This window comes from Nannospalax galili, unplaced genomic scaffold, assembly GCF_000622305.1.
Source record: "Nannospalax galili isolate Female #2095 unplaced genomic scaffold, S.galili_v1.0 scaffold69, whole genome shotgun sequence".
In the NCBI taxonomy this organism is placed as follows: domain Eukaryota; kingdom Metazoa; phylum Chordata; class Mammalia; order Rodentia; family Spalacidae; genus Nannospalax; species Nannospalax galili.
Genome location: NW_008360297.1, coordinates 1,164,674 through 1,236,762, shown reverse-complemented (window position 1 = coordinate 1,236,762; position 72,089 = coordinate 1,164,674). Strand labels below are relative to the sequence as shown.

At 38.5% G+C, this 72,089-nt stretch overlaps 2 protein-coding genes across 6 annotated transcripts; both read left to right on the top strand.

Annotated features, from left to right (window-relative positions):
- Positions 1 to 20,736: 20,736 nt before the first annotated feature.
- Nt5c1b (5'-nucleotidase, cytosolic IB) lies at positions 20,737 to 39,059 on the top strand. 5 transcript variants are annotated; one of them, XM_008824192.2, is made up of 11 exons: positions 20,737 to 20,769; positions 22,398 to 22,479; positions 22,908 to 23,068; positions 23,653 to 23,790; positions 24,988 to 25,171; positions 25,216 to 25,508; positions 25,683 to 25,850; positions 27,122 to 27,251; positions 30,420 to 30,542; positions 30,929 to 31,113; positions 38,580 to 39,059. In XM_008824192.2, the coding sequence occupies exons 1-11, from the start codon at positions 20,737 to 20,739 to the stop codon at positions 38,907 to 38,909; spliced, it is 1,827 nt and encodes a 608-aa protein (XP_008822414.1). In that variant the 3' UTR covers positions 38,910 to 39,059. The 5 variants fall into 5 exon arrangements, with proteins under 5 accessions (XP_008822414.1, XP_008822413.1, XP_008822412.1 ...); XM_008824191.2 differs by having other exon boundaries at positions 22,398 to 22,487; positions 22,895 to 23,068; XM_008824190.2 differs by having other exon boundaries at positions 22,398 to 22,487; positions 22,895 to 23,068; positions 23,653 to 23,798; positions 24,990 to 25,171.
- Positions 39,060 to 39,552: 493 nt separating this feature from the next.
- On the top strand, positions 39,553 to 44,913 carry LOC103726584 (retinol dehydrogenase 14). The gene is made up of 2 exons (XM_008824195.2): positions 39,553 to 40,027; positions 43,870 to 44,913. Exons 1-2 carry the CDS (start codon positions 39,641 to 39,643, stop codon positions 44,485 to 44,487), a joined length of 1,005 nt encoding a protein of 334 aa, XP_008822417.1. The 5' UTR covers positions 39,553 to 39,640; the 3' UTR covers positions 44,488 to 44,913.
- The last annotated feature ends 27,176 nt before the right edge of the window (positions 44,914 to 72,089 follow it).

Genomic DNA, 72,089 nt, shown 5'->3' with positions numbered 1-72,089 from the left:
TTGATCTTAAGTTTCAAACTCCTTGAAAATTTAGATGTGCTGTGTAGAAGATTACAACTACCAAACTTCCTTCCCTCCTCTCTCCCTGTTTCTTTCCATCCTTTCTTCTTTCCTTCTTCCTTTTCTTTCTCTCTTCCTTCATCTGTTAGCTTAGATACTGAAGTGTCTGAAAATCAAGGTTGAAGCTCCAAAGTTGGGAGTACTCAAACCAGAGGATAGACAAAGTTGAGATTTGAAAAAGCCTAGGTAAAATATATTTTGTCTTTAGAATTCAGCAAGGTTCAGACTAGAATTCTTTAAATTGAACAGAATATATGCTCACCCAGGAACCTAGCCATGTTAGTAGTGTTCAGTCCTAGCATACTGCCCAAGCTAAAATGTCCCACTGTAAAAGAAAGAAAACAAAGATATAAACCAACAGCAAAATACCTATAAACTGATTTCATGATAATGTTTCACAGGAACTAAATAAATCTTCCCCCAGCAATATAATTCCCATTTCATCCAAGCTATACCTTCACGAAGCAGACCAAATAAGACACTGAGGATAGCCCTACCAACTGATAATCTATCTGCTCAATATTCTTCATAGAAACCATCAGTCTTAAAGTTCAAGGTCGATAATATCTATACAAAAATCTTTCAATGACTTAAGACAATATTGGTTATACTAAAAGTCTCACTCTTTTCATGTAATTTGGTCTCTAAATGTCAGTTTTTCTGGTTATAACTCAATTATGCCTGGAAAAGGAAACATATATTGTGTGGTTTAGCATGCAGTGACTAATGATACCTGCATCACGCATTTGTTTAACTTTCAACTTAACTTCCTGATTTAAAATGCCACATGGAACATAGTGTGCCCAGTCAGATTTGGATTTCAGATAAAAGATTATCTTCCTTCCGTTCCTGCCTTCCTTCTTTTCTTTCCTCCTTCCTCCTTTCTGTGATCCTGCAGATCAAAAACAGGCATGCTAGATAATTGTTTTATCACTGAGCTATACTTCCAGTCTAAAGCATTCTTTTTATTATGTCTATTTTTGAGAGTATAATGCAATATTTAGAAAGTAATTATTCTAAGAAAGGTTTCCTGTTTATCTGAAGTACCAACATAACTATCATGTGTGTGTGTGTGTGTGTGTGTGTGTGTGTGTGTGCATTTGTGTGTGTATGTGCATGTGCGTGCTGGGAATTGAGCTTAGGGTTTTTCACATGCTAGGCAAGCACTCTATCACTGAGCTATACTCCCAGGCCACCATCCTATATTTTAATTGATTAATTTACCAACCCTACTCATAAAGTCCTTTCCAAAAGCTACATTCTCTGCTCTGAATATCCAATACTAAAGTTCCTGCAGGGGCTAGAACAATTGAATTAACCAGAAACCAGTTCATCAAGCTAAAACTAGAGCTTTCTAATTCAGAGGTAAACTCCCAGAGAGGGTACTTAAAGAGATTCCATGCTTATAAAACTCACAGTGCTTGCCACACTGTAATTGCCTTTGTGGACCTCTCCCTGCACCCATCCCTGTTGTGCAGTCCCAGATAAAACAAGAGCAGCAGGGAATCCAAATGTCCCCATTTCCAGCTAATCCTAAATGAAATACCTGGGAGCTCTGCCGTCCTCCCCCACTCTGATCTCAGTGCACTGCCATATCACGAACAATTAGAAAGGGTCAAGACACATGAGGAGTATGGATTTCCAGGAAGAAACAAAGTGTCTGGATATATTCTTTGTAGTGGACAGCATGGAGAGTATGTGAGAGGCCAGAATTCAGAGAGCTGGTACAGTAGAATGTAGGAGGTTTGCACTTATTTCCAGTATCAGGATCATTCCCAGAGAATGAGGGACAGGAAAAGACAGAAGTCATTTATGTCTTAGAAGATCACATTGGTTGCTACATGAAGAAGAAAACCAGTGATAGTGTATAATCAAGAGTCAGTGAGACCAGGGGTGACAGTGAATTGAAGTAGGAAAATGGCAGTAAGGAGTGGTAAGTCTGGGTGGGGTTCCTGTAACAGCGGAGCAAATATAACTTGTATACAGATTTGGTACCACATGAGAAAGAAATGGGCTGGGAGGATAACTTCAACATTTTGACATTTTAGGGACTGAGTGGAGATGTCAGTGACTGAGGTGAGAAAGGCCAAAGGAGAAGCATATTTGTGGTAAGGTGGGTATTAAAGACCAAAGATTCTCTTGCAACTTTTTAAGTCTGTCATCTAGTATCTCTGTATAAATACTGCATTGGAAGTTTGATTTATGATTCTAGAGTCAAAGATAGATATATGGGTGGAGATGTTTAAAGCCAGTCCTATCTTCACACAGGGAATCAATATACAAAGGGAAGAGACAGATCCTTTTAAAGACATAGATCAGGGAAAGGGGCTCAGAGAAGAGGTACAAAAGGGACAGTAAATGTGTGGAAGGGAAACCGAAGTTTTCTAGTTTGCTTTCAAATGCTGTGACAAAACCACTGACCAAATCCAACTTGTGGGGAAAAGGGTTACAAGCACAGTCCATCATCAAGAGAAGCCAAGGCAAGAACTCAAGGCCGGAACTTGGACCACAGACCATGGAGGATAGCTGTTTACTGGCTTGCTCCTCTGGACCACTCTCAGACTCAGCCTACTTTATTATATAATACAGAACAAACTGCCCAGGGGTAATACCACCCACAGTGGGCTGGGCCCTCTCACATCACTCAACAATCAAGAAAATGCCTCACAGACAAGGCCAGGCCAGTTCAATGGAGGAAATTCAGCAATTGAGACTCCCTCAGCCCAGGTATGTCAAACTGACAACTAAAGCTATCCAGCATAAAGAGTAAGTTGTCCAGAAGTCTAAATGAAGAAAGCAAATGGTCCACAGAAAGAGTGAGCCTCCTCGCCAACACCTACAGCCAGGCACTGTGGTGTTTTAAATCAGAGACGTCCTGCATAGGCTCATGTATTTGAATAGTTGGGTTGGCGGCAATGTTTCAGGAGGTTATAGAACCTTCAGGAGGTGGAGCCTTGCTGGAAGAACTGTATCACTGGGATGGCATTGAAATTTATGGTTTTGCCCCACTTCCAGGAGTAATCACAGGGACTGATCTCTGACACATATTAGGTTCTTGAGAGGGGCTACTAAATCCAATGGAGAAACAGGGAGTACTCTCTCTCTCTCTCTCTCTCTCTCTCTCTCTCTCTCTCTCTTACATGTGTGTGGACAAAATGTTATCAACCAGCTTCATGTTCCTGCCTTCAGCTATCAGCCCTTCCCTACTCCATGTCAAATACTTAAGTGGCTTTTGGTTATGGCATTTTATTATAGCAACAGATAAGTAACTAATTCAAGTAGAATCAGATGGAACTGACTATTGGCCAGTATGATCCTGATAGAAATATCCACACATAAAGTCTGATCACAACTTAAATACTGAGTCAATCACTGCCCTAGGAACCAGAGATTGAAATCAGTTATAGATGCTCCTTCCAAGCAAGGTTTTATAGTCTAGAGGAGATGGTGACAAGTTAACAAAAAGCAGTAGTGGTTAGTTCATTTTCTATCACAAAAAGAACTTAAGCATCACACTGATAAAGTTTGCATTAACATTACACTACAATTGTCCTGCTTACCTGTGTACAGGTACAAGAACACATCCTCGCAAGCCTTGTTCTCTAACCAGGCAAGAGTTTCAAATTTTATTTTAGTCATGCATTAAATCATCCATTATGTCCTAGCTCTAATGTTCTGTCTCTTCAAACACTCTTGCACACTAAGGTGTGTGTCACTAATCTCCTAGTCCTTTTAATCTAATGAAACTGACACCCCCGTGACAATCTAGATTAACTAGCACAGTCTATTGTGCATCCTGAATGGATCCCTGTGTTCACAACTGTGCTGGGGTGAAGAGTGGTCAAGAGTCAGCAAATCTATTAGAACTCAGAGCTGGCTGGTACTTAAGAGGAGTATGGAGAAGTGCCAAGGGCACGGGCTGGTGTAGCATCATTTCCTCATGGATGGAAAACAAATAAAGCCTGCCTTCACACACCATTGTGAGCTCTAGGTACAGAAAAAAAGTCAGTTCCAGTGGATCCTTCTCAAGACATGAGCAAATACTGTGATTTGAAAGTAATGTTTTTAGTTTAACTCAAGCATTTTAACAATATATTATAGGCACAAAACAGATATGTGACTCTGAATAAAAGAGCATGTGGTGTTTTCAATTTATTTTACATCAGGAATAGTGGAGTTTCCCTCTTCATAAAACCCTTTTTGAATCAATAATGTTTTTAGCTTCAACTTTAGGGTGGTATTGAAACTAGCACATGATTCCCCCATTCTTTTGTTCCAGAGAAGTCCCACAGAGCAACTTACTAAATATTGCTTTTATCTGGGCCAAATCAACCCATAATGCCAGAAAGACATTACCACAAAGCTGCATTATGAGACAGTACCATCATAACAAAATGGTGAAAAGCAGAGAGATTTTTATTAATAACAGCAGAACCTAATTTGGTTGGTTTTAATTTACCATTTTCACATTTTACGGTGACATTATCCAGATATAAACTGTTATGATGAGAAGCCATTCACAAGGGACCAAAACAAAGTCAGAACTCTGCTTTTGAAAAAAGTCTTTGCATATATCAGTGAAGGACACACTAATAAAGATTGGTCTGGAACATTTCTCTTTATGACGATTGACTTATCAGCAATAGTTCTTTGCAGCGGAGTTGGAAATTACATAATTGCCAGAAACTGTAGATATTTGACTTGGCAAAAACCCTAGATTTATCTGATTTATTTTTGTTAGAATTGGGCCCTGTGGATATTTAGAAATGTTTCATGAAAGAACAGTAGAATATAAATGAAACAAGCAAAAATCCTCTTTCAAAGGCTGCCTTTAACTCCATCGTCACTGTTGTGATAACACAAATAAACCAAAGACAAACCTTTGGTGATGGTGTTGGGCAAAAACACTCCTCTGAATTAAAACATTATGGGCTACTAACATCTGGACATTTTCTCTCTCTTCACAATCATCCTCTTCTGTTCTCTCTGTGCAATTTGCCAGTGGGCACTATAGAGGAACACTGAGGCTCAGAACACATGCTGCATAGCTAGGCATACAACACAGGAAGGGCCATATTCTGTCAGGCAGGCTTTTCTGATCTCTGTCTGCACTCTGGACAAGGCCACCCATTTTCTAGGAAGAGATAGGCTGTGCTGAGGTTCTGTAGCCTGGCTTGTTTCAATAAAGCTTATAATCTTAAATTTTGAAATTTTGTGCTGCAAAACAGGTACTAGCACACATAGTGTGCTAAACACTATGGAAAATTCAAAGAAATTTAGGTTCTTAGAAGGTTATAATGTTACATGGCCAGAGAAAAATCTTACTGACATTTATTAGCAATTCAGCTATGTTTAAAATAAGTTATATCCATAACAAGAAATAGTGACATATGTGATGAGGATTTAATGTGTTAATAGCTTAGGATACCAAGATTCTATCTCTGCTACCCTTGAACCCTTATTTTAGTTAGGGATACATGTATATTTTCTAGATCATTAGATCTTCAAAAAGATAAATAATCCAAACAGAAGTTGCAAAAGTCCAAGGAAGCCAGAAGGGGGCAATATTTAATTTTCCTGAAAAAAAAAAAAAAAAAAAAAAAGAACAGGTAAGGTTCTCAGGGGAGGTAATAACAGCTACACTTTGAAAAATTAGTATAGCACATAAAATACAGAAGAGCAAAGTTTCTTTTGGGGGACGGGGGGGAAACAGCAATTTAGGTAAATGGAGTAAAATTCATAAGTCATGCATAGATAGCCAATGTGTGTGCATTCTTCAGAAATGGCGAAAAGCCTGGCCTCTTCAAAGTATAAGTACGAAGAAAAGACAGTAGAAAGTTCGGTAGTGTTAGCCAAGGAAACTTTGTGTAATGTGAGACAAAGAACTTTTTCAAAACAGGGGCGTTACAATGACAAATTTGGAAAAGCTAGTCTGGTAGGTATGTAAAGGCAAAAAATTGTGGCAGGATACATTAGAGGCAGGGAACTAAGAAGCTTCTTAGTTTACTTGCAAAAATTACATTGTGCATAGGGTACAAACTTTTGTGTGCTTTTGAGGAATAAATATGTTGAGCAAAGCCAGAAAAAGGGAATTAGAAATACAGAAATGGGGAATATTAGAATGAACCCTGTATTGCTGGGCTGCAGCTGGAGACACCAGTATAAACTTGTGGCTTTGATAATCCAGAGAAGCAGATAATGAGATTCAGAAATAAATGTGTGTGTGTGTGTGTGTGTGTGTGTGTGTGTGTGTGACAATGTTCTATCCAAAGAATTGGCTTAGTACCTCTGTCTAGAGAAAAATGCAATTTCAGAGATGGAGAGAAAGGGTAAAATAAGTCAAGGGAATTTTCTTACTCTAGAATGTGACAAAGTACTAAAAGAAACAAGGGGTAATTTCAAAAGCACAAAGATACCAGTATGAAAGAGCTTTCTCTTGAATAAATGTATAAAAATTGCGAATCAAATAATGACGACAATGAATTGATCCACTGAATAAAATAATTATCTGTGAGTCCATAGTTACAATATAGAAGAAAAGCAAGTACTTTATTAAAGTAAAATATCACCTAATTAAAATATAAGGAACAATTAAGCTAGAAAATAAACAATAGGAGCTACAAGTAGAGATGAAAGACCAACTGAAGTGATTATTTATACAGTTTATCACAGTCTCAAATTACTTAGAAACAAATAAAAAGTAACTTTATAATGAAAGATACAAATTCAACAAAATTACCAAACTAACAACATGGGGACAAACTGATATCATGATCTCCCAATGAGATTGATGCTACAGCATTTCAGTGATGTACACTGCAGAAGCACATAATCTGCAACTATGGATAAGAGCAGTTAGTCAACCCGAGATAAAAGCATATTACAAAGTATTTGGCTTGTAATATTCAAAAGTTCAAGGGCAAAAAGCAGCCCAAAAAACATGAAGAACTATATCAGAAATAAAAGGCTAATAAAACAGGGAAACTAAAAACAACATTATGATCCTGAGCTAGCTCCTGAACAGAGAAATCAGTACATAAAGAACAGTATATTGAGACAGCACCATCTAGGAATATAGATCAAGGATTAAATCGCAAATCTTGTCAATGGGGAACTTCCTGTGCATGGTAGTTACCATGTGCTACCTTAGGAAACACAGACATGTTTAGGAGTGAAGGAGCATGATATTCCAACTTATTCTCAAATTTTCAGAAAAAGTATCTGTTTATCTATTTAGCTACCTAAATATATATTGATCTAACTACTTGGAGAAACAGAGATTAAATGGGATAAATATAAACAGTGAATGAATGAACTGAGGTTAAAAAAATCCATGAGTTCATAATATTGTAAGTTTCAAATTTTATTAAAAATCAGTTGTATGAGACATTTATGGAATTTCTTGCTCTTAATAGTTAACAGTCATATATAGAGAAAGACATTTAAACAAGTTCATAAGACTTAAGGTGTCAACAGAGTTTTATTCTTACCACATTGGTAACCCCAAATAGTCCAGTGAGGAAGTCTTGGCCTACTGCAGAGGTCTGTGTTGAATTGATTAATGGGAAGAATAAATAAGGAAGGGGGAGTGAAGGAGTCAAGAAAAAGTTGCATCAGGGTATCTGACTGATCAAGTGACTAGCACAATAACAGAACTGGGAAAGACTTTGCAAGACCTGCCCACCCCATCCCTGATCAGAATTCCCTGGGATAACAAGGGTAGAACATCAGAAGGTCTTGGAGGGCAATAGTAAGTCCAGCTTGGGACACCTCCATTTTCGGTTATCTGTGTCCATGAGTGTTCATTCTCTCATTTCCTTAGAATAGTCTCTGTTGTTCTACAAAGCACACTAATCAATTGTTGAGGATATTTTGGCTGGCAGTTGAAAAAATTCAAATAGGCGGGTGATGAAGAGATAGAATTGGCAACTGAATTCTTACAAGCCTAGCAAACCCTTGTCTGCTCTCTGACATAGACAGTCTTTCTATTAACAATACTTTACACTCATTCTTTCTTTTCTGTTTTGAGAGCGAGTCTCTCTAGGCAGTCAAGGATGGGATTCCTGGTATGTATCACCATGCCTAACTATACTTATTCTTTTGTCACTTTCAAAAGTAATCACTTCAAATGTACCAACAGGCCAGTAGGCACAAGGGAGATGCAGAGATGATTGGTTCATAGACTCTGTTCTCCAAATCTGAAATTCAGTAGGAAAAATATTTGGGACAAATGAGTCCAATCTATCATGCTTAGTGCTTAGGACAGACGTTGCCCAGAATGCCATGAGAGAAACCACAGTATAACACTAGATATGTGATGGCAGTATGTGTCTGGTTTGGAAGGATATTAAGGAAATCAACCCAAAAGATGTTGCTAAATGATAAGAAGGAAGATTTGGGTGTCTAGAATTCATCCTAGGATTGTAGCATCTATAGGAGAAGAAGCAAGTTCTTACATTTTACTAGGGAGGAAGATGTATATAACCAAAGGGACTAACCAGAAAAGAAAGGGAGAACTATCCATCTCAAAACCAAAGTTTAAAAACCATACCATGTCACTAAAGCCAATTTTGTCCATTTGCATCACCAAACTACAAAATCCAAGCTGAACTAGACTTGGAACACTACTCGGAGATGTACTGCACTAAAGGACATTCATTCATCAAGGACTGATATTTTTGTCCATGGGTAGCAATGTGGCCTCTAGAGATAAGCTGCTTGCTCCTCAAATAAAGAACACACATATTTTCTCACCACCAACAGATCTGTTGCCAGGAAATCACACAGACCCAAAATAAAAAACAGGCCAAAGAAAAGCAGAGAGACAACTTTCACAGTCTCTTGTCCATGGGGCACTGGAGTTCAGGGCAGGGCCTTCCGTAGGTGGTCTCTGGGTCCAAAGGAAAGCCTACTCTAAACCTCTAAGATATGTTTATGCTGGTAAGCAGGGAGGCAGGGGACCTGGGAAGAGGATAGGTACTGAATGCTTGTCTTGTGACAGTGAACTGTGCTTGATTTTTCCCTTTCTTGTATCCTTTTTCCCTTTGAAGTATTATTCCTATTTTATAAATAAGGACATGGGATGTGAGGGTAAGCAGCCTTCAGAGATATATAACAAGAGGTATCACTAATCTAAGAGCCCAGGCTGTGATGCTGTTTCTTTCCCTAACAACAAATCACCTATAACAAGGAAGTGAGCACATCATCTGGGATGTCATTTTGCCTAGAAATAAAGGGCCATCACCATGCAGAAAATAAGTTAGTGACAATGAAAGCACAGTGATGACCTCTATGTGTACTGATCACTCGAACTTTGTCTTTCATTCATTGAAAGATTCCTAGCAGAGGAAACTCATTATTCCTCACAGTCCTTCTTAAATCACAAGTCTTCCTACCAATTCAATAAATTTCTGAAGGTCCTTGGCCAGCAGGTAATTCCTGACATTTCTCTGCTGAAGGCTTGGCTCTGGAAGCAGAAGCATCAGGGTATCACACAGAATGAGTCTGCGTACAGACAAGCTGTGGAAGGCACAGCCATCCTCCTATACACACTGTACTTACAGGTGTAGGTGCTGCTGTACAGTGGAGGGTACATGCAATTTCCACTTAGCACTTGTTCAACTGGTCAGCATGAGCAGGAAATCCTCCCCCCTCTTTGGATGAGGCGTAGCAAGTTGATTAATGATGTGAGGCAGAGTTGGCTGAGGAGGGGCGTTCTACACATGCTTCTCTGAGGAGAGCTATAGCTGGCACAGGGAAAGAAAGGTGTGCATTGTAAGGAGGTGGCAGCCAGGCAGTACTGGCTAATTAGGGGTTTGGTTAGGGCTGGTGAGTGTTGAACATTCCTGCTAATGGCTGTCACTAATAGAAGAAATGGGATCATTTGTTAATTTTACTTATAAGAGTGAGTGTTGAAGGCAGGATGGAGGGAAAAGGTGAACACGGACCATTTGGTCTAAGCCAAATAAAAAGTGGAAAAAACTAGTCATGATGTTTGAAGAAAAAAAAAAAACAATTTCACATTGAGACCAAGCAACCTTGCCTTCATGAAAAAGTGGTCACCAATTTGTATTTAGCCAGCTTGATCTTCAAACCCTTTGGACTCTTCTCCCTGTCCAACATGTACACATATTTTAAATGGCACCTATCTTGGAGATATGTGTTATTAAGAATTTCTGGGCTGGCAATGTAGGTCACTGATAGAACACATACCTACTATTAGACTCTAGAACATATCCCTACCACTGGAAACATTTTTTTTTCCTGAATTTCCTATGTGTTTTTACTTCTATGGTTACATTTAAGCTTTGCAATAAAATTATTGAAGTTGTGTGTGTGTGAATTTAATTCTCATTTTAAAATGAGATTGAATCTCAATACCTTGAACTTCACAGAAAGCAAGCACCACATTTTTCAAAGCCTTATGTTTTATAGAACATGTTTATATTTGATGCTCCCTTTGTTTTTATTCTTTTCTAAGTTACAAGTGTTTTTCTTTTTGTTTTCTTTTCTTTTTTTGGCTTTTTGAATGTTTTGCATTTTAAAAAATTCTTTCCTAGCCCATCAAAGACATTCCAACCCAGTGTCCCCAGATCTTTGGCCCTCTGGCTCCATGATAACCCCTGAGTGTATGGATAAGCAACATAGGCTAATCAAGACTGTGAACCTCTAAAACAACTTATTCTTCACTGGGGACTTCTGAGTGGCATGATCGCCCCCTGGATAGATTTCTTAGAACATACACTTCATAGTCTTGGCCTATATAAGCATATTCTGATGTAACCATTATCTAAGAAGACCCTGGTATAAACATATTGGATTTCACTAAGGATTTTAGACAAAGAATTTCCACTTACCAGCTTTTGGATATGCACTATGAATGGGGCCCTCATGAGAGGTTGCTCCTTAATTCTGTTATGATATCTGAGGAAACACAGCATCATTGTATCATGATTCTATGTAGACACTGTAGATATCTAATCCAATTCTTTACTCTCTAACTGCATAGGATTACATATTGACCTACTGTTGAAATGGATATAGAAGACAGAGCCACTAGAGAAGAGGAAGAGTGACTAAACACACCAACTATTATAAGCATTAGAGGCATGTAGGACTGAAACACAATCTTGACTCTACCAATTGCTACTGTGAAATTTCAGGCCAATTGTATCACTTTACACCACTGGATACTTAGAAAGTGTACAATAGTATAAATGATGCAATACATTTAGCATATGCTCAAAGCTATTTGTTTCCTTTATCTATACTTTCTCAGTCATTAATATTTGAACCCATACCCAGGATAACAGCATTCCCAGAGTGTAAAGCAGTTACTTTAAGTCTCTAGGGTCCTGGGTTCTAAAGATCACACAATGTTATTTCTCCAGCATTATACTGGTAAAATTAAGTCACATAGAGGTTCAGGTGCAAAGGTGGGTAACAGGCTCCACACCCTATCAGAATTATTCAGCTTTTCATGATTTTTACCATGAACCAGTTTCTTCAAACCAAACACATCACACTCAATATTCGTGTATTTCTCCCTAGAAACCTGATAAAGTAGGTATCATAAAACCCACTTTATAAACAAAAAGAAATAAGATTCCTAGCTTAATCAGGTGGATAGTAGCAGGGCTTGTTTCTGAACTTAGAACCATATGATTACAAAACGAATACTGTTAGTTCATATCAATGGGGCATGGTTGTGTCAGCCTGTTATCCCTGAACACAGGAGAAGGATAAAGGAAGAAAGGGAGTGTAAGGCTAGCTTGGATACATAGTGAGACTCAAAAAGCAGACTTGCTTCATGGGTTCATATTCTTGGAGAGCAACCATGAGATACCTCCATTTATATAGAAAACAATAGAGAAAGCAACTAATTAGCACATTTTTATTTTATGATTATTCTAAGGAAAATATATTTTCTATGTAAGTCCCTTTGGATATCAAGGAGCTTCTAGATCTGTTCAGTTCCAACCTAAACAAATACTGACCTCAGAGAGTGCAGTGAAATTATACTAATCCTCTAAAATCATCCAAACAAATGTGTCTAAGGGATTTAGTAATGATCTCAGAAACTTCCCTATACATTATCTTTGCTAGTCAGGGCATGTCTTCAAATAAATGCCCAGGAGAACCAATCTGAATGGGTAATTATGATAACTGATTGCAACCCTGGGCTTTATTCAAGTAGTTCCCTACTTTGAATGCTCAACTAGGTAAAGTCAATTGAACGAGTGTAGGAAAAAAATAAATTAAGAAATCTCCTCCAAAGACTCACACAATCTTGTATAAATTTCTGCCTTGGGGACTGGAGAGATTGCTCAGTGGTTAAGAACACTGAATGTTCTTACAGAAGACCTGGATTTGAATCGCAGCACCCACGTGGCAGCTAACAACTGTCTATAACTCCAGTTCCGGGGGATTTGATAGCCTCTTCTGTCCTCCGTGGGCATTGCACAACACGGGTGCACTTACCTGCATGCAGGCAATACACACATACATACAAAAAAATAAAAATCATAAATAAAATATTTAAGAAAGTCCTGCCCTAGAAATACAATGCAGCAGCATCCCCAGAATTATGTGATTGCAGACAGTTAAGGGATTCCATACAAATAATTAAATTTACTTATCAGCTGACTTATATTTAACAAAAAGAGGATTATACAGGTGAGTTTAATTATTTGAGCTCCTTAAAACTGAAGGATTTTTGATGATTGGGGCCAGGAGAGAAAAGTGGGGAAAGTTAGAGTATAAGAAAGATTCCGTGGAAGACAAGAAAGGTTCTCCACCAATTAGGTGGGGCAGTGGAAGGCGGCAGAGCAAGGATCTAAGAAGAATCCCTGATTGCTTAAAATTATTCCCTGGCTGATACCCAGCAATTTGGACCCCAGTTCTACAACCAGCAGATGACTTCTTCTCACAAACTAAGAGGATTTGAAAGCAGCTTCTCCCACAGGACCTTCAGAGAAGGGCCCAGAGTAGAGGTTTTTAGCAGAGACCACAGATGAGCCTGCAGGCCTCTGATCTAACAGAACTGTGGTTTGTCATAAAGAAACACAAAAGTAGAATAAAAAGCCCTTAAAGGAGTATGTGGAGACAATGTTTTAAAAACTTTTCCAATCTACATAGCCCATTCTAGGCAGGAAAAGTGTACCTATTCGGGCCAACATAAAGCCTGATAATCTCCAAACTGTCCACTCATCCAAATAGATCAATTCTATTACTACCCATATTAAATTTTCTTGGATTGTTTTAATTTGAAATATGTCATTAACCCTCATATTCCTATTTCAGTCTGAAAATCTGATTACTGCTACAGCAGTCCCATCTGGTATTTCATTAGTAATTACTGGCTATACAGCATGCATTTCAAACATTTTATATCCATCATTCACCTAAGCAAAATAATATCTACCTACTATTTCTAAACACCTTATAAGTTTACCAATATTTTTCACAGCCTTTCTCGGATATAAATGTCATCATTTCAGTATTGAAAGCAATAAAACTGAAGCTTGGGTAAAGCAGGTAGTTGAAGCCTGTTGCTTAGCGTAAGTAGGATTTAAACCTAGGTTAATCTTGCCCAAAATTGGGTTATGGTACATAGGTCTGAAAGATGAGGAAAGTAGATTGGCTTAGTTCTAGTTGGTAGATGGGCAAACGGGATAATACTGAGTTTCATTCAGGGTTGATGAAAATTTTCTACAATTAAATATGATTAAGGTCTCATAGCTCTGAAAGTATTCTAAAATGGATTGCTTTACAGGAAAAATGAGTGAATCATTTAGTATGTTAGCTATGTCTTAATAAGGTAGTTTTATTAAAAGGACAGTGAGAAGAGATTTATAGAGGATTTCTAGCAGTTGTGAGGCTTCAGAAGCCACTGAGGCCTGGTAAGACTAAACCATGGTGAGCCTTGAGCATTAGGCTAATCTGCATGATATCTGTTCTGTGAGAAACAGTGGGTTCCCTACAAAAGATTTTAAATAATTTTATTTATTATTTTTATTTTTTATGTGTATGAGTATTTTTGCCTGCATGCATGTAAGTGCACTCATGTTATACAATGCTTGCAGTAGCCAAAAGAGGGCAACAGATTCCCTGGAACTGGAGTTATGGATGGCTGTAAACCACCATGTGAGTGCCGGGAATAAAACCTGGGTGCTCTGCAAAAGCAGTCAGTGCACTTAACCAGAGTTATCTCTTCATTCCCAGCTTACAAAAGATTTAAGCACAGGAGTTAAATATCCTATTAGCATTTTAGAAAGATCCCTCTGTGTCTGAGGATGGATTTAAGAAAGATAAATGACATACATGAGGAGGTTGGTGAGGAGAGTCTTGTTTGACTCAAAGGAAGAGTTTACCTAATTCTAATGGGATGGAAGAGCATCACATGTTTATAAAACATGGTTGAAAGAAAAGCCATGTGAAATCCTTATACAAGGGAGAAGGATGAATAAGAGAACATAGGTTTCTAGCTTCAGAGTCCAGCTTCTTTAGGAGGGGCTGACTGGTCCTTTGAGGAATCTTAGGAACTGGACTCAACATAATGAGGGCCAAGGAGAGAGGAAATTGAGCAAGTTAGAAATCATACCTACAACTTGAGGTCGACCCCTCCAGCCCAACAGCATTCTTTCTCTTATCTGTGTCTTACACCCAAAAATTCTAATTAAACTTGCCTACAATCATAGCCCAGGGAATTGATGTTTGTTGATGCACTCTAATAATGGCAATATGCAGCTGAGCATGGGACCCTACTGCCTAGGCATTTCCAGCTGATGCAGTCAGAAGAAGGCATGCTGTTGCTCCCCAGTACTTACAGCTCAGCTAAACATGGCTCTACTCTCCAAACTGAGGCTCTGTTATGAGCTTGGGAGTCCTATGGTCCACTTAGATGACAGTTTTATTAAAGATAGGTTCTTCTACATCAGATTATATTGCAGATAGGGAGAAGATGATTAGAAATTGTTCACATGGAATTAATGGCCTAGCTGAACCTTACTGTGAATGTGAAAATGTTTACACCTACTGAATCAGAAACTTTGGGGTGAAACCTAACCATCTGGATGTACATGTGGGGCTTTTTCTAATTAATTAAATTCTTGAACTATTTTGGATACAATTATAAATTCATAAGCAATGGTACAAAACAACACAAGGAGAGTTATCTTTTGCCCAATTTTCCCAATGGTAATATCTTGTAAAACTATAGAGCAATACGATAGCCAAGACACTGACATTGATATAACCAAGGCACCAATACAGAATATTTTCATCATCACAAGACCTTGCATGATTGCACTGTTATAGGTACAGCTACTTGCCCTGACCCACTCCTTAACCCCAAAAACCACAAATCCATTCCTTATTTCTACCACTTGTCATTTCCAGAATGTTATACAAATCTAACTATATAGCCTATACTTTTGAAGATTTTATTTACTCAGCCTAACACCTAGAAAGTCATCCAGGTTACGGGATATATTGAGAGTCTTTTCTTTTGATTGTTGGCTAATATTCCAGGTATGAGTGTGCCATAGTTAAACTATTAAGTTAGCCTGTAGCAATCTCATTTTCACAAGCTCTCTGGGTTATTCTGATGCTTTCTCAAGTTTCATGCAGCACTTCTAAACCCCATTGTAGTTATATTTGAATAAAGAATCAGCCTGATTCTTAGCATTAAGGGAAAGAATGGACCCAAGCTCTGAGAATCAAAAGGACCTTCATCACCTCATGGAACTGTGCTCCCGAGTTAGGCCTCACCCATATTTTTATTCATATGTACAGTTTCTCCAGTATGAACTGAGGAACTACATGCTTGGATCTATGTTTATCTTATCACAGAATGTTGCCCTTAGATTCCTAGGATTAAAATATCTCACACACACAATGTAAAGCATATTCATTGATTCTCACTGCTTCCAATGAGAATACAAATAAAGGATATGCTGCTTTCAGCATTTTGATATGCTAACTCAAGCACACCCACATTCATACTCTATCTTGGATGGACGGAGGGCAATGTGGGATTTTAAGAGATCAAAGTCAGATGCCCAGGTCACAAGAGTACATAGTCCAGTGAGGCTATTTGCATTATAAGTAGTAGCTTTTTAGTACACAATTGAGTAAAAGTCATTTGTCCAGATTCTGTTCATATTATAAGTCATTCTTACAGTTTCACAGCCATTGATCTGCAGACAAAGTACTCAGGAAGATAAGTAAGTATAAAAACAGAGTACTTTTCTTGATTTACCTCCTATACACTAACTTCATGTGCCTTCTCAAAGGCACTAAGAAACTCTTTCTCTTTTTCACCTACAACACTGCTGTCAGCATAGTCCTCTGTGCCTTTCTTATCAGGGCTATGCTAGATATGTCACGATGAAGACTTGAAAAGTCAAAGACATGAAAGACTTAATGCTAAATAAGTTTTACTCTGGATAAACAAAGGAAAAAGGAAAACATTATTTCTACGAAAAAAATTTGGAGATGGTCCAAAATTCAATAATAGGAAAATGTTTTGCAAATTATTGTGTACTAAATCTTTAATGTTATGAAATCAGCAAAATCATGATTTCCCAAAACAATAAATAATATGGAAAATGTTTAATGTTAATGTGGTAGTTTGAATGAAAATGTCCCCTATAGGCCCTCAAGTATTTGGACATTTTGTCCCCAGATGGTGGTGCTGTTTTGGGATGTTTTAGAAGGTATGGCTATCCTGGAGGGAGCACGTCACTGGGGGTGGGCTTAGAGAGTTCTTAACCCTTGCCAGATCTCCACTCTCTTGCTTCCTGTGCCTGCATGATGATATGAGAGCTTAGCTTCTGCTGCTCCTGCTCCAGCTACCTCCAGCCACCTCCAGCCACCATGCCTCCCTGCCATGACAGACTGTAATTCCCCTGGAACCATAAGCTCAAATAAACTCTTCCTTCTATAAATTGCTTGGGTAAGTGCTTCTATCACAGCAACAGAAAAGTGACTAATACAGTAATGAAGGAAAATTATAATACTAGATTGTATATGCTATATAATTCTAGAAAAATTTTACAGAAAAAGGTTAAACTCAGACAAATGCATTAAAAAATTGGAGATTTTTATCATAATAACTATATTAGTATAAGGAGCTCACAGATCCTTTCCTTTTTTCTAATTCTTTTGTTATCTCATAATATTTACTACTCTATTTGCTTATTTTCATATCTTTTTTAATTAAGTAGTTCTTTGACAATTTTAAGCATGCATATAATACATTCTGGTTGATCTCTCCTCCGACCCTCTCTCTTTGCCTTCTTACCTGTCTATCTCTAATTTTTACTGTTTCTGCATATCTGCAAGCACTTTAAAATAGTAATGTATGCTGTTGACATTCTTGTGTGTTTCTCTAACTTTAGACTGTAAAATAAATAGACTCAGGACATAAAACCAATGAAGGCAATAGAACATATGCCACAAGATTTATTTCTACAAGTCTCGATGAAACAGGGTGCCACAGTGAAGAAAATGATCCTTTTGGTTCTTCCCAGGATGGAGAACTCTATTGTATGATTCAATATGAGTCTGATATTTTGAAAAGCTTCAAGTCAACAAAGAGTCTACTAATATCTCAAAATGTTCAAGTTATATCATTCTTCCCCAGGAAAATAAGAAATAGAGGAAGGATGACCAAATGGAAACTTTGTCCCAGAAATATTTCTTCAATATCTTGTTAGAAAGAGCACTGCCAACAGAATGGGTAGATACCCTTAGTAACCATGGCAAGAATTGAAAAGGATTTGCCAAAAATAGATGGAGAATGCTGATTTAGAACTCTCCATGTTTGTGGTTTTCCAACATTTCTTTCCAATCTTTTCATGGTCCTCTTTAAAAACTTATTCACAACTAAAACTGACAATGATAATTAAATCATCAAAACCAGTTTGAGGTGATCTTGGAAGTCCACACAACGATGTCATAATGATGTTGCAATTTTCCTTTAAGATCAAGGTCAAACTCCTGAAGAGAGGAGTCGAGGCCAAATAAATGATTTTCCTTGTACACACATGTGTAGCTTTCCATGTACAACAACCAAGTTAAAAATCAGACTAGAATAAAGGAAAATAAATTCCAAAATCCAAAAATAAACATGTGAGAGCATTCAGCCCTTAGAACAGAGAAATGTAATTATATATTTAGAACTCAATTTATCAAATAATTTGAGTACTTATTAGAATCCTATTCTCTCCTAGGTTATGTAATAGGAGAAATATAGAGTGATTACATTGTGAGGAGGCATATATAAATGAATCAGAAGCAAAAGCTGATCTGGAATGTAGTTTAGAAAGACCAATTAGAAACAAGACTGATTCAAGCTCTTGTATCTATAAAATCTTCCTTGTTTTGTAGAATGCAGGTCAGTGTTTTCCCAGTACCTGCCCAGTTGTTAACTCCATCATCTTTTACCACTAAGGATAGCATGTAGTGGATGGGAGAATCATCTCACTGACATTTGATTCATTTGGTTGTTCATAGACATATATCAACAACAAATATTTTTTAAATTCTGTTTCTACAGCTAGTTTTCAGCAAGGACTAAATTGTTTACATTTTTTATTCCAAAGGGAGACAATTTTTAACACATTTTTCCAGATATAATGAAGTTTAAGGTGGGAAAAAGAGAAATAAGAAATCAAAGACCAAAGAATTTGCCAACATGGGGTCAACATAGGTGGAATAATGTTTTCATTAGCTCTGTTCTTTTTATTATTTTTTTATTTTTTGGCAAAGCCTAAGGAGTTTATTGGGCTTGCTAACAGAGTATAGGGTGAGGTTTATTTACAAAAGAGTTGGCATCCCCCCCCCATTTACAGCTGTGCTGGAAAGTCCACACTCAAATATAGATCCTGTAATTTCCCGACAGCTGCACAAAATGGCAAGAGAGGTGCCTCATGGTGTTCTCGATTTATATATCCTTGGCCCCTCCCCCCAAAGCAGCTAAGGTTGATTGATTGGGTTGGAAGGGGTAACTGATTCCCCCATTAACTCTTTGATGAGTTTGGGACAGAGGTATGACTACAGCTTGCCAGCATAGTGGTTGGAGTACACTTCCAGTTAACACTCCCCTCCTTCCTCTGGCTCTTACATTCTTCTGCCAACCTCTTCCACAAAAGTCCCTGAACTACAGTAAAAATTGTGCATAAAACAGCTAATGTTTATTACTCATTTATAAATATCTTGCATACTTTACATCATTTCAACTATCACAATTGTGTTTTTGTATGTGTGTGAGCATGCATGCGCACGTGTGTATGTGTGTGTGTGTGTGTGTATGCTCATGTGTGCACATACTCACTGATGTGGGGGTGGCAGAAGTCAACATTGAGATGTGTTACTTAATTGCTTCTCTACCTTATTTTTTGCAGTAGACTCACTGAACCTGGAGCTTTCTGTTTCAGCAGGACTGGCTAGCCAACGAGCCCCTGGGGCCCATCTGTCTCCCTCCCCCTACCCTTAGCACCAGGGTTATAAGTGCTTGCCATCGCATCTGACTTTCATACGGGTTGCTAAAGATCTGAACTCAGATCCCAATAGTTGTGTATCAAGCAGTTTACCTACTCAGCAATCCCCCCAGCCCCCACAACAAAGTTTGTTTATACAATTATTTTCTCCATTTCGTAATTAGAAATATTGAGATTTAGGAAAATGAACCATATTGCCCAAGAGCTCAGAGTGATATGGTGGTAAAACATGCTGTATAAAAGAATACAAGACTCAGGCAGTCTAAACTCCATGCTTTACTAACTAAAAGAATTTTTGGAAAACTTCTAATACTCAAACTTAGTTATCAGTGACTCCCATGAAGGCCATAAATCTATCTCTGTCTTTGATGGTTTCAACAGCTCAGGCTGGCAGGACACATGTATCTTACCTATGTTTATATGAAGGTAAATTTAAAACAGAAAATTGTAGAAAAATGTTAGGCTCTGTAACCTGAGTTAAGAAGTTGTCTGAAAAGTATTCTCTGTGTACATGGGAACAAATGTATATTTCAAAGGTTAAGGATGGGGAAAGACAGGGAGCATACATGACCTACTCTGTCTTACCACAGGGAAGGGCTTTGGCAGGGATTTCCTCAACAGCCTTTGCCACTGTGAAAGAAATAGCAAACACTTGAGCTAAGCTCAGATCTAAACCACATCTAGAACAAATCTCAGCTGTCAGATAGCCTCCAAGTCACTGAAAGACTTTGCAGTTCTGTCAGGATGAAAGGGATAAATGACTGAACCTACACGAGCTTGTCAGTCATTGTGCCAACACCAGAAGATGCACAGTCCCAAATGGAATTGACAAGGTGAGTGCCAGAGCAAGACTTTAAAAGATCTATAAAAAGGAAGTGGTAGAGCTGATGCTGGTTCATATTAAACATTTGAGCAAAGTTTACACGTCTACTCATTAGGTTTCAAGTAGTGATTATAAGTAGGTATACTCAAATAGGAGGAAAGCTCTATTAATAACAAAAGAAGCCTAGTTACATATGTGGGGCATCAGTTAGTTACTATGGAAACACACATGATGTCATAAATCTGATGTTCTAAATTTACAGCTAGACTGAACCTACAAAGTGATAGGGGATGGAGCTGGAGAGATGAAGACCTGCATAACAACAAAAGAATTCCAACAGTTAAAGAAATGAGTCAACCATCTTTGAAACAGAAAAAGAAGGTGAGAAAAATACCCAAAAATCTTACCAGAAAGCTAAAGAAATGTCAATACGAGTCCATCTTTTCTCTCTAGGAATGCCCTGCAAAAACAAATAATTTCAGATAATGACCACATGTAAAAGAAATGGAGGGAGAAGAAAAGGAAGTACAGTGGGAGATTGTAAGTCCATCTAATAAGTCAGAATTTGCTTAGCATATACTTATATGCTAATGTGAAGAGGTAAAAACATTATGGCTCTGTAGGACAGAGACATAAACAGTAAAATTCTGTACTTAGTAAAATCTGTACCAAGTCGCAAAAGGATGTTTAGATTTGAGAACTACACCAGGTCAGGCTGACCTTGAACTGAGTTTTGAAGAATATTAAAGAGTAAAGATAGTTGCACAGGAATGATAGTAAGTAGGCAGATGGAAGCCACTTGGCCTGAGTGGAAATTAAAAGGAAGGGTGGTAAGCATGGGAGTAGGTGGTAGAAGATCCATCCTGAGGCTCCTGGCCTGTCAGTGAACATGGAGTTTAATCAGGAATGAAGCTTGACTAAATTCACATTTAATAAGGCAGACAAATTCAGAAATGGGAAGGCTTCAAAGGTCAAGAATGGTGATCTGAGGCCTAGCACAGAAATGAAGGAGAGTTGAATTTAAAATATCTTTTGAAGCTAGAAGTAAAAAATAGTATGGTGAATGGTATAGGTAGGGGATAGAAAGAAATCATTTCAAGAACTATGAAACTAAATCATCCCTTGAAGTCAAATTCTCAGCTAATACAGGAGAGATGCTTCCCAGGCAAGGCCCAATGTATGAACAGATGACTAGACCACTCTGGGATGGACTTGGTCTAAGTTTTATGTTAGCTTCCTAAACAGATAAAGAATACTAAGCTTCTTAAACAGATAAAGAACACTAATTTGAATTACATTGCTGCTACTTAACTAGCACAAAACAGTATAAATTGTGTTTTAATAAGTATTTTCCTAATGGGAAATTTGAATAAATTTCCACGAAAAATGTTGTAATTTCATCATACTTAGTTTTCCCTTTTAGTTTGGTATTAGAAATCCCTTTTTGTGTTAGATGATGGGAGTAATTTGACAGTAAGAAGAGAAGACATTTGTCAATAAATTTGTATAAGGTACAGGTCCTTGTTTATAAAATTCAAACTAATATTGGTGAGTCTCAGTTAAACAGTTACTCGGAAAACAAATGAGTTTCAGTTATGTATGGCAAAAGTAGAAATTTCATGACTAGTATGTTTAGAGCAGCAAAAAGGGAATCTAGTTCTTCTGTTATAAGCAATTTCCTATTTAAATCTAAGTTTTGTTGACCTCTGGAAGACATGCTTAAAACATGTCTCTTGTTATCATTGTTAATGATGAATTCTGCTTCATAGCTTGAGCTCATAAAGCAACTAATTTATATAGCAACACGCTTATATAACTCTTGTATAAAAATGTGTTCTTTTTCTCATAGTTGTTACAATGGGAGAGAAATAATGTCTAAAGTTTACATATATTTTTGATGTTGGCAAAGTGGCAAGTCTATGCTTTATTTACTCTTTTATTTCCAAACTCAAGACTTCTTAGATCTCTGAGATTCTAAATTAATAAACATTCTTTGTTTCCATATTAAGAATGAGCCTGGAATGAAGTACTCAAAAGAGAGTCTAGATGCAGAGAAAAGAAAGGATTCTGATAAATCTGGAGCACGTCTGAGTACTCAGGTGAGCTACTTTCTACACCACTGGTGAGAGAAAGCAGAAGGCACAACGGAAAAGAGCAAGTGGGTAGGGGCACTCTGGGAAAGACATGTGAGACATTCAGCTCTGTACTAAGGGATAAGCAACATCTTCATGAAGAGATTAAGCATATGCTCTGGAGAAGCTGGCCTTTGCCTTCCCTCCAGTCCACATCCTCCACGATTCAGCTCTGTACTAAGGGATAAGCAACATCTTCATGAAGAGATTAAGCATGTGCTCTGGAGAAGCTGGCCTTTGCCTTCCCTCCAGTCCACGTCCTCCACTGTCAAGCAGAGTACAAAGTATGGAAATGTCACAGTCTCCTCCAATCAGACCAGGGAGGGAAGGGGATTCTGGCCATCACATTGACCATTTTCTGCACAATCTTTCAGATGAGGCGTACAGGCAATCCGAATCACTCGATGAGATGTTGCCCCATGCGGTATCACTACTCCTGTAGACGCTGCCTTTGTACAGCTGAGGGAACTAGCCCCTGCTGCACAATACGCATTTATATTCACATGGGCCTGTTGTGGGAGCAGGGCCGGCAGATCACCATGATCAGGGTGAGCAGAGATGGAATGACTGATTTGGAAGGGAAGCCCCAGGAAACCTGGGTGGGGAAATGAAGTGGGGAAACAGAAATCCTTCCACTTGCCTCTCCATGGTATCATCAAGAAACAACAGCTGGCAGGCTCTGTGAACTTATGTGTGGCTGTCACAAAGCCCTGCTGCAACTTGGCTTGGGTACCAGCTGCCCTCACCTTTAAAGTATGATAAAATCACAGATACGTAATTTTAACATCAATAGGCTTATATTAGGGAGAAATTGGGGAAAAGAGAAGAAAGATGGTCAAAGCTATTAAGCACCATAGCAGAAGAGTCACTGGTGATAAATTGTGAGCTACCATAATGTTTTCCTAATTTTCAATGCTCTTTTAGGTGATCTCCACTTTGTTACTTTATACAGAAGTTATGATTGGGCCAAAGCAAGAGAAGTACACAAGGATAAAGGGTGAATGAGAGGTCATAGAGACCAGGGGTCTTTTCATTGGTAGAGGATGTTTTTAGTCTGAAATGGTTAATCTGTAGGCACATGCACAGAGTGAAAGGTAGGGAGTTATACTACTGAGTCTTTTTTCATACGCAGGGATCTCAAGAATTAACTGTGCCCAAAACGGACTCTGGAGGGTACCCGGTGAGAAATCAATGGTCTCGAACATCACAGAGCCCACTCACCAGGGCTCCATCAGTAGACGAGCCCAGAAGCAGGAACACTGTTGTTAAGGTAGAGCTAAGTAAAAATATCTTATTATCAATTGATATTTGTTTAAATGCCCAGATCCTGTTCTATATACTTTACTTGGCTTTTAGCTAATTTAGCTGTTCTAGGACTTCTCAGATAATCCCAAATGTACCACTGAGAAAACTAAACCAGAGTAACCTGAGGAAGGTTTCATATTGCTAAGTGGTAGAGATTAGATGTAAACACAGCCATTAAGTCTAGAGGCTGCAAACTCTGCTTCCTTCTTTCATCCATGCACCAAATATAATTGAGTACACAAGGCTCTCAAAGAGGGTATTAAAAAATGAATGAAAGAGAAAAATTAACTAGCATTAAATTGTGTGTGATTTGGGCCTTAACTAAGCCTGACCACATAAGCAAAATTATACACAGATATGAAAATATATAAACATATAATATATAAATAGAATTTTGAGATTGTTTTCAGAGGCAGGGAAAATAACATTCCATGATCTAATATATATTCATATCCCATCCATCCATATCCTGTCAGGTTTGCTTCAATAATCCCATCCACACATGTGAGACAAGCATTAAAAACTGAAATAATATTTAGATGCTTAAACAATTTTTCAAACACCTTACTTAATAAGGTGATTCCTTCTTTTGGGTGGTGCCTTCTTAGGAAGACAATTCTCTGCCATTCAGTTGGCATACCAAACTTTGAAGACACATGATTCTCCAGCCTTCTGAACAACCCCATCACTATTCACAGGGTAAACAGGGTGAGAGAGGCTCTTAGTAAGGGAAAGTGTTCCAGTGCCAATTTCTAGTCCACTTTGTGCATGGAGTTAACTGGAGTCACTGACTAAAGCAAGTCAGATTCAAGCTGTCTGATCTGTCTAGGGGGTCTCAGAGAGGTAGGTGTATGGCAAGCATAAGAAATTTAGTGAATTCGTCCTGCTGTATAAGGGTAAAGAAGAGAACCAGGGTCCTATTTACTCAAAATCAAAAATGGAGGTGCATGGGTGAGATGCTGATGAGGGTCGGGTTAAGAGACAAGAGGTGACAAATCTGTCCGTGTAACAGAAATCTGGGTAAAGGAGCTAGGATAAATCAGGACTCATTGACGGTCTAGGAATGGGCTATACAAGAGTAGATAGCTCTGAGTTGGGAGCTGTGGAGACTCGGATAGGAATCCCCATGGGCCTGGACCTCAATCACCCATCTCTTGCACAGGCCCCCAACAGCTCCAGCACCTCCCTGACTTCATCTGCCTCCCCCAGCCAGCATGAGTCTCCTCCACTGCAGGAATTGGAGAAGCTGGTGTCACCACAGAACACCCAGATACAGCCAACTGCGGTGGTTGAATCCCTGCCTCCCACGCCCCCTGAGCTGGAGCCCAGCCCCGGAAGAGCTCTAGGCGGTATGATCCCAGTGACTCCTCGCCACACAACCTCACGAGAGAACTCCGCCAGGACCCTAGAGACTTGCAGCTGCGGGACTATGCGCACAGCTGCGACTCCCAAGAAGGAATCTCCAAGACGCGGGAGTATCCTCGCACGCCTCCAACTGAATGGAAGTCCTACGACCAGCGGCGTCTGCAGTATTCCACTTCTGTGAAAGTCGACCATGACTGCATGTCTGAAGTGCAGCAGTGGCAGCGGCAGCAGCAAGAGGAAGATGAGGTGGACGAAGCCTATTGGTCATCTGTGAGCATGCTATATGAGAAGATCCCGAGCTGCGCACGTCCCAGGCCGGTGAGGATCCAAGGTCTCTGGCACCCCTGGACACCCCTCCTCCAGTCCCGCAGCTTCCCTAGTGCCCATAGCACTGGAACGTCCGTCCCATGTCTTCCCACCCCAGAACCTCCTGCATCCTCACTGTTTCTGTATGTGTGTGTGTGACTGTCCTCTCCTTGCCTTTCTCTGCAGCCCAAACCCAAGCACGCCATCACCATTGCTGTCTCTTCCCGGGCACTGTTCAATATGGTGGATGACAGGAAAATCTATGAAGATGAAGGTCTGGAAAAGTACATGGAGTATCAACTCACTAATGAGAACGTCATCCTGACCCCCGGACCTGCATTCCGCTTTGTCAAGGTATTCTGTAAGATGTTTTTGGTCCCCACGGGGACCTTGGATGACAAGTGCAGGTGCTATGGGAGTTATACAGTTTGAGTGATAATTACTGTATTCCCCTTACTATTCTCACAGCGACCCAGTTGACCAAGTCTGGTTTCACTTTCACAAAGACTTCAGGAATTGGTGGGAAAAAGACTTTTCAACCTGAATCTAGGACTGGGATTTGGGCTTTCTTAAATGGAATCCAGGTCACCTGACCTCTTATAGAACCCAGTTTCTTCCTCCACTGAAGGAGTGCTAGGAAGTAACACTGAGTTTACCATTCTGAGGAGCAGAAATAAAACGCCTTATTAAAATAAGATCGATTCACCTATTCTGGCCCAAACAGAGCCTAGTTAAAAAATCAAGAAGCTTCTGGAATGTGTACTGAGTTTAGTACTGATCCTCTACATAAGTTATAGGACTATTACTCACATAGCCAGTGAAAACAAATGACACTTCTGTGGGTTGATATGTAGAAGCACTGGGGAAACACAATCTTATGCACGACTCATGTTTAAAAAATTACCAAAGGGCTAGAGAGAAGGCTCAATGATTAACAGCCCTTACTGCTTGCTCTTGCAGAGGACCTGAGCTTGGTTCCCAGCACCCATATAGCAGCTCACAATCTCCATAACTGCAGCCCCAGGGAATCCAAACCCTTCTTTTGGACTCTGTAAGGCACCTTCACTAATATGTACACACACACACACACACACACACAATTAAAATAAAATAAGTCTTTAAAAAAGTAAATTATTAAATTAAAAACAAAGCTCTGTTATGCCACACATATTTAAAAAAAAGAAAAGAAAAGAAAAACACCAAGATGATCAGTCTGTTCTCTGTGGATCGATGATATGGAATTTTTCTAAATTCCCAAAGCATCTCATATTTTTCACAATAAAGGTTGATTTTAAAATCTTAACATAGGCAAACCACAAAAGGGCAAAGCATAAAAGGGCTACTCTGAAATTCTTTTCTATCTACCCCTGAGTTCATTCTAGTAAACAGAATATTATAACAACTTCCATTAGACATTATCCATCTGTGTAGTGGATACTGAGGCCCATGTATAGGAGGCAGAAAATACAGAAATGATGACATAACCATGTCCTAAAGGTGCAATAATTTCTCAGTCAGGATTGTGTGCAGCTTGATTCTGACCCTGGTGACCTGCTTTTCCTCCAGTCTCATAACACCAGCTTTCCCTGCTCCTCTTTATACACACCCATGTTTGTAACCTGCAGGCGCTGCAGCATGTCAACTCTAGACTCCGTGAGCTATATCCCGAAGAACAGGACTTATTTGATATTGTACTGATGACTAATAACCATGCTCAAGTGGGAGTGCGGCTTATAAACAGCGTCAATCACTATGGTAAGTAAAATAAATACCATGTGGAAGACCAGCTCACAGCTCTGCACAAGAGAAGCCATGTTATTTCGCTATGGCCTAAACCAATGCAGTGTCTTTGATACTGACACCCCCTTTCTGTGTGAGGAATGTTTATTTGCCTATGTCAGAACAAGAAAGACCATGTTCATTTTTAACTTCAGCACAGAGCTGGGCTCAAAGCTCTGGACTTAACTTGTCAAGTGTGAATTTCAAAGTCTTAATCCCAGGTCCTCAATATATTTCTGTTTTATGTTTTTCACTTCTGAACTTGACTTCAAGGAGCCGTCAACCTAGAGGCTTTCTCTGTGGGATCAAGCTTCTTGTTCACCATAGATCCATGTTGAGGGTTTAAAGGTTTTCACCTCCCCTTTCCACTCTTATCATTGGATGCTCCCAGCTGCTCTCTCTCCCACACACAAATCCATACTCAAGCCAGCACAATTGTCTTTATTGCTTTACATGGAAAATTTCATTGGTTCTGGTCTCCAGAGCATTTCCATTAATGTGTCACTTTCTTGTAAAGTTTCCATCATTTTTCCTACTAGGAAATTACAACATCCTCTTTGGGGTACCATTATCTTGTTTTCTAGTAATGGACCTAGTAGTTATGGGTATGTCAAGTCAAAATCAGGTTTAATTGTATGCACTGAATTTCTTCATTTAAATTAGGCATAATTATAAATATTCAAGATATGATACTGATATATTACAAATTTATTTTTATTATTTCATATTATTCTAATTATGTATCTGAAATATATTTTAATAATATAGCCCTTATAATGTTATGAAGTAAAAAGAGAAAATGTATGCCAGCAGTTCTGTGGGGTATTTTATCACTCAGTAAATGAAAACTTATTTTTATACTTTCTATTTGTTTTGAGATAGCATTTTGCTATGTAAGCCCAGGCTAGTCTTGAACCCATTCCTCAGCTTTCAAATGCTTGGATTGTAGGCATGTACCATTATATTTGGGCCTGGAAACAAATGAGACACAGAGATTTAGTAGGTGGCACAGGTCTACCTTTCCCTCATTATGCTGAACCCACTGAGGCCTCAGGAATCACAGTTGCCTATATACAAATTTTGCTGAAGAGCCAAATGGGACAAACTTCTCATATAGCTTTATTCAAGGAACAAACCCTTTACCTTGGAAGAATTAGTTATTTCCCTGTCTGGGTACTGAACATAACTCATGTCTGTCTCTGCTGTGACCTTTGTTAACATTTTCATGCCTGGCTTCACAGTGAACTGGCATCTCTTTGCAGAAAAGGCCTAAGTTTTCATTCATTTCTTAAGTCCTAGAGTCAGCTCAGAATTTCCAGATTATATTGATATTACTTAAAGATTCATAGAGTTGGAGAGATAGCACAGTCATTAAAAGCTAAGGCTCACAACCAACACATCAAGGATTTATAGAGTCCACCTTTGTGTCACTTGTATCCAGTATTGACTCAGGTGAAAATCTGAGAGAATTTCATTATCATCAAAGTAAACGCTTCCACCTACACTGTCGACCTATGGTACCTTGGTCCTTCAAACACAGTTTGCTTTATACTTAAGATAGCTACAAAGATTAGCATAAATCTAAGTCTTTGAATATGCATATAACATTTTATCATATACATGATGTTGTCACATCAATGGATATATTTTGCTTTCAAAAATAATCTAGCCAGGCATGGTGGTTCACACCATTAATCCCCGTACTTGGGAGGCAGAGACAGGCAGATCTCTGTGAATTCAAACCCAACCTAGTCTACTTAGCAAGTTACAGGCAAACTGGGGTTACAGGGGAGACCTTATCTCAAAAAAAACTTCTGGGTTCAGATCTTTCTATATGAATCTTACTACAATTTCATATACTTAAAACACCTGAAAAAAAGAATTCTATGTTTGAAAGTATAAACCTCTAAAAACTCTTAAGTGATATCATTAGATCACTTTTCTCAGTTTGAGGTTTTTGGGTTTTTGTTTCTTTTGATCCTACTGGGATCAAACCTAGGACCTCACGTGTGATGGCCAAGCTCTCTATCACTGAGCTACATTCCCAAGTTCATTAAATCACTTTCTAGACAACTTGTACCAATTTATACTTTCATCCATTGTATATGTGTGTGCAATTTTACAAACATCTCTCTAGTAATCAATGTCTTTCTAATTGTTTATTGGAATGCAATCATATATTGTTTGTGCCTAGTGGCATAGGGCTTTTCGGAAGGTTGAAGATAAAGGATCACCACAGGTTTAAGACCTTTGTGGGCTATATAGTAAGCTGAAAGCTAGTACAGGCAATTTAGCTAGACCCAGCCTGAGAATGAAAAAAAAAACTGTTTAAAGGTTCGAGGATATAGTTCAATGGTAGAATGTTTGTCTAGAGGGTGTGAGGCCCCATATTCAGTCCCTAGTACTGAAAACAAATTAGAAATACAGAGCACAAAACTGTTGATTATGCTAATGGATTCAAATGTTCAAGTTAAGAAGGAGTAAAAATTTCACATTGTTTTTAGAAAATAATTTAAGTGCTGGAACTACTTGTTATTACATTGCATTGTTACTAAAAAATGCAGAAGTGTACTTAAAATAGTCCCTATCTTAATGGTCCCTTTCAACAAGCGAGGAGGAGGCTGTATAGTACAGATAAGAGTCAGACATGTGAGCTAAAGTTTGCTCTATGCAAAGTTAGTTTAAAGTTTGTGGATTAGTTAAGTTTTTGCTTCTCAGAATCCTTTTTTATAGTGAAATTAATACCCACCATCCAGTTCCAAGAGTAAATTGCCAATAGTCTATATGAATATGCTCATAAACTATGGTGTGTCAAACATACTCCCTCTTGTGTGAAGTAAATTTTTCAATGTTGGTTCTATGAAATTAATTTTCAATCTTCATTTACTTCCAAGGTAACTAACTTTCATTTAGATCTATGAATGAACTTGCTTAGATTTATTCATAAACTCAATTGTTCTGATAGTGACTTTAATTTGGATCTATAATATTTGTTTTTATCTTTAGTTTGGATGATAATAAGCCTTTCTTGCCTGGTAACAGGTTTATTAATTGACCACTTCTGTTTGATCTTTAATTTGGATCTATAATATTTGTTTTTATCTTTAGTTTGGATGATGATAAGCCTTTCTTGCCTGGTAACAGGTTTATTAATTGACCGCTTCTGTTTGACGGGTGGAAAAAGCCCCATTGGCTATCTGAAGGCATATCTCACCAACTTGTATCTTTCTGCAGATTCTGAAAAAGTCCAAGAAGCAATAAAAGAAGGTAATAGTCTGGTTTTCTACCTCTAGCTCATAAGGTCTTCACTGATGGTTAGTTGCCTTGGGTTTCAATAGAGTTAGGTAGCTTAGCTCTTACTAGGTCCTCTGCTAAGGCGTTTATACATTTGACAGTTATTATTTTTGTCCTGCAGAGCTTTGATCTCCCTTAAAGGGGACACTTTTGGTGATCGTTTCACAACACATTTCACAACTCCTATTACTATAGAAACAGAGTCAGTACATAAACATCTGTGCTGAAACATGACATTGTGAAGAAGAGTGGGATCATATGGTAATAGCTAGAGAACATCACAATTGAGAAGATTGTTTTAACTAAAGTAAAAACCTATAGCCTTGAGCAGAGTGCTAATAAATACCCATGATCTGCAGGCATTGCCTCTGCAACCATGTTTGCTGGAGCCAAAGACATGGCTTACTGTGACAAACAGCTCCGCGTGGCCTTTGATGGGGATGCTGTTCTCTTCTCTGATGAGTCTGAACATATTGCCAAGGAGCATGGGCTGGACAAATTCTTTCAACATGAAACATTATTTGAAAATAAGCCTCTTGCTCAGGTAAGTTCACTGAGTTCAATATTCATCTGCTGGTCTTTTAATGTATTAACATCAGTATTGTTTGCTGTGATAGCTTTTAAATTATTTTAGGCAACCTCCCTACATTCAATTTGCATTTTCTTTCTTTTTTTGTAAATTCCTTACTTTGAAACATCTACTGCTGAGAACCATGGTTTTAAAGTTTAACTTTTATTTATAGTTCTGGAAATACTTCTAAGATCTTCTCTTGATAATGAGTTAATCCTCTGTTATCTGTTATTGGTAACAGATAACATAGCTTACCATTGATCCATTTCAGATTCATAAGTTCTCAAAACAGTAAGGTCATTTCTAAAATATTGCTCAGGAAGTTTTTTCTGTGTCTCTCAATATGTGACCCTAAATTCAAGAAAGACATCACTTAACTAAGAAGACCAGCAAGACTGAGAGCCTGAATCCAGTCAATTAGCCTCAAATAAGAGCAAACTATGAACATCCATTATAAACTAAAGTAAAATACTTAGGCTTTAAAAAATTTCAACCCATGAACTGGAATCTTAAAAATCAAGATCTGAAATGAACATCTGAACCAAAGGAAATATGAACATCAAAATGTTCTCCAAACTGAATCTGAACTGAAGGATGGGTTCAGTTTTACTTTGTGAAGCTGCTCTGTATAATGCAGAGAGGACCTGCCTGCCCTGTCCCTGGTCTTTAGGGGACACTTAGTCTTTCAGTCTTCAGTAAGCGATCTACAGGTTATTTTCTTAGATCCTTTGTCAAATTGAGAGTGCTAGCTCCCATTCTAGATTTATGAGAGTTTTTATAATAAATGGATGTTGAATTTTGCTTGATGCATTTGTGCCCATTTATGGAGAAAAATCAAATGTTTATTGAGGTCACTGATATGCAAATTCATTAGAGAATTTTAACATGTTCATGTTGTTCTGCACTACTTGTACATTCAAGCTGGTCTTATGGTATGGCTCATTGTATGTATTCCTGGATCCAGTTTGTTAAAATTTAGAAATTTCTATCTTCATGTCTATAGTGTACTTGCAACATTTTACTTTGGAAGTAATACTGATCTCACAAACTGCATTGAAAATTATTTAAATGTTTAGTAGGCCTTTCTAGACAAGCTAGCCGAGCATGGATGTTTTTGTCTTTTGAAAGTTTTTAAAAATTGCTAGAGTGTGTGTAATGATGGGAGGAGGAAGGACATACGTGCCATGGTGCACATGTGGAAGTCAGATGACAACTTTGTGCAATCAGCTCTCTCCTTCCACCTTTATGTGGCTTATGGGTCTTCAGAAAAACTTAGTTTTTCAGGTTTGTGTAGCAAGTGCTTAACTCACTGAGCCATCTCACCCGCCCTTGAAAGTCTTTTAAACTAACAATTTAATCAGTATGGAATTACTATTCAGATTTTTCTTTGTGTTCCTCTGTCCATGCCTTTCTTCTGTTTATGAGTTTGTGGTTTTCAAAGAATTTGTCCATTTTGTCAGTTTTATAACCACAAACATTTAAATGTTTTATTATGCCTTGAATCTTTGTAGAATCTTTACCGTGGTTTCTTCAAATTTCATTTTTGATGTTAGTAATTATTGTTAGTGTATTGTTTTTGATCAATCTTGCCAGATTTGCCAATTTTTTAAATCTTTTCAATGAGGCATCTTTTCCTAAAATTTTTAATATAAAGGCTGAGGTCACAGATTAGTTTCTTTTATTCTTTTCTAAATCAAGAATTTTAGAGCTATAAATCTTCAGGCACCTATAGTTTTATCCCTCATAATTTTAAAATGTTGTCATTTAATTATAATTCTAAATATACTTTAATTTCTCTGTGACTTCCACTCTGATCCATGGGATAGTTACTATTAGGTTACTTAGTTGCCAAATATTTGAAGATTTTTCATATATCATTTTGTGATGCCCATATGTTCAGCATTATTACACATTTTCTTCATAATACATGAATCCCTTTATATTTTATAATACTCCTCTATCTAATATTTATATAATCATTCTACTTTTTGTAGACTACCTTATCTCTATTTTGATTTATATTTAACAGATATATATATATGCATATAATACTTGGAGTTGCTTTTCATACAACTGAAAAATCACTATTTTTAATTATTGACTTTAGGGTATTTAAGTGTAATGGAATGATTGCTTTGCCTGAATTAAAAACCTGCTATCTTCCAACTTTTCTGTGTTCCATCTTTTAATTTTTTGCTTCTAGATTAGGCATTGTGTTTCAGACTCATCTTCATTTCCACTAGCAATAACTAATATTTTCCCCATGGTTATACTAAGGTTTATAATATACAGCTTTACATAACCTTGCTAATGGGTCAATTAATATTATTGCACACCCTATGTGGTATGAGAACGTTACAACAAATCACTCCCAAACTCTCCCTACTTTATTTTGTGCTTTTGTTTCATGTTTTAATTTTATCTACATTATCTTAGTAAGTCACAATACCTTGCTATTATTTTTGTTCTTAGGTAATCAGTTATCTTTAGAATGAATAAGGATGAGACAAAAATGGGTCTTTTATGTTCATTTTCATTTTAACAATTGCAAATCATCTCTTTAGAAATTCATGTGAGACATATAGGCACTAAATATTGTTTTTATTTGCCTGAAAATTCTGTTTCTTTCTCATTTTAAAACAAAAAGTCTATTTTATTTTCACTTGTTCTAGCATTCTGGGTTAGCGTCAGCGTCCCTTCACCCTTTTAAGATGCCCTTCCATTGTACAGATTCTGATCACAAATGTTTTGGGTTTTGTCTACTTTGATCCTCTGTATATGCTATGTCTATTTTTCTCTGCCCATCTTTAAAACTGTTTTCCTTTGCTTTGGGAAGTTGGAATACAAGGTGTATATTTGTGTGTGTGTGTGTGTGTGTGTGTGTGTGTCTCTGTCTCTCTCCCTCTGTCTCTGTCTGCTTCTCTCTCTCTCTCCCTCTCTCTTTCATGATGTGTCCCACAGCAATTCAGTGTTTTGCCTGTTGTCTCTATATTTTCAGTCTATGTGATTTTATTTATTGTCCAGTTATTCCTTTTCTTAATTATGTAGAGTCTACTGATCTATCAGTTGATGGCATTCTTCATTTCTGTATAGCAATTTTTATTGCTAGCATTTTATTCAATACATCTTTTTCAGTGTCTTTGCCAAAATTACTATTGCACTCATGTTTGTTGTCTAGTGTTAAAGTAGACTTTTGTAGATAATACTAGTTGTTTTCGGTCATATGTATCACTGTCTAAATTCTATTAATGCCTCTTGTACATAGATTGTTCTTTTTCTTCTGTTTTATTGTGTTCTACACATATTATTTGATTATCAGTTATAGTATACAACTGTGGAAGGTTTACTAAATAGTCTTCAGGCCTGCTAATTGGTATACCTTCTCTTCTAACTACTGAGATGGACTGAATCAATCTAATAAAAAGCTCAGCTAGTTTTAGATATCATTGTCTTGGCTTTCTTCATTGTATCATGACTTCACATTCTCCTTCTAAAGGTACAGACTGGTTTGCCCAGGACTTCTTCTCAATCTTCAGCTTTAGGGCTTGTGAGACTGTGCTCAGATATTAATTTCTGAACTCTGAGCCCTGTCAGCTGTTTCTTATCTCTGCTTGCTTCATCTCCCTATAATTTAAGGATGAATATCTGAATCCTGCCTGTCTCCCAGTGATAGGAGTTGCCTTTCAGACTGGGTCCAGACAGCTTCTGTGTCTAAGAACAGAATGCATTTGCTTTCCCCAGTAACAGTGGATCTTTATATGGAAAATAATTGTTAAAAGCCCTTCTATCAGTTTAAACCTTCTGTTCTCAAGGTACAAGAGAGTAGGACAAGAGTCTGTGTTTTCCTAAAGGTAGCTGCTTCCTCCCCAGAGTTTGTTGGAACCAAGGATGGCTTCGTCTGTATCCTTCCCACGAGCTGTCCTCATGAACACAGAGCAAAGCTCACAGAGAAAAGCCTAAGAGTATGTACTTCTTATGTCTGTAGATCACAGGGCTGTCCTTCATCAGTTTGTTTTTAATTTCCTCAATTTTTCATACTTGCTTGTGCAGTGTCTGGTATTTCCTTCAATTATCTGCAAAGGTGTGCCAGTCTTGCATTCCACCAGTCCTTGGAGGGTGCCTGCTTTTTCTTAGATTCCAGGTTAGTTGACTGTCCTTTGATCTCATCTGTCTGATGTACTGAAGTTATGATTTGTTCCAAATATCCAGGTTTTTATTGTTATTACAAAAGGAAAAATAGGGCTTTTTTAGCTTTCTACATCTTAAGCAGATGCCAAATGTTTTAAATCATACATATCACCAGCAAGATGGCTCAGCTGGTACAAGGTGCCTGTTGCCAAGTCTGATGACCTGAGTTTGATCCCTGAGAACCCCCCACATAGTAGAAAGAAAAATTGACTCCTAAAAGTTGTCCTCTGACCTCCACAAACAATGTGGCATTTTCATGCCTATGTACACACATGAACTTAAAAAAATCAATATTTAAAAAGTAAAAAATCAAATCACAGTCTTCTGATTTTTCCTAACATTCCTATATTTTATTGATAAATACTTTTACCAGTATACAGATGTGTAAATTATAGAACATACCCAAAACTAGAATTAAAAGGTGACTGCTTCCCAGTATGCATATGGTAACATAAGTTCAGCATTCTCCTTTCTTCCTTCTGCTAAGTACTCAAAGAACTGAGCCCTCTGTGTTTCAGAAACAATGTGTGACCAGGATGTCTCCTGCATACAAGAGCTAAAGAAGCTCTGCTATCTCATGCCCCTCCGCAAAAAAAGTCTAAAAGTTAGTTTTTAACTGTATGGATTTCTCTTGTCACCTTTAGGAAAAAAATTAGTTTCTCTCTCTCTCTCTCTCTCTCTCTCTCTCTCTCTCTCTCTCTCCATAACCAAATAAATGTTCTCGCAAGAAGCCATGTTGTCATGGTTGCAGAGCCTTTGAATTTTTAAAACAAGCTAATCTTTGAGTACCATCCTTAACCATCCCCAAAAGCTTCATTCGTTTTGAGGTAATCTACTTAAATACAAGTTTTAAAAAACAGTATAAAACACAAGCAAAGATGCTAAGTAAAAAGGACTGAAAAAAGAAGAGAAAAATTTAGGAACAAAGAATTGTCATTAGAAAAAGTCATCACACTACAAAGTTTGTGACTGAACATTCACTTTGACTTTTTTTTCTTAATTTTACTTATTATTTTTATTTTATGTGTATGCGTGTATTGCCTGTATGTAGGTAAGTGCACCCATGTCGTGCAATTCCCATGGCGGTCAGAAGAGGCTGTCGGATCCCCTGGAACTGGAGTTATGGACAGTTGTTAGGGGCCATGTGAGTGCTGGGATTCGAACCCTGATCTTCTACAAGAACAACCAGTGTTCTTAACCACTGAGGCATCTCTCCAGTCCCCACTTTGACTTTTAAAAACATAGTAAACAGAGTCATAAATTAGATATTCAATCAGGGAAGGAAAGACAAAGTATGAAATGGTAGAATTCAGGAAGTGATAAAAATAGAAGATAGTATTTTAGAGAGAAAAATGACAGAAACAGACCACAGGTAAAGAGTAGCTAACATATGCATAAGTGCAATTCCTTAAGAGAGTCATTGAAATGATTTTGGATATGGTGTGGATGGATAAAAATTTCTAGAAAATAAGAGTCAAAAAATTCTTGAATATCAGCTCATCATGCACACATTAAATCGTTAAAATAATTTGAAACCTTTCTAAAGATTCACATTATCTATAGGGTAAATGAGCCAGAACAACCATTTGCCCGAAGAGGAATAATTCTTTGAGCTGTCTGTCAACAGAGACCAGTCACTGCAAAAGGTAGGCAAGCAAGGGAAGGCTATCCAGCTACACTTAAACTACTTAAATAGTTGCACTCAATGGCAAAACACTTATTTATAAGAGTTATTCAGAGAAAACATAAATTATGAAGTCTATATCTAGACAAAAGTTCATTCAAGTGAAGAGGAAATATCTAGCTATTCAGGTGAGAATATGCTAAAATCTCAGATTATTTCCATAAGAATTTGTATTAAGACAACTAAGTACTGCACAAGAAATTTTGATGAATATTCCCATGATTGTATGCACTGAGATTCTAATTAGCATATAATATATTTCACCATGGATTTAAACTTAAAACAATGGTAAAGACCAGGGTAATATAGAAAAATGAAGCAATATTATGTCTTAATGTAGAATTTATATGGCTAATGAAAAATAGCAATACTGAGAAAAAAACAATCTATGTAGTAGGTATATTGACATCTTCAGTTAAGACAGGCAATGAAAGAGTAAAATGTAGTTGGTATGTAATAACATAGTATTTAGTAATGCAAATTTAAACACAAAGGAAAATTAAATGACTGTAATTAAATGGTGATTAAGTAGACAGAGAAGTTTTGAGAAAATACCTTATTGTCTGTATTTTTCATTGTAAGCCAAGCTTGGAATCCCTAAATTGCAATCTTAGGCCTTGGTAGCCTGAGGATATGAGGATCACAAGTTCAAGCCCAGTCTGGACTGCATAACAAAACCTGTCTCAAAAACAGTCAAACAAAAAGAATAACAGACATAGGGATTTTAAAACATAGAATACTGAGGGTAATATAGAAACTTACAGTTGTAAAAGGTAACCAGTAGAAGGAAATAATGCACATTTTCTTAAGCGTCAAAAGAACCACTCATAATCACAAGAAGCAGGACTTTTTAGTGAATAATCCTTTAAAATCTTTACACCTAGAAAATGCAAAAGAAGAAAGCCTCACAAAATAGAACCAATATCAATATTTGTAATATGAATAAATGTAAACAGACTAAAATTCAACTACTTTTTTAAAAATTAAGATTTTCAAATTGGATCACATCCCCCAAATAGCAATTTGGTGCTCTGTGCAAGAGTTACAGCTAAAAGTGTTTAGAAAGGTCAAAAATAATACTCTGAAGATTTGTTAAAAAATTACAAATATAAGACAGGGTTGGATTTGGGCCAAAAAATTTTAGCCATATAAAGTGAAAATAACTTTAAAGGCAAAATGTACAATTAACAAAATAAAAGCAAAAAAATAGTGTCTTGATGAGCAAGTGAAACTCATCTCTCCCAATTGTAAAGCATAGTTTATGCCCATTGTCCTGGCCTACTGATTTACAGAACATTCTTTCACACTTAAAATACCTTGGTTCAATAAATTATTTGGTCATCCTAGGTTTATTCCAGAAACCCAAAGGCAGTACTGCATATCAGTAAATATCTACACGGAAATATTTACAGGAAGTTTAATGTTGCAGGAAGTTTTAATGTTGTGCATTCAGCTCAGAATCACTGTGTGACACACAATAGCATGTGTTTCGTGAGGTCATATGACCCCGCTTTGCGGGTAATCATTTTTTGGCTTACTGATTCAAAGTTGTGACTTTTTTTTTCAGGGTCCCTTGAAAGGCTTTCTGGAAGATTTAGGCAAACTGCAGAAGAAATTTTATGCCAAAGATGAACGTTTACTTTGTCCACTTAGAACCTACCTGGTTACAGCTCGAAGTGCAGCCAGTTCAGGTGCCCGTGTGCTGAAGACCCTTCGTCGCTGGGGTCTAGAGATAGATGAAGCTCTTTTCCTTGCTGGAGCCCCCAAAGGTCCTATCTTGGTGAAGATCCGGCCTCACATCTTCTTCGATGACCAAATGTTCCACATTGAATCTGCACAGAAATTCGGCACCACCACAGCTCACGTACCTTATGGCATTGCTCAAAAACACACCTAGGGATGGGGAGAATAAACAGTGACAGTATGGTATTTCAAGAAGCACTTGTTTTGGGTGTCTAGAGTCATTAGGAATTTCAGAGGACTGGACCTCAGAACTTAGCTCCCTTGGAAAGGTTTATTCGTTTGGTTTATACATTAAAAAAAAAAAAGAAACAGAAACATTTTGAATTATCAAACTATTGAGTTTGTAAAAAGCTATTACACCTGACTGTGTAAGTCATAATGATAGTGCTTTAGATAAGCATAGAACTTGAATGCTTAGAGTTGTTTCAGAAGCTTAATTTACAAAAACGTTGTTCATTTTTTAAATATTAGATTGAATTTTTGCCCAGAATAGCGGTCCTCAAAGATGGAAAATAGTTTTATATCTATATCTAATCTATACATCTATCTATAGCTAAGTACACGCCTGAAAACTAGAACTTCATACTTCGTTGTCTCTGTGACAAGCCTCTTAACCAATTCAAAATGAGAATGTCCCTCAGTCTGCCCGAGTATACCAACTTGACACTGTTCATTTCGAAATAAATCTGCTGGTGGTTTCCACAGAGTAGTTTCTAAGAGGAACTTTAGACCAAGCTGCCCTCTAGAGGGAAACTACAAGTCCCAGCAAGCCCCGCGCGCAGCAACCGGGGGCCAAAGGCCGCGCCCCAGAGTCCTTCGCGCAGGTGGCTGCTTGGGCTGCGGATCCCTAGCACCGGATCCCGAGTGCCCACGGCCCGGAAGGGTATGGCTGTGGCTACCGCGGTGGCCCTACTAGCCGCACTGGGCGGGGCGCTGTGGCTGGCGGCCCGACGGTTGAAGGGGCCCGGGGTCCGGCAGCTGCACGGAGGCGGTAACCCGAGCCTCATGCACGGGAAGACTGTGGTGATCACTGGGGCCAACAGCGGCCTGGGCCGCGCTACAGCCGCAGAGTTGCTGCGCTTGGGCGCGAGGGTGATCATGGGCTGCCGAGACCGCGCGCGCGCCGAGGAGGCGGCGGGTCAGCTCCTCAGGGAGCTCCGCCAGTCCGGGAGCCCCGAGCCGGACGCCGGCGCGGGGGGCGAGCTGGTCGTTAAGGAGTTGGACCTCGCCTCGCTCAGCTCAGTGCGCGCCTTCTGCGGGGAGCTGCTCCAGGTGTGGGGCTAGCGGAGCCCAGCGGCCAGAGGATAGGGTCCTGGCGGCGTGGGAGGGGCCCGAGGCGGGGTGTGACCTTGAGTGGTCCGGAGGATTTCCCGCCCGCTTGCTAGGTCTGAGAAGGAAGAACTGGGAGGGTCCCGAAGGACGTTAATAGCCAGTTTCTGAACTTTTCATTCTGTTCCACGAGGACAGCTCGGCAGTCATCCCTGATCTCTGAATTGTTCTCTTGTGTCAGAAGTGAAGATTGCCGTGCCTTCTGTCACGGCGCTCTAGAGGCTAGCCAGGAACCTTATCAGGGGCTTTGACTTTTTTTTCTCATTTTCTTTCTTCCTATTCCTGTTTTTTGTTTTGTTTTTTCGTTTGCTTTGCTTTTGTTTCTGTTTTGTCCTACTGAGATAGGAGGGGCGTGTCTCTTGCTGCCACCTTTGCACCATCCCTAACCGGACCCTAACCCTGATTCCCAAAGAGAATGGAACTTAAAATCCTATTAGTGGTCCCAACAGACAGGAATGAGAATAATATCTTGCCTAGCATTGTGGAAGACTTGATGCATGCCAGATTAGCCAGGTACGTTTCTAAATGAAAATACCATCTTTGGCTGTTACCACGTCTTCACGATAAACTTATAAAGTAGGCATCAGTACCTCCGTTATAGCTGAGGAAACAGTCCCTTGAAGGCTAATTAACACTTGTACTTGGGGTCTTCAGCATCTTTGCTTGAACTCTGTTCTGTACTCCTGGTGCTGGGCAGTGAGGTGTGAGATTTCCTTGAGTGGAAGGAGGTTCTCCACTAAGGTAGAAGCCTCTGTTGTACTAAAGTAGAGCTCTGGCCAAGTTGGTTTGCCAGAGGGAAGTCTGAAGGTAGCAGCATAGCAAAAGTACTTGTCAAAATGGAATCCCTTGAACCTAAAACAGAAGTCCCCAAAACTTTTCTCAGTAATTTTCTCATGACAGCTTTAGGCCAAAAGAAATATCTCCCAAGTTCATTTGTTAAGTAGATCTAAGCAACCTAAGAAGTATTTATATCCTAACAGTTCACTAGCTATTTGAAAAAACAAAATTCAAAGAAAAAATGTATCTTAGCTATGTTTATTAATGGAAATGTGTGCCTGTTGGTCACTGTAGTAACTTTTCCTGCCCAGAAATGAAATTGGACAGTCACCCTCTTTTCTTGCTTTACATAAATTTTTAGCCTTGCTCTTGCCTTAAATGACAGTAGCTGCTAATGACAGCTAAAAACTCTGCTGTACAAAGTGAGGAACTCATCAAAAGAGGTCACAGTGTACACTGATGCTGTGAACCACCCAGAAAACTGAACCATGCAGGGCTAGTAATTCTGGAGATTTGGAGAAGTACCCCAGCTTCCCTCAAAAAGTTAAACTTCCACTGCAAGCTAGGAGGTTCCTGCTACTTTGTTCTAGAGCATTTTGTTGCATATTAAAGACTCAAAGACTTGGTGTTGTGGTATTTCATTAGCATGTAACAAGTCAAGGAGCCAGGAGATTTTTGAAAGCATCAAAATTAGGTCATTCTGTTCCCTGCTGAAACATAAATAGAATGTAAATAGGGTTGGGCATGCTTCTCCCTTGTACCTTTGATTCTTTGGTGTTTTAAAGCAGAACCAATAAAAAGTAAGGGCACAGAGAGGTGACTAAGTTGTTGTCCTAAGTGCTTCTTGCTTGACCCTGAAGTTTAGTGACTATAATTAGAAAGGGAAAAAAATGGAAGTGTAGATATTTTACTGGTTGGTATTCTTGGTATTTATGACACTTATCTCCTAGAATTTAAAAAACTAGTAAGTGATAAAGTCTTAAAACAACACAAACCTAGCAAAGAATGATGTTCAGAAATGATTAATTCAGAAAACCTTTCCAAAGGATTAGTAAAGACCAACACTCCTTTTTTCCCCATCAATGAATTCCTGCCTTCTTTTTGAAGTTGACTATTGGAAAACCTAAAGGTTTTTAGACAGGCCAGATGAGAAATAGCGAATCCTCAGACAGGTAGGCTTTGATAACAGCTATGAGAATTAAACACATTTTTCCTTCAGTTACACTTGGCAAAAAAAAAGCCAGTGAGAGTTGAAATTTGGCTTAGAATTAATTTAATCATGAGTCGCCACCATGCCTTTACACCTGGACATGTACATTGCTTTTTCTCTGTCATAAAGAGACAGAGCCAGGAAAGAGCTAGGGAAAACCAACTTGGATGACTTCAGGAGCGAAAAGACAAACTGAGAGAACAGTAAATGTAGGGGAAGATGTAGGGGTTATGGTTACTGTACAAAGCTAACCATATAGGCCTCCTAAGTCAGGGCCCCTTGAAACCTGGAGAGTTTTCATACAGGGCAGAAAAGGCCTGAATTCTAGAATCATAGTAGAGGTTAACCGTGTCAGTTGATCCTAGTTCTTGTGCTTGTTCAACAGTCACCGTGTTGTTGCTAATTTTTTTTTCACTTGGGAGGGCTGTCAGTAGAGACTGCAGCCATGGTTTATTTCAGCTCCGCCTTTTTATACAGAAGAACTCAATTAGTTTCAACAGCATTGCTAATATTTTTATGTTACCTAGACAGTGTTTTTCTTAACTTTTCTTTCTTTGATTTATTTACATTGTCCCCTCTCTAGGTCAAAATTTGAAGCTCTGACCTTGATGTTTGCCACTACAGGGAAATGCCTTGAAGTTATTTTGTATCTAGTGTGACATTTACACTTAGAGGACTACAGAATAAAACAGTCTAAACTTTGCCTTTGGTGGTGATACCAAATAGGTCTGCAAATCTCAGTGCTGATCTGCTGGATGTAGTCTTCCTAACTCACCATGACTCAAGCTCTGCTATGAAAATCCCAGTTAGAAAACTGGGATAGCTTACTAATTCTGAGAAAGGGTGTTGAAGTCTAAGAATTTCATCTTCAGACAGATTGTTTTGGCTCTTAGGAGCTTGGTGACACTGGCTCTGTGTTTCAACTTACAAAATTATTGGAAATAGATGAGGTTATCTGAGGAAAGGACCAGGCCCCAATTAAACATGCAATATTATCTTTTTTAAAAAATTGTACATTTTATGCTGGGCATGGTGGCACACGCCTTTAGTCCTAGCACTCAGGAGGCAGAGGCAAGCAGATTTCTGTGAGATCAAGGCCAGCCTGGTCTACATAGTGAGTTCCAAGCAAGCAGGAGCTACAGTGAGACCCTATCTCAGAAAACTTTGCATATTTGTGTTTGTGTGTGTGTATGTGTATATGTCTGTGTGTGTTTCTCTATTGTTGGAAATATTTTAAGAAAATTGGCAAGGTTTTGTTTGTTTAAGGATGCTTTTATGCATATGATATCTCATGGTAACCCAAAGTTGCTATTTTTCTAGTTCAACTGAAATTAAGAGGAAAAATATGGAATCATAGATCATAGGAGTGCCTCATCCCCACATTCTCTGTGTTTCTGCTTTAAGAAAGACATTGGTGTTGATTAGATAATCAGCTTCTGAGTAAAAGGCCAGAGTTACATGTTTGTAATCATGAAGTTGCAAAAGTAGAAGAGCAGAAACTGTCCTAGAATTGGTTCCCACGTGTCTACCGTCAGATGGCTATGGATAAGTGTTCTCATGTTATTTTAATAACAGGAAAAGAAGCTGTGGAGATCTGAAGGGATTCTCCCTGCAAGGGAATCCCTTTCCCCACTAAAAACAGGATTGTCAGTGCTTTGAATAGTTATCTGATAGGCCATACTTGAAATGAGACACTTTTGGTCTCAAATTACTGTTTTGATTAACACATCTATCATGAATAAAAAGATATATTGAAGGCCTGTATTCATAATTCTGCATTCTCTTTTTGGTTTTAAAGGAGGAGTCGAGGCTGGATGTCCTGATCAATAATGCGGGGGTCTTCCAGTGCCCATATATGAAGACAGAGGATGGATTTGAGATGCAGTTTGGAGTCAACCATCTGGGACACTTCCTACTCACCAATCTTCTGCTTGGACTCCTGAAAAGTTCAGCTCCCAGCAGGATCGTAGTTGTTTCTTCCAAACTTTATAAATATGGAGACATCAACTTTGAAGACTTGAACAGTGAACAAAGCTATAATAAAAGTTTCTGTTATAGTCGGAGCAAACTGGCCAACATTCTTTTCAGCAGAGAGCTAGCTCGTCGCTTGGAGGGAACAAATGTGACTGTCAATGTGTTGCATCCTGGGATTGTGCGGACTAATCTTGGGAGGCATATACACATTCCACTGCTGGTCAGACCACTTTTCAATTTGGTCTCATGGGCTTTCTTCAAAACTCCATTAGAAGGTGCCCAGACTTCCATCTACTTAGCTTCCTCACCTGAAGTAGAAGGTGTGTCAGGAAGGTACTTTGGAGATTGTAAGGAGGAAGAACTATTGCCTAAAGCTATGGATGAGTCTGTAGCAAGAAAACTGTGGGATATCAGTGAAGTGATGGTTGGCATGTTAAAATAGGAACAAGAATAAGAAAGCTATTTTTGAAACTATGTGTTATGTCATTGGTGTTCAGGAATGGTGTGGTGAGGGCAGTTGCTGCTTGAAAATTTTTGCTTTATAGTAATGCTGCTGAGAGGTGTATATGGATATTTGAAGGTTACTGAAGCTGTTTTAGGCTAATATAAGACTTCTGCAAAGATGTTTTAAATATATATCATACTAAAATGAGCAGCACAATTATATTTCATTAAAATTTATAATTGGGCTACTATAAATTACAGATGTTAAAAACTGGTAACTTAAAAATTAAAGTTTTCAAAAACCTTTGAGTTTCATGGCAAAAAATGTTAGCAATTTTTACTTTAATGCTGGTTTTGTGTAGACATAATGTCCTTAGTGTGTACACATAAATTAGTACTTGGAATAAATTTATGGTGCAGATTATTCCATGTGCGTTTCTTAGAAGCATCTCTGAGTGCGGTCCTTTACTCTGTCAGCACTAGCCTTTCTTGGTCTTACTGCCCAGGCTCTTCCTGCCGCGTCTTGTATACTGCTCTGCTCTGAAAACTTGTTTTGAAAACCCAAATCTATTACCTGCTGTTATGTCCCACTTCCAAACCTATGATGGTTTTCCATTTAACCATACATTATGTTTTTTCAACCTCTTTTTTTTTCTTTCCTATCTTAGAATTCTTTATTCTAAGAAGTCTTTTATTCAAATATAGAAGTTGGGTAGATAAATATAGCAGTGCTGTAGGGCTGGAGTCCCTCAAGGCTGCTCCTAAAGGGACAGTATAGAATATTGTAGTTTTTATAAGTCATCCCCACTTAAATAATAGGTTTATTTAAGTTCAGGCAAATGTCTAGTAACTAGCGTCATGGGTGGATTACCCATATCCAGTGTATCTCCAGTCATTCTGTGAGATAACCCAGTCCTGAAGATAGAAGAGTCATCCCTTCCCTTGCCTTTGGGTGTTCCCTTATCCTCCCTTAGTCTAGAATACCCTCCCAGGAACGCTACTTACCTTTTAGGTGTCCATCAAGTGTGCCTGTAGGCAGGAACAATTGTCTTCCCACTGTTTCCCTTGATTTTCCAAGTATACTAATTATACATCAGTCCATTAAACAAGTAAGAATCATTTAAAGAAAGGAAGTTTATTATTACCAATTTTTGCCCTCAAGACTCATGGAGTAAAAAAAAATCAGTAATGAAGGCATGGTAAGCACAAAAACAACTGAGCCCAAATGGAAATGTCTGGGCTTTAGCGATGGCTCAGTGGTTAAGAGCACTGGCTGTTCTTGCAGAGGAACCACGTCAAATCCCAGCACTCCTATGGCACTAACAACAGTCTGTAACTCCAGTTCTAGTGGTCCTATGCCCTCTTCTGTCCTCTATGGGCAGTGCACAATGGGTGCACTTAAACATACATGCAGGCATGGCACACATAAAATAAAAATTAATTTAAAAAATCAAGTGGGAATGCCATGTGCATCTGGTTCTTCATCACAAGTATAGACTTAGTAACTTCAATTTTTGTCTTACTATCTCCTAATATTAGAAAGAAAAAGGGAATTATGACACTAAAGGAGAGCCAGCACCGTTTTATTTCATGATCATTTTGGCCAGAGCTTACTCGTTATTTTTAAGACCTTTTTAATCCCTGGTTACCAGTATGGGTTCCTCTCCCAAATGCAAGATCTTGGCAGAACACAGAAGGTCTGTTTTCTGTCAGAGCATTGCACTCTGAATACCAGGAACCATTTCATCACAGGTGTGTCTCTGCAGGTGTAGTGGGTACGGCTACATCATGTTCTTTGAAATGTATTTTAAAAGTAATCCTACAAAGAGACCTGCTGAACTTGGAATTATGGGCAGGAAATACATCAGAATGCAACTTGGAAAAATGGAAGCTAATAAATCTGTCCTACACCTCGACTTCATTAAAAAGGAGCTCCCTTTTTCATTTAATAGCATCTTTTTCTGGCTGCATTTTGATACCTGATGCTTTTCAGGGGATTTGGACCTTTTGAGCCTTTCAGAGTTCTTGTTTGTGGCACCACAATAAAATACGATAGATTAATTTATCATGATGGAAAAAAGAAACTTATCTGGAAACACCAGCTATGAAGGTAAAGTGAGCCTGCCATTTGGAAGATGTCTCTCCCACCACTAGCTGAGCAACAGCACCAGCCTGACTAGTCACATTTGGAAGATGATTTCAGCTCTTTGTTTCTCTCTTTCTCCCACAACTCACTTCTGATCATTCCATTCAGCAAAGGAGTAAGGAAAAGAATTCTCTTTCTTTGATACTTTTACACTCTGTAAACTACTGGTACAGCAAGCCTGTGCTAAGCTAGGTAATGGAATAAGTGAGTTGAAAATCACTTTTCCATCCAAATACTTGGCCCGGTTGTTTTCTTTTTAACACTGACATTTATTTCAAGGCATTTTTTCCTAGAAGTGAGGAGCTTGCTGGCCTTCGATTTCACTTTACCCACGGTGATTGTTTTATATAGTGCAGTTCCTAATTACCATTTAATTAGGAAAAGGCTTTCACGCCTTCAACCATACCATCACAATAGGTTTAATTAACAACTTCCCTGACTTGACCCTCCCAGTGATTTAGGAAATTACTCGACCTCTCTAAAGTGTTGTTTTCCTAGCCTAATAGTGAGCTATAATGTGTACTTAATCCTTTTATCAATGTGTGTATGTGCACGTCTACATGCATGTACATGCCACAGCATGCAAATGGAGGTCAGAGGACAACTATGAGATCAGTTCTCTCCTCCCACTTTAAGTGGATTCTCAGGATCCAATTCAAGTCACCAGGCTTGTGTGGCACCTTTACCCACTGAGCCATTTTGCTGGCCAGTAACTCTGTACTTTAAAAGATTGGTCAATTAATAAAAGTGTCAGAGGAAGTCCAGCATTTAGCAAAAGTGCTTGACAACATGGACACGTATCCACTTATCTTTCAAAAAGTGCAGAGGCAGGCAGATCTCCGTGAGTTCAAGGCCAGCTTGGTCTACATAGTGCGTTCAAGGACAGCTGAGGCTACAGAGAGAGACCCTGTCTCAAAAGTACACTTAATCTTTATTAGTAGTAGTACTGATAATTAGTGGTAGTGATGGTCAGCTGAGCACACATGATGAAGACAACTCTAAACCAAGGATCAGTAACCCGATTTAGAAAATAGATGGTAAATACTTAAGATTTGGTGAGTCAGACACAGCCCGTGCTATATATCTATACACATTCTTTTTTTCCCCTCAAATATAAAATTGTAAAAACTGTCCTTAGCTGGTCTAGAGCATTCTATTGTACTTTAGCAACTAGGACCATCTTCCAAGCCTGGCACTCTCATATATTTGTTTGTCTTTGGGCAATAGTTGTCATAAATCCAACAACTCCTTTTAGTGTATAAGGCTGCCGTTGTTTTTCCATAGCATTTTTAATCTTGTATGATTATTTGCTTGCAGACCCAGGAGGTCTAGAGAGTATATTTTTAAATATATCTCTAGCTATAGATTCTGGTGTGAGGAATAGCAGTTATCTGCCCCCAAGCCCTTCCCCCTCACAAACCTGCTGGGCCTGGCTAGAGATCTAAGAAAGATCTATATTTGAATATTTAATTGATTCCAAATGTCCTAAGGAACACTAAAGAGAACATGTTACTAATCACCCTTCAGGAGTTGGGCCCCCACAGACAGCTTCAGATGTTCATAAGCCTTCTCTGGACAATGGGGAGTTAAATTAGTTACAGGTCAACATGCAGGAAGGTAGTTAATTTCTCAAGGAATTCTAGAAGCATGCCCAGTTTTCTGAGGACAGTAGGAAGAGGTTCTTCCAAGCCAGATGTCTGAACAAAGTACACAGCACAGTCACTCTTTGGCAGCAACCATGCAACAGACTTACTGTAGTATCAGAATCACAGTTCTTCAGAAAAACACACAGACTGATTCTCATAACATTGAATGTCCTAGGATGATGGATCCCTCTAGCATACTCTACCAGGCATGTCCAGTCTTTTGACATTCCAGCAGAACACTGTCATCTGCAAAGCTCATGTTGGAAAACTATGCAACTGAGTCATAGAAATGACAAACACAGAAATCTCATAATGGTTTAAGTAAGTTTACACTTTTGTGTTGAGCTTGTCCTGGGGTATATGTAGCACACAGGACACAGGTTGGATATGACTGTGAGTCTTTTCCTTCCTCTTGTCCTTTTAGGTAATTTAGATGAGGAAATTATGTACCATTCATTTATTCATTTAACCAATATTTATTGATTGCCTTTTATATGTCAGGTATTATCCTAGTGTCTACATCATGAGATGCAACGGAGAAAAGCCAGACAAGCCTATGCATCTTTGTGGTAGCTGTGCTTGCTGTTGTTAATCACGGTGCAAGATAATGATCATAGTATAATATAAAATGGTCAAATATAAAAATATAAATTCACAGTGAAATGTGAATACAAAAAGAGTAAATACCTGTGAAAAGTCACCTGAGTGCTTTGCAACCATGGAATGAAGGCAAATCACTAGAAATTTATTGTTGAATAACATTACAAGCAGCTATCATATGCTAAAAATAAATACTGTCAACATGCAGAAGATGTTGGTATTTGGTTCCTTCCTTGCAAATGACTTTAAAAACTTGAGTCCATTTCTTTCTGTTATTTTTTTTTGTTTGCTTTGTTTTGTTCTTTTTGTTTTTATTTATTTTGGTTATTATACAAAGCAGTGGGTTTCATTATGACATTTTCATACATGTCTAGCATTATACTTTGTTCTTTTTTTTTTTTGCCCCTTTCCTGCCTTGCTTAGTCATTTTGAAGACACAAAAGCTAGAAATCATAGACTATACTATTCAAATGAATATAATGTAAGAAGATACAGTTCCAACTGGGTTTAAGCTCAGAAGAGCAGCAAAGAGGGTGATTAAACCCTTAACCTCAGATTAGATTATAGGCTAGTACATGAATTTGCTCTCTTTCAAGTTAAGGTAATTTGTTGGTGCAGATGATTCATCTTTATGATTTCCTTCTTTAAGAAACATTTTCATATAAACAAGCAGTTTCAGTGAGAAGGCTTCTGTTGTGTAAAATAGAGTAACCACAGACAATTCAGAAGTTTTCACTGTAGCATCAGAATCACAGTTCTTCAGAAAATCACAGTTCTTCAAAGCACTCAGGTGAAGAAAATAATACATATTTTCTGGGGCACAAATCATCGATTTCCAAAGACTCTTAAATTTGGAAATAATTTTATTTTTTTAAAATATACCAATGTGCTGAATTGATTATCTAATGTAATCAGTGTGGTCCTGACATGTTTTTGCAGCTGGTTCTTCAGATTTCATTTCATTATCAGCTTTGCCTCTCTCTCATTTAAAAAGCTCCACTAATTATGGTAAATAGGTAAGTTCCTGAAGTCTCAAAATTTATTTTTTTAGCATGTCATCTTATATTTAGATGTTGCCATGTTATATATGATGTGTTACAGCCTAGTTTCAGATATTTGAGTTTGCTGGAAAACGACAACAAAAAAGGGTGTTCGTGCATTCCTTTATACATTGAAAGTTAAGAAAAGTAATTGTACCTTTTTTTTTTAATCACTGTTGTTATGTCCCACACATCCACGTAGTTACCTAGTTATTGGCAGAATGAAATGGGAAACCTTCCTAATGCCATCCATTCTTTTTGCCACTATGAGACTAGTAAAATGAATAAGTCAATTTTTAAGTTGTAAACAGGTCAACTAGACTCAGAGATTTTTACCTATGCAGACCTGCATACCTTTGGTCTTTTAGGAAAACCTGGAAGTTTAGTTTGTTTTTTTAAAAAAAAAAAGCAAAGCTGATTTCTGCCACCTACTCCTGAAAGCACAGGAAATGGCTTCATGTAGTAAGTGTCCCAGCCTAAGCAATCTGTTGACAGAAGGGGATTCTACCCAAGGTTTTCGTGTTAATGTAATCAAACACTTCAGAGCTGCAGCCCAGCAAGATCAGGTCCACCCACCTCAGAGTTTATCTTGGGCTCATCTGGAAGAGTTTATTTGAAACATTGAACATTGTTTGCTGCTGTTGAAATGAAAGTGAGAGAGTTACAAGCTTTCTTCCACTGCCATCTGGCAGATTTACTGATGGAGCGAGTTCTTTAATCCATGTGACCCTGTGTGTGGGAGCTATTGTCTTTGTGTTGATCATGCAGCTGGCTTGGCTGAACTTTAAAAAGCTGACACAAAGCTATCAAGAGCCATCCTATAGATAAATGAACTTGAGGTGCTGTCAAAATCACTGAGGCCTTTTTGGAGAAGGTGTGGCTGTGTATTATTTTTATTCTTCTCTAAATATACATTTTCACTCTATGGCTCTCTCAGTGAACTGGAAAAGAGGATGACTGTATTTGGATATTTTAGAAGAAATATGTGAAAAATACAAAAATGTGACAATACTTAACTAAGAAAACTATGCGACAGAATAGAAAGGAGAAGAATGGCAGATTTAAGCATCCGTATCTCAGTGAATTGTAAGATGGACAGTCACGTAAGTGTGCTCTTCTTTGCAATGGAAGCTTGTCTTACTATTTCTTCATTCTCAGTCTATATATGACAAGGGTTTATTCAACAATACACACATTACAGACCTAATCATTAACTGTATCAGTCTAGGTGATAGTAGTACCCAGAATCTTAAGCAGTACCTTACACTAAGTACAATTTATGACTAACTCCAGGGCACAGTTTGATCATACCCACAAATGCATTCATACATACACCAAAATTAAGACATTACATGTAGACTGGCAAGATGGCTCAGGAGGTAAAGGTGTTTGCCACCATGCCTCATAGCCTGATTTTGATCCCCAAGACCCACATGGTGGAAGGAGAGAACCAATTTCCACAAGCTGTCCTCTAACTGCCATATGGATGCTATGGCATGTGAGCATTCTACCCCGACACACACACACAAAACAAAACCTAAAAAAAATTTAAATTTTTTTTACGATATTACATGCAAGGAACATTATTAGGCTATGTGGAAGATGAGCAAGCTTGCATTAATGTATATAAATTTTATAGGCATGTGGACAGCTAAGAGAAGGTAAAACATTTGGATATGGTCCATTGATATTCAACTTTATTTCCTTTCTAAAATAACTTTTAAAAATCTTATAAATACTTGAGTTTAAAAACAAAAGTCATTGAATGTAGTTCTCATTCACTTGATGTAGTAAACTTGCCTAGCATGCATGAACCCCTGGGTTTGATCTCCAGCACCACATAAAATGAGTGTGGTAGTACATTCTGGTAATCCCAACACTCTCAGGGTGGAGGATGGAGGATCAGAAATTCAAAATCATCTTGAACTATATAGCAAATTTAGGCCAGCCTAGGATACATGAGACCCTGTGTAAAAAAAAAAATTGAACACAGAAGAACTATATTGCCTACAATAAAACAGATTTTAAAAAAAGTTATCCCAAACAGATGCTACTAAACTAAGATTTTTGACAGAACAATTGAGAACTTTTCAGACCCCTTTGGACTGTTTTCTACTCAGAGAAATGGCATAGAAACAATTGTTTACTTTTGTTCAGATTTGTTGGCTGTGTTTAGTTTTGTTTGAACAACAAGGAGCAATTAGGGGAAATTCTAGATGATTCTGAGTCCACTCCCTCCTTACTGGATGCTGAGAGAAGGTAGCAATGTTGATGGTATCTTGATCCCTGTTCTGATCCCTGATGCATAGCTGTGATGTGCTGAGTTGTAACTTGTAGTTCCAGCAGAAGTTTCCAGCTTTCCCTCTCTTTAAAAATTATCTTAGATAGATATTACTACCTATAAATAAAAGAGGCCACCAGGATTACTGACCAGAGAGGAAAAAGGAATTTGTAAACGAAAACTACTTTGCCAATGACTAAGCCATGATAGATATAGAAGTGTGGGAAGAGAATTTGGGTGTAACCGCTTGGAAGCTGTTAATAGAGACAGTTAGAATGGCATTTCTTTGATGGAATTACAGTGGTTCAATCTATAAGCCTCTGCTTAGCAACCTCTGGTATTTAAATTTGTCGGTGTATGTTGAAAATGAGAACTGAACAAAGGAACAGAAAATCTGTTTTGTAACAAATTGGATCCCAAATCAGTAAATTTGTTTGAGAAGTCAAATGATAATCAGAGTGTTTTAGTTATGAATCAGAGCAGAGGAAGTAAATGCTGAGTGAAGTTTCAGTGACATTGTCAGAAATACTTGTATTAGGTGACTCCTTGAGCAGAACTGATACTCTAGAACAGAATGGTACCTAAAGGGGCCTTGGACTTTATGTACTGTTTTCTGACTGCTGAAAGAATATGTATACCTACATCTATCTAAATATCTGTATCTATAACTGATGTGAGATTCCTGGTGAGGTGATTAACTTATCACAGCTCCTGTGACTTGGGAAACATATAATGCATATCTTCCTTAGCAGTAATGGATTGTAGGATGGATTAGGATTGTAGGATGACTTCTGATGAAGAGCTCTGAATAAGTGTTTGAGATATTGTGACTGCCTGAGAAAGACATTCCTAATGCAATCCTCAGTTTCCTTAGGAATATTTATTTCTAATTCTCTGCTGCAAATAAAACCAAGGAAGTGGAGGTAAGAATCAAGTCAAGGCTAGTACAAGCTGTCAAGTCATAGACCATGAGTGCAAGCTTTTGACCTAATCCTTTCTACTCCCAAACTCTGGCATGAGTGGTCATAAATTAACCACAAAATATTAGGTTGATTGATTCATTAACTGGTGGCTTAATGGTAAGATGCATACCACCTCACCTTACTGATGATCAGGGAAGACCCCCCCCCGATTTAGGTGCTGTTAGCAGAACATGGGATCTTCTTAAACAGTAGGAAATGTGGTCAGTGTTCACAAAGAGAAGAGAACCCTTCTGGCTAGGAAAGAACGTTCATCATTTTTATGAATATAATCAATGGTAATTGGGAATTGGTATGAGGAAATGTCTATAAAGAAGTCATATAAGGTGAAACCTTTTTTTTGAATCCTGCCAAAAGTTCTCCTGGATGCTTCTGTATAGTAAAGCAAATTATTGGCTCTTAACTTCTAGCTATTTCTGGAGATCCTATGGGTTCCAGTGAGTAGCCTGCCTTCAGTTGATTAAAAAGGACTTGCTGAGGACCACATAGTGATTTCTGAAGTAACCAGCATGCACCCACTCTGTCCCTTAATGAATTCCCAAGCAAGATAATATATACAAAAAACTTATGACCTTTTTAAACAATAAAATCACAATCTTTTGTGAATACCTAAGACCAAAGGTCATCAATTAAGACAAAATAGAACATGTGACTGAACTTACTAGAAAAAAGTTCTTTCTAGCATCACTACCATTTAGATTAGTATATAACAACACTGTGAGTAAGGAATTACTATTCCTCAGTTATGGATAAGGACCTGGGATTCAGAAAACAGGTTATTAAACCTAACGTGTGATGGAACAAAGATTTTAAATATTCCAGGATTTAATCTTCAGTGCTTTACGATATCAGCAAATGCTTCTTTTAGACAACCAAAATAATAACATAAAACCACTTAATCTTTCTTATAAAATCAAAACAATTGAAAAAAGTGTACACATAGGGGAGGGTATCTAAATACAATCAATATATAGTACAGAATTCACAAAAATTCAATAAAAATAAATGTTTCTAATTTTCATGTGTACTGTTATTATCTTCAATCTTTCTCATAACTGTATTCATTTTCTAGAATAGGCATTGTTTTACATAAGATTATTTCTGCAGAAATGGTCAAGAATGTGTTAATTTTTTTTCACTGGCTATCCTCTCTTTAGTTTCTCTGTCAACACAAGTTAATTGAAAAGGTTTCTGCATAATATCCCAAGTGTAAATTATTTATCAGGGTGGTTAAATAACCCAGTGCCCAACACAGAATGTTGGTTTCCTGCCAGAGGGCTATATATCATCTTTCATGGTTTTGGAGAAATTGAACAAACAATGAAGATGTCTGAGCTAAATCATAATGCAATGATCAAAAGAACCACACCACAGCTCTTTATAGTAAATATGTCCATTTCTCCTGAAATGGAACACTTTTAACTCTCCAACATCTGCTGAGAATTCAAAGCGATTAGACGCATCCTATTAGGGTCACCCCACTAGTTAAAGACTCTAGATATTTAGAATGATTTTATTATTATCCCACTGATAATACACTTGGCATATCAATGTTATTTCACGTAAAATTTTTCTAAATAAAGAGGAAGATGACAGCGAAAAGAATTTTTGAGTGTTTTTTAAATAAAAATAGTTGAAGGATTGTTGTTTTTGGATAAGGCAAACTACATTACATAGAATAATCCTTGTTTAAAGACAAATCTGGATGAAATTTTATATACATTTTTTAAAACATCTAAGTACTACAAGATGAGTCTTTTTTAGATCAAAATCAGAGCAACAAAGAAGGTGATAACCCTAAAAGCTCATGTACACTGCAAAATCACTTTTGTCAAAAAGGCATTTGTCTACTGTCACCCTGAGAAACAGTATACACAAACATGCTCTTTAAGCTTCTGTCACTTGCAGAACAATAGAAGTGAAAATTTGCACAAAATTACACCTATGGAGTTCATACTAATCTAGATTTAAATGACTACATACTGTTAAAGGTATATGTGAATTATCTAAATTATTCCCCCAACTTTCCACGAGACAGGAGTTCCCTTAATACAGAGCAGAAGAAAGGACACACAAAGGAACCCTATCCCTGGAGAGCTGTGACTAAGACCTGGCCTCCCAGTAGAGCCCAAATTGGTTGCGGCAGGGGAGTCCAAGAAACTCAGGTCAGCAATTTGGTTTAGAACTAGTTTCTTTAATGTCTGGCAAGGACAACAAAATCTTCTTCAGGAAAGTTGTCTTCAACAAAGGGCTGGGTGGCTGACTTCTGAAAATAGTTTCCTAAGTACAATAAACTAGCACTAAGAATTCAGGTACAGGTGTCAGCAGTGATAATCAACAGCACTGACTCTCCTCCCCTAGTTCAGATCCAGGTGTAAATGGCAACATAACTGTGTCTTAAAGAAATTAAAACACATTTGAAATTTTCAGTAGAGATAGAAAACAGTAAAAGAGATAGGACTGAGGAACAATGAAATAGAACCTCTGGAAGTGAGCAGGCAACTGAGATGAAGGGTCAGAGGTGGCATTGGCTGAACACAATAGAAGAGAGAAGTGAACTGGAGGGACTTGTTCAGAAGATGTTATCAGAAGGCTAGGAGAGACACAGAGGACAGAGACTTTAGAAGAGAAACTGAGACTTACAGAGGGTAGAGTAAGTAATGAACTTTACTGAATTTATAGAAATAATGTAAGTTGGAAAGAGAATGGAGAAGATATGAAGACACATGTTCCAGAAGTGAGGAAAACAATAATCTACAGTTTCAAGAAGCCTACTTTGAAAGAGTAACATTAAACAGTATACAATGCAGGTCGTGGTGGTAAACACATTTGACCCCAGCACTCTGGAGACAGAGGCAGGCAGATCTCTGTGAGATCGAGGCCAGACTGGTATACATAGTGAGTTCAGGCCAGTTGGGGACACAGGGAGCAGGTATCTCAAAAAATGAAAAGAAAACAGACATTAAAAATTCATGCCCACACAGAGAAGGACGTGCAATCCACAGACATTCAGAGCAGTTTTATTCATGACTGTCAAAGCTTGAATGCCATGGAATGTCCTTTAGGTGGTGAATGGATAAATTACTGTGTACATACAAGCAATAAAATTCAATGCTAACAGGAAATGTGCTTCCAAGCCTATGGAGGAGTCGCAAAGTTATAATCACTAAGTGAAAGGGGCCTATCTGAAAAGGGAACACACTATATGATCTGATTATACGGCATTCTGCAAAATGCAGAACCATAGAGACAGTAAAATGATTAGTGGTTGCCAGAGATTGGGAGGAGAGAAGAATGAATAAGCAAAGCGTGAGCGCTGAGGAGTTTTAGGGCAGTAAAATGACACTGCACAACATCTTAACAGCATATAGTTGTTATTCATCTGTCAAAACCTGTGGGAGATCACCAAGAGGAAATCGTATTAACAGCCAAAAAGAAAGCATTCACACCTACATACATAATGAAGAAGCTTCCAGAAACAAGACAAAGAGACGAACTAAAATGCTACAGAGAGAAAAGACAGAGCACCTGTCAAATGTGGACAACCACCTTCTCAGCAGCAGTGGTTTGAGCCATAGACAATGATGCACTCAGCAGAAATAACTGTTGACCTGGACTCTTACCCAGATCAATTTGTATGTTGATAAGAGATAGGAAATTAAATGTTAAGCAATTACCAAAAGAGGACTGGCCGCAACTGAAGCCCATTGAAGGCATCCTGAATGACTCACTTCTGTTCTAAGGAAGGTCATTACAGATAGATGTTCCCCTACCTATATGAAATACACAAGAACGTAGAGATAGTGAAACTAAAATTGAAGTGCATTAGAATATAAGAACATAAAGTTATAAATACCTGTATATATAAAATGGCAGACTTAAAATAGCTGACAATATATAAATATAAAATAAAAAGGGGGTATATTGAGTTCAGGTGTTCTGAAGTTTTTCCATCATCCAGGGATCAGACAAAAGTAAGCTGGGAATTAAAACTGGTTAGGGACACATGGTGCGATACAGAGTAGTCACTGGAATAATTAAAAGGTATATCCTCCAAACTAGTGACAAAAATTAAGTGATAAAATAATCTTAGGGGAAAGGAGAAGAAAATATAGACACCCAGTAGAATGGTAGATTTAAATCAAAATGCAACCTGGGATAAATGTGAGTGATGTGATACTTCTCTTTAAAAGATAGTTTTCCTTAAATTCTAATTTTATGCTGCATTGAAAGATGAAACACAAATATAAAGATACATTGAAAGTAGGAGAGAGGGATATGATGCCCCAAGAAATTGCGACTAAACCAGATGAACAGTAGTGCAGCCGTGTGAAGGCAAACTAGAACGGGGCCCAGGAGCGTAACTAGCAGAGATCATTTCATGATCACAAAGATTCTAATCCACCATTTTCTTAACAGTTTCATCAACTTAATTGTATAAAAATTTCAAATTGTTGAGCCTCAGTACTTAAAAAGGAAAACATCACATTATCACAATTGCCAAGGGAACAGCTCTATCTGCTCTTAAAGTGATTTTTAAATATTATATTTATTATTTTTTATTTTATGTATATGAGTGTATAGCCTACATGTAGGTAGGTGCACCTGTGTCATGCCATGCCTATGGAGGTCAGAAGAGGGCATCGGATCCCCTGGAACTGGGTGCTGGGAATTTAACCCAGGTCCTCTATGACCAACTGCTCCTAACCTAAGCACCGAGCGATCTCTCCAGTCCCTCAGAGTGGAATTTTAAATACCTATTCATTATAGAGAATGATGACAAAATATAAATGAGGCTAAAGAAGGAAGAGCTAAATAATAACTCAGTTAGCAAGACTGATTTAATGGGCAGATGTAGAAACATGGAGCTCAATGACTAAAGCATACATCATACGTCATGTATCTGAAGGAGAATTTAAAGTGACTTTGATTGTGTCTAAAGCAACCTTTAACATATGCCATAGGTTTGAAAGTACATGGAAAGTAACCTCAAGTCACAATTCAGCCAACATAAACACCAAGAGCTAAATGAAATGGGTAAACCTGCGTACTTGAAATTTATTTCTAAGTTACTACTGAGTCAAATGGGAAGTATATAATAAAAATGGGAGTTTTAAAATGCTTTGAAAAAAAGATAATAAATGATAACCTTGAATGAATAAATGAGAGATAGAAACTGAACTAATAAAAAGTTGGATGTTCATCTAGGTACAAATGCTTGACCAGATATGTCTTAACCTATATGACAGAATGCATGAAATCCAGTGAGGTAGGACTATGGGAGTATGTGAATGTGGGAGAGGGTCTAAATTTGATTGAGAACTATTATATGAAATGCACAAAAGCTCAATAAAAATATACATAAACTATTTTAGGACACATCACAAATAAGATATAGGAGGGTTAACAAATATGAAAAAAATCCTCAATATCCTTCATCATTAGGGAACTTAAAAGGTGACTTTGTGATATAATTAAAAACCTACTAGCTTGTTTCTAATCCTAAAGTTTTGTCTTAACAAGAAGGTAAAGCGTATAATGCTCCAATACGCTATAAGTGCGAATGCATTACTGTACAACTTGTCTGAAAAAGCAGATTCACAGTTTCTTAAAAGTTAAACACATCTACCAAACAACTAACTCAGCCAGTTTAGATTTAATTATTTATTTAATAGATACAAGAATTTTCTGTATACACAAAATCTTACACAGTGTCCTGATGGATGAATATTCACAATATTTGTATACAAATATACAACAAATTAATAAACAAGATTCATGTATCCAATAAAACTACTCAGCAAGAAAACAATAAAAAAGCAAACAAAAACAACTATTTACGTGCCCAAGAATGAGTGTAAGTCATTAATTGTAACCCTATGTCAAGAAAGGTATCTAAAACAGAGGACATATTGTTTCACTCTATAAGGCACACATATTGTACATGAATTGTACAAAATTATAGACCATGCGAATAAGGAGTTTCATGGCTTCTTGGGGGGAGAGATGACAGAACAATTACAAGGAGGCCTGAGAACACTGGGAGCAGTGATGAATAGCTCAGCTATTTGGGATGATGTTTCTAGAGTGAAACACATATTTACCAACACATCAAATTGTACGCCAAAAATAATTTTCAGATTTGCAGCATTTCAGTGATTCTTCAATTAAAACATATATTTTCACATTTTAAAGAACTTGGATGTTCATGCACTTCCCTTCAGGTTAATAAGCATTCAGAGAAATCTGCTTACTCTAACTGGTTTATTATAAAGGATGTTATGTGCATGAATTTCTGTTCCAGTAGAATTGTGTGCACAGTCATCCAGGTACATGTATGTATCATCAGCCTTGAAGCTCTCTGAACCCTGTCATCTTGGGGCTTTATGAAAGCTACATTACATATTAAAGTGGCTATTATCAATTAAAGAAGAACTATAATCTTCAGTTCTTCTTTCCTCCCTAGAGGTTGGGAGGTGGGTCTAAAAGTTCCAAACTTCACAGTAGTGCGCACCCTACAGGTGGTACAGCTCCGTCAGAGGCAAAAACTTGTCTTAACAACTGCTGTGTATATTTCACAACTGAATAGTTTTTGCTTTTGAAGTTACATTGTTCAAATTGTCTAATCTACAGATAAGCTTAAAGGATTATGTAAAATTGTCTTAATGTTAACAAAAAAGTTAGTCCAATCTTCTAACCACAGGCTGGTTCCTCTGGGAACTAGACCTTACTCTCCAAGAAACTCATGAATGTAGAGAGTCTTTTAAAAATAGCAAAAGATGCTCTTCTCACTCATGAATCAGAAACTTGCAAAGGATTTAGAAGCTCAGAGCCAGCAGTGATGAAGGAGGCCAAATATCTATTTCATATTAAGAAAATGCCACCAAAAAAGAGAAGAGCAGATATTTGTGAAATAGAAGACAAAAGTTTAACAGAGATCCAGAGACTCAGTGTTGACTCCTTCTTTGAAAAGGATTATGAAATTGATCTTGTTTTTGTAGAGAAGGGCCAATAGATAACATCACTTACTGCCCTCATACACTCATTGGTAGTCTCCTGAAAATCCGTCTTGCCTTCATTAATTCTCCTTAAGCCTTCTGGCTTCTGCTTCCTACTTAGTGCCATCTTTTCTTTCTTATCACTCCACTTCAAAGTATTAAATTTTCTTCTGCTTCTCCATGGCAGTGAAACAAATCACTCCAAAACCAAATTGCTGCTTACTATTACTGTAATATATTTTGCTCATGATTCTGCAGTTTGGGGCTGGGCTCTACATATGTCACTCATTTCTTTACTTCGTGGCACTAGATGAGGCCCAGCCTGGCCTAGTTATGCCCAATTTGTGCATGTGTCTAGAGACTCATTCTCATAAAAGGGCGGGTGCTTGGATTTTAATGCTTTGGAGTCTCTGTCTTAAATTTTTTCATAGCTTTATGTTTGACTTTGTGCTTTGTAATGTAATGTCTACTATGCATGCAGCGGAGACCCAGATCACAGGTAGTCTAGTCATCTGCTCCCTATTGCTTCCCTAAGATAGGTTCCTAGATAATTCTTCCTTGTTCCTACTGAGTAGACACTTAGCCCATCCTAAGCCTTCAGGGAACTAGGTCCCTCTTAGTCTGTAGTATTAACAGAGCACAATAGCAAATTGTTCTTTTATAAGTCACGAGGGAAAAGAAAAGGCAGCTGAGGCACGAGGATTATTGCAAGTTTCAGATGAGCATAGGCTACATAATGAGTTCATGGTCAGTCTGGGCTACATATGAGCTCAAAGCTACCCTGTGATACGCAGCAAAACTCTGTGTTGGAGATAGGGTCCGGGGAGAGGAAAAAAATGGGGAAGAGGAGGAGAGGAAAAAGGGGAGGGCAGAGGAAACATAAGCCTTTCCTCCCGTCTTTGAACACAGGTGTCTAGATTTTCATTTTGTTCTAGATCCCACAAGCTATGCAGCCAGCCCTGACCTGACAGCATAACTGGGTTGAAAGACTCATTTACAGGAGGATTGGTGTGCCTGGCTGGATATCTGAGGCTGGCTCCACCTATTACTCCTTCAGGGCTGTTTCCTGGACCTGGTTCTTCTCCTTGTCAGGCTTGGCATGAGTTGGCCTGGACTTCTTGGAGCCTGGTGTTTGGATTTCCAGAGAAACTGTTTCAGTGGTAGTTGTCAGTTTCCTTGGGCCTGGATTTGGAAATGTGCAGCATCACTTCTGACGGTTGCTACTGATAGAATTAATCACAATGCCCATTCAGATGTAATGGAGGGATGGGAACCCTGTCCTCTCTGAAAAGAATTTCAAATGCTTTGTGATCATCCAGGAACTTCCACATGTACATGGGTGGCAAAAGAGCATTGTAAAGGGGGGAGGGGTATTATTATCACTGGCAAGGAGGAAGTAGTGATCAGGAGACTCTGTGGGGTTATGGGAACATGAACTCTTAACCTGAGGTGGGGTACAAGTACCTTTATTCAGAGCTTTTCCTTCATTTTAGTTTTACAATTGTTTTTTAAATTAAAAAAGAATACAAGTTAAATACTTTCAAATCTATCAGAAAACAAAGAGGAGATCGGATTTAAAAAAGAGTATCCTATAATCTTATTTTTAAGCTCTGTTTTGATGTACTTTAAATAAAAGTATTTCAAAGTATTTGCATAAAGACTATGCTTTTATATTTGTATTATTTTTAAAATTGAAAAGTAAAAAAGGTTATTGAATTCAGAATTAAATTTTCAGATGTTTCTGGTCAAGCTATGACATTGATAAACACATTTGTGTCCTAAAAATGTCTCTCTACTGATATAACTGTACACATCGCAAAACCTAATTATATATATTTAATATTGAGTAGCATGATTGGAAATGATGAGTGACATAAGACTGTCTAAAGGCAAGGCATAGTGAGCAAATGAAACTGTAATGGCATTTCATCTGGTCACGTGAAATGGTTTGAAACCAAAGCAGAAGTTGACTTAGGCTTCTGGAACCATTCTATCCTCCATGCCTCCTGGTAGGGCTGCTCTATCCATGCATTTATGATGTCAAGAACCAAGGATACAGTAGCTCATGTTGAATCCGTGCCATTTTTGCACTCATTTGTTCATTGGCTCTTCCAGCATGGATGGGGGAGGAGCTCCCGAGGCCCACCCCTAGCTGAGGAGCTATTGTCAGTTACTGGCTGCTGGGGGAGGGAGACTGGCTTTTCTTTGGGGATGAGGTGCCTGGTAAGTTGTCCGTACCCAGTGGATGGCCCTATGCTTAGGTGCATATGCACAGCATTATTTTGATTCAGTACATTATTTTTCAAAATTTTAGAAGGACACGAAAGTGGGAGGGAGATATGTTGGGGGAACTGGGAGTAGCTGATGGGTAGTGGGAGGGAGAGATGATTAAGATGTATGCATTTATGAAATATTCAAAGAAATAAAAATATGTTTAGAAAGGGGGTATTACCATGTAATTAAAAAATCTATACACTTCATATCCCCTAATATGAGTCCATCTTCAAGCTTTTCCACATTTTGGGCCTCAATATTCTGATCTTTCTCACTCCATATCCTTGAACAAACCACTGAGCTGTTTTGCACTGCCCATGAGTCAGATACATTCTTAACTTGTAACTTTTCTTTCTACATAAAAACTAAAGGTCAGACATGCTGCTATAGAGCCAGGGATTTCAAGGGGATATGAAGGCAAGGTTTGGAGTTAATTGACCCGAGTTCTCCATTCCTTCTGTTGTCGTTATGTTAGCATCTAGTGGTAGTGATTTGGGTTTGTTTTCTCTACCAACTAAGGAATTAAAAGGCAGGAAAAATCTCGGACACAGCAGAGAGCAAAAGACATTTTATTTAGAAAAAATAATAATAATCGCACCCATAGCGACGTTCACACACAGCTCCCCATAAATAGACAGAGGACTCAGAAACTGAAATTTCCAAAGTCCTGGGAGGGCTTGGGGACTTCTAAGTGATTTTGTTGGTATGGGGCAGGGCCCTCTACCCTAATTTTGAATTGCTCAACTTAAATAAGGAAGAGAGCTCCCACAGGTCACAGCAAGTAGTCTGGACCAGTCAGCCTTTAAAAAGGCCCTCCTGGTTGGAGAAAAAGCCTGCCAGTTCTGTTGTCTAAGATCAAGAAGAAGCAGGAGGTGTGTCATCTTTATTGTTCATTAGTAACCCTGTGTGCTTATCAAGGATTTAGCCCTTTACGCTTATGTTTAGAAGCCACTCCTGACTGAAGTCCCTGAGCCTAGCTACAGACTTATGGTTGTGCATCCAGACTCCCCCGGGACTCTTCCACTCCAATCCTGAGTCTCTTTCCTCTGCCCACCCACCTTACTTCACTCTTATGCCCATGTTATCAAAGGATCCATCTTAATTTCACACTTCTCAAACTAGAGATTAACAGCTCCCAGTCTTTGATTTTTTCACATTCTCTCTCTGTCTCTCTGTCTCTCTGTCTCTCTCTCTCTCTCTCTCTCTCTCTCTCTCAATAAATCCATGGCCCTTAGCAAAAGCCACCTGATTCCAAGACCATCACAATAACTTGCCACATTTCTCTCTCTCTCTCTCTCTCTCTCTCTCTCTCTCTCTCTCTCAATAAATCCATGGCACTTAGCAAAAGCCACCTGATTCCAAGACCATCACAATAACTTGCCACACACTTCTCAGACACCTGCAATATTGCATTTATTACTATATCTACCTCCCTGTATCCCACCGCAGTTCACCAATAATGAAAATACAACAAATGCATCACTACAGCAGGCTTCAAGCTAGTTATGCCTTGGCTACTTCCAATAAAGGAGTGCTTATTGACAGAGGGCTGGTGAATGCTCCATAGTCCAAGTCTCACTTTGAGCCTGTTTTCTTGTACCACCTCTCTTAAGAAGAAATGCCTGGAAAGTTGACTCTGAAAGGAAACAGTGCAAACAAGCAGGTAACAAGGAGCTTAATCACACTCAGGAGCAACACATATAAGGGAATTAGGAAGCAGAATGGATAAGAGCAGGTGGCTCCGAAACAGAAGAGGCCGCTACCCTGAGGTGTTCAAACTGAGGTGACCTTTTAGACTTGCTCTCATTTGAGGCAAGGAAATTGGGCCTTTGCATCCAATTTAATCAGTTCTCAGAAAAGAGATTGATCTGCAGCTGGAAAACACCTAACAGGAAATTCCTGGGGAGGAGTTTATCTATGAATTATCAGCAAACTCTACTATTTTACAGGATGTGCCACAGGATGAATGGCAACACCAAAAAAGAAGACCTGTGGACACACGTCCAGAATCCATTTCATCTATTTAGTATTTCCCTTATTTTCATAGTGAGTTTTCCAATGATGACAACTGAACCAATTGAAAAATAAAACATAAAAAGGCATAAAAATTGTTCCTTTAAGAATTGCTTTATCATATATATATAGCCTCTAACAATTGTTGAATATCATTGTTATTATTTATATTTAATTTTTCATTCATTTATTTCCTTGTGTTGATAGGTGAGGCAGTGCTCATCTCCCATCATGTGGGTTTTCAGCCTCAGATTGCCAGGCTTCAAGGCAAGTACTCACACTCACTGAGCACACTAGTCAGTCATATAATTACTTTCAGAGTGATTGAGAGTTCCTTACAAGTGGGTATGGCTATAAGAGGGCAATGTGAAGGGTCCTTGTAAAAGAAGTATTTTGTATTGAACTATACCAATGTTCATATTTTCTCTACCATGTTGCAATTTAGCTTAACATATTACCATTGGTAAAAATTAGTAAAGGGTATATAGAATGTCTCTATATGTAATTGTATTTAAATGTATTTAAAGTTCAGGCTAGTCTAAGAGTCATGACATTTCCATTTCAAAGATAGGTGACCTTGTAGTATAAAAAGTTGACCCAATCAAACATTCAGATGTCTAAGAAAGATTGCTGAGGATTGCCTGCCTAGGTTTTCCTGGTTTGAGCAGTCACCTGGGATGCCAAGTCTTTTGCAGCATTTGTGACTACAAGCTCTCTCTTTTCATTGTCCTGGACAGAAGAGCATTGAAACATCAGAAGTGAAGGTTCACTGCTAGTGGTTTGTGTTATGTCAAGTGGTTTGTGAGTAGCTTGACTTCTTTGGCTCTTTCCAGTATCTGGGTCCTCTCGGCCTCTTCCAACCTAGCTCATTTGATAATATGATAAAGTCTGTCATGCACACTCTTCCTGCTTGCCCATTACAGCATTGCCTACTAACAGTGAGGAGATTAGAATATCTGAGCAGCTTCTGTGTGCCAGGTGTAAATCTGAACATTTTACCTGTGACACAGGAATCAGTAACCATTCCAATGAATAATGTGAGACAGAAATAAACTAATTTGCCCAGGACCGCACTGTTTTACCTGGAAAAGCTTAATTCAATTCATGCTGGAATGACATCCGAGAAGCTTTGATTTAGCTGATTTTGAGTAGGGCCTGCCCAGGCATGGGGAATTATTTTTCATTGGTGGTGGTAGTTGGTTTGGGTGCTTTTTAAATATTTATTTGTTTATCTATTTATTTATTATTTGTGTGTATGTATATTCAGACAGTCAGGCATGTGCCATGGTACAAATGTGGAGTGGAAGTCAGAGGACAACCATTATGGTAGGTGCTCTCCTTCCACTGTGGGCTCTAAAGATCAAACTCAGGTCCTCGGGCTTGCACAGCAAGTACCTTTATCCACTGAGCCATCTTGCCAGCCCCATTGAAATGGCTTTAGAAGAATAAAAAAAAATGGCTTGAATACGCAACCAGGACTGAAGACTACTATGTTGAAGAAGATCTCCTATACAACAAAAACAAGAATGAGCTACCATGGACACAGAGGGCCACATGTCTCCTGGATGTAAGTCAGCTCTGAGGAGAAGCACAGACCCTTTGAGTGGGACATCCGCTTGCTCTGCATGCTTTATGTACGGGGTTTTCTCATACCCTGACTGACTTCTGATGCTCCATTTCCAGGATTTCTTTGCATTTGAGTGATACGTTAGACAAAATTTCATCACTGAGACTTTTCAACCTTCTCACTGTCTATACTTACACTGATATCCTTTGAGACATGCTCATGCTGAACTTAGACTTTCATTCTCATTGATGAAAGCACATCAGAGATATCCTTAATGCTGACTGCTCTGTTTAGCAATACTGCCACATATATGGAGCTATCATATCTATTTGCACATTAGCTACCCTTTCTCCCTTTTTTAAATTAAACTTTTTAAAAAATTTTATTTATTATTTTTAATGTGTATGCATGTATTGCCTGCATGTAGGTAAGTGCATCCATGTCACGCAATACCCACGGAGGTCAGAAGAGGCTGTCAGATCCCCTAGGACAGGAGTTACAGACTGCTGTTAGCTGCCATTTGGGTGCTGGGATTCGAACCCAGGTCTTCTGCAAGAACAACCAGTGTTCTTAACCGCTGAGCCATCTCTCCAGCCCCCACTTCCTTTTTTAATAGATTAATGTTTTGGTCTGTTTGAGACAAGGTCTCCTTGTAGCCTCAGCCAGCCTGGAACCCAATATGCAGACCAGGCTGGCCTTGATCTCACAGAGTTCCGCCTGCCTCTGTATCCTGAGTGTTAGGATTAAATAAAGGCATACCCTCCATGCCTGGCAATAGATTAATTTTTTAAAATAAAAAATAATAAGTCAATACAGCACATGATTCTAGCAAATCTGAGAATAACTTGCCAAGTTAATTGTTGACCATTTTTCTTGTTTTTGTTGAATCATTGGATAAACGTGTGAATGAATGGAATGAAATGAGCTTGTCAAAGCAGCCAGTCTATGAACTCCATGAACTTCCATGTTCACTGAGATTAAGTTCATTACTGCTCCATTCAATTATAAGATGGAAAAAATTTAAAACCATTACAGGACATAAAAAATATTAAAAATACTTTTCTAAGATTGAAGTTTGTTCCCAAATAATAAGGCATAATTAAAGATTTTGTAATTTATACTTAACTGAGATCAGCTCTTATATCTATATTTCTTATTGAATTTAAATATTGAACTTTGACTTCTACTTACATTGAAGAAGCACTGACATGTGGACTCTGTCGCAGTTTGAATGTGAATATTCCCCATAAGCTCCTGTGTTTGGACACTTGAACCCTAGCTAATGGCACTGTTGGGAAGATTGTGGAAACTTTAGGAGGTAGAGGCTTGTCGGATTTAGTGGGTCACTGGAGGTGGGCCTTGAGGTTTTATATTCTGGCTCCTCTTCCTGTTCTCTCTCTCTGCTTCCTAAGTATCACTCACTGCAAAGTGGTCAGCTTGCCACATGCTCCTGTTGCTGTGCCTTTTCTGCCTGCTGCCATGTTTCTCAGCCATGATGGAATGGTCCCCTCAGACTGCAAGCCAGAATAAATCCTTCCTCCTTTAAATTTGTCTTGTCAGGTATTTGGTCACACCAACGAGACAAGTAACTATTCCATAGTCTCCCTAACCCTCATGAAGGATGTATTATTAGGGCCCTTCTAGGATGAGTAACCTGAGGCTTAGAGAGATGAGGAAGCAGATAATAATTTGACAAGGGGTTAGTCAGCATCAAGTCTGTACTCAATCATCATCCTCAAACCCCACAAGCTTTCAGGTCTTTTCCCTACCCAAATACCATGAATCTTTGTGATTGTGTTCCAATATATCCTAAACTGAGAACCAGAACCTTCCAGGCTATTTTAATTGTATAGACTTTAAAATCCGGTGGAATATCATCTTCTGGTAGAACCTTAAGGACTACAAATTAATTTAGAAAGGTGGTTGGCTTCTCCTGAGCCCCACTTCTGTATATAGAAGTTCCACTTTTCAGAGGAGGATTCAGCTGGGAGAACAAGGCTGTGGTCCTTTCTGGTCAGTGGGAAAGCTTGTTCAACTGATCACATTGATTGAAGGGACTTCCAGAACTGAATAATACCTCCAGAATTAAATAAATTACATGTGTGGTTATGAGAAAGCTGAGCACCTATTTATCCACATCATTAGTCATCGAAAGTCTTGTAGGGAGTAACAGTCCAGCCCCACAGGTCAGCCACTTCATGTTTCCTTAACACTTCCACTGTTTTTTAAACACCGCCTTTTTGATTTATGACTGCACTGTGGCCTCAGGCTGGGCCTAATAACACAGCACGTACCACCCCAATCAGAGTGACACACACATTCCCTCGCACCAATTTAAGTCATCCCATATGTGAGCTCTTGCTTTTTATTCTGCTATCTGGAAGTTCATGAAAACAGGTGACCTGTGTTGCAAGCCAAGGCCCTTCACTTTAGTGCACAGTTCTTACTTCTCAGATAACTTCAGCGATTCTGTGTTCCTATAGGTTTTCTTTGTTTTTTTTCCTTTCGATGTAACTCCTTAGTTTTCTCTGATTAGGCCATTAACTTCATGGGGTGGGCAAAAGAATGGTATGGGAAAAAAACACAACTTTTTTTCTGTTTCTTATGAGGGTTCTCTAGAGGAACAGAGCCAATGGAAAGAACATAACATATACTTAAAGAGAATTTATAGATTGGCTTTCACAGTCTGAATACTCCAACAATGGCTGTCTTTACACTGGAGAGGCTGCTTAGTCTATGAGGCTGGTTGCCTCAGCTGTCCCAGTCTGGCACTTAGCCTGGAGGATTCCTGGGGCCCCACTGGTCTTCAGATCACATCAGAAGTTTGAATTTCTGGGTTCTGATGTCAGTGAAGCATGGCAAAGGCAGCGGCCGTAGCAGGGTAGATGTAGACAAGACCTTCGGCAAGACGGAAACAGGATAGATGAGCTCATCCGTATGAGGGGAAGGCAAGCAGGCAGAAAGCAAATGCATTGTCCTCAGACCTCCTTACACCTAGGCTTCTGTTGAAAGGCCCCACCCATATTCAGGTGAGTCTTCCAACTTCAGTTAATGTGAGCAAGAAAATTCCTCACAGGTGTGCCTATAAACTTGCCTGCTAGTTGATTCCAGATTTAGTCGAATTAACAAACGAGATTAACCAGCAAACTACCCAGAGAACAAGCCCCAGTTTGCAAGCCATGACATATCATCTCACAACACAGAATATTTTCCATGATTTGGCCCATTTACCCTTTCTTCTTTGTCTTCTCTCACTGGCCCATATGCCCTGAACTCCAGTCAAGTGAATAGCCTCAGAACCACCACCACTACCTTTGCACCACCACCCTCCCTGGCCGCAGGACACCTTCAACACACCATCCTAGCCTTAACACAATCTTGTAAGTAATAGCTGAGTTGTCTATCTCTAGGACAGATCAATGGAACCAAGAATGCACATGACAGAGGAAAACGCCAACTGAGGTTTCTAGCACAGGCAGCCATCTGCCTGTCAGCAACAACAACAACAAAAGCCTCAGATGGGACAAGCCAGCCACCACCTTGATCTTGACTTCCAGCCTCCAAAACTGAAGGACCATGAAGGTATATTAAGTCACCAGTCTGGAGTATTTCATTATGCTAGCCACAGCAAACAAATACAACAGATTACTACATTTGTGGTTATCAGAATTTGAGAGTCAAAATCATAGATCCCAAGGGGGAAATAATCACAATCAGTTGAGTCTGGGAGACCCAGAAAAGAGTCCCTCAAGGGAGCTTAGGAAGAATGACCATGAACTTGCAGAGCAAAGTTGGGTCACATCCTGTCCAGCCTGGCTGGGGAAATTCCTCTTTGGTATCATCAATTGTGTTCTTCTTCTTAGTGATCTGGTCCATTCCCAGAATCTGGCTTGTTCTCTTAACAGAAGGACCACAGGCTGTCCTTTCTCAAGGCCTGCATGTTCTGCCTCAGCTTGGTGTTTCTCTCAGAAGAGCCTTCATATGCTTGCAAGATGGCTGCTGACAGCCATACCCCATGTGGTTCGTCAATATGGCTCCTTCACGTGGTGGCCATTTGTCTATGGTGTCCTCATCTAACTGCATAAGTTAGCCCTGCTTGGAACATACCCCAATCTATGTACTATCATCTCCAGAGAAGGAAGTGGAATTTCATGATTGATCCACCCAGTTTGGGTGGCAAAGCAAAATCAGATGGAATGGGTCTAGGAAGGAAGCGCTCTGTCACTGGGGTAGGAAAAAGTAATGAGCAGAAACTACTAATTTCCATCCATTTTTCTCCCACCTAGAAGAGAAAAGTAAGAGTTGGAGAGAAAGTGGCTAACAAAATCATTAATTCATGAATTCTTCCATTAAATCATAATTTACTAAGTAGCTACCATAGTTTACCTTATATATTTGCAATGTAAAATTTCACAATTCTGGATAAAGTGATAAACTTATCACAGTTGGAAAAACAGCCAACTAGTCCATTCAGGGCCTAGGTTCCATAGGTACAGAGGTTTGTGTAATATGTTAAGTACTATGTTAGGTCTTAGGAATCTGTATTGATTACTTTTCTTATTGCTGTAATGAAAAAATCCTTTACAAAACCAATTTAAGGAAGAAAAAGTTATTTTGACTGACAGTTCCAGGCTACAGTCCATCGTGGTGGGGCTAGTCAAGGCAGCACAGGACTGAAGCAGCTGGTCACATTGCATCCACAGCCAGGAAGCAGGGGGGGACAAATGCTTATGTTCAAATGTTCTCATTTTTATTTGGCCCAGGACCCCAGATCATGAAAAAGTGCCATCCACAGTTAAGGTGAGCTTTGCTACCTCAATTAATCTAAACAATCCTTCACAGTAATGCCCAGAGGCTAATGCAATCTAGACCATCCCTTACAAACATGCTCAAAGGCCTTTCTCTTCTGTGGTTCTAGATCCTGTGAGATTGATAGCATTAACTGTTACAAAGTCTGTTAGGGAAGGAAACAAATGCCTCCACTCATAAAGACAATCTAATGAAAGAAGACATCAGTGAAGAATAGAATGAATAAATCTATTATAACTAAGGAGGTCAAGAGTAAGGCAGCCCTGGTAAAGATGGAGACTAACAGAGGGTGGTTCAATCTAAAAAAAGGATACATTAGACAAAGACCTGAAGGAGTGAACAAGTAGTTCAGCCAGAGGAACAGCTGACTTCCTTCTTTCTGGTGACTCATTACCAGCAGTGTGAGGATAGTCAGTGGCACTGGATGTAGAAACTATGTGGCCCAGGTTCTAATCTCTAATCTCAAACTGTTTCCCTAGCCATGAATCCTGGGGCCAAGTGATTTACTCGCTCTAAACTTATCTTGTCAGCAAACAAAATAAGTATACTACATGGGGTAATATGTAAAAACACTCAGTGGAGCTTGGCACAGAGTAAGAATGCTCAACATTAGCCATGTCAATATGCATTTAGATGCAAAAGACCTGAACTCAAGCCCAGCTCTGTGCCTTCTCAGCTTTATGAGCCTGGGCAAGTTACTCTCCTCTCTGAGTCATTTCTGAAAGGGGGTTAAGGATCCTTGACTATCTTCCAGCATTGTTTTGAAGACTGTATGACATCACAGATGTGCAAGTGCCTTGTGCATTGTGAATTACTGTGCAAATTTATGAGATTCTTATTGTTACAAAGCAAATCATCTCAGGGAGGCTTTATCCAGTTTCTTGATAAAATGACAGAGGAAAAATATACCTCACAGAGTTGGCAGAGTGGGAGCAGCAGCCAACTGAGCCATTCAGAGTCCAGGGTCCATCAATATAAAGGATTCCATATAGAAGGGCTTGCACAGGACCTCTCGTTTCTATTGTACCAGTTAAGGGGTACCAGTTAAGTGGCTGTAGGTCGTACCTCAGACCTGTAAATACCACCTGATACACATTCTATTTCAATGTAGTACACACCAGCATTCAGTTGAAGCTGGGGTAAGAGAAGGCGGACATCAGTCCCGGGGAGGTCTCCCAGGAGTCACGGCTGACTAAGCACATGTGGAATTCCCATCAGATGCCCAGTGTTGCACAAGGACAGAAGG

What these genes read in the sequence shown, in the direction of transcription:
- Nt5c1b (XM_008824189.2), top strand. Translation starts at nt 20,737, where the DNA reads ATGAGTCAACCATCTTTGAAACAGAAAAAGAAG. An exon ending in GAGCACGTCTGAGTACTCAG is followed by an intron (nt 22,488 to 22,894) that starts GTGAGCTACTTT and finishes ACAATCTTTCAG; the next exon opens with ATGAGGCGTACAGGCAATCC. An exon ending in AAAATAAGCCTCTTGCTCAG is followed by an intron (nt 31,114 to 38,579) that starts GTAAGTTCACTG and finishes TTTTTTTTTCAG; the next exon opens with GGTCCCTTGAAAGGCTTTCT.
- LOC103726584 (XM_008824195.2), top strand. Translation starts at nt 39,641, where the DNA reads ATGGCTGTGGCTACCGCGGTGGCCCTACTAGCCGCACTGGGCGGGGCG. An exon ending in TCTGCGGGGAGCTGCTCCAG is followed by an intron (nt 40,028 to 43,869) that starts GTGTGGGGCTAG and finishes TTGGTTTTAAAG; the next exon opens with GAGGAGTCGAGGCTGGATGT.